The 72,089-nt window shown below is 38.7% G+C and overlaps 2 protein-coding genes and 1 pseudogene across 2 annotated transcripts; all 3 read left to right on the top strand.

Annotated features, from left to right (window-relative positions):
* Nucleotides 1-15,596: 15,596 nt before the first annotated feature.
* LOC130029107 (olfactory receptor 6C2-like) lies at nucleotides 15,597-16,532 on the top strand (annotated as a pseudogene).
* A 35,855-nt stretch (nucleotides 16,533-52,387) lies between these two features.
* On the top strand, nucleotides 52,388-53,323 carry LOC130029256 (olfactory receptor 6C2-like). The gene has a single exon (XM_056120181.1). The coding sequence runs from the start codon at nucleotides 52,388-52,390 to the stop codon at nucleotides 53,321-53,323; it is 936 nt and encodes a 311-aa protein (XP_055976156.1).
* An 11,353-nt stretch (nucleotides 53,324-64,676) lies between these two features.
* LOC130029268 (olfactory receptor 6C70-like) lies at nucleotides 64,677-65,615 on the top strand. Its single transcript, XM_056120195.1, has one exon. The coding sequence runs from the start codon at nucleotides 64,677-64,679 to the stop codon at nucleotides 65,613-65,615; it is 939 nt and encodes a 312-aa protein (XP_055976170.1).
* The last annotated feature ends 6,474 nt before the right edge of the window (nucleotides 65,616-72,089 follow it).

Genomic DNA, 72,089 nt, shown 5'->3' with positions numbered 1-72,089 from the left:
GATCATATGCTCTAGACATGAGTCCTTCTTTCCTTTTGGGTAAATTCTGTTTTAGGCGATGTATTCTTTTGTGCACATCGAGCATAAAACCATGAAAGTGAACTCTTTTTTTCTTCTTAGTTTTCACATAAGCATAAAACGTCCATCACCATTGTTTTGCCTGTACCAACATCTCCATAAACATACAGGCCCCTTGGATGTTTGCTCCTTGAAAAAAGCTTTGAAAAAAGGCCTTCTGCTTCGATACTGTATCTTTAAGATTCTCGTGCAATTTTTGCAGACACTGTATAACATTTCTTTGATGTTCATCCTCCTTTAGTTCCTGATGTTTGATCAGAAAATCATAGTGATCCAATGGTCCGTGGCAAACAGCCAAAGCCTTCGAATAAGCTTCAGTAGCAGCAGATGGGGACACACTTTCAGGTGCCTGTACTGTATAGGCTGGCACTGCTCAGAGGCTATTCTTGGCTCTGTGCTCAGCAGTGACCCCTGTTGGTACTCAGGGGAACATGTGGTACCTCTAGTACCTGCGGGGGGGTGGCGGGCTGGCACCAGTGTCTTTGGCTCTTTCCAGCCGCGGCGAGGCGAAGACTACAACTCCCGGCATGCACTTCGGTACTCCATGAAATAAAAGAAGACATGAGGAAATGGAAACATATCCCCTGCTCATAGATAAGAAGAATTAACATTGTCAAAATGGCAATACTCCCCAAAGCATTATACAGATTTAATGCAATCTCTATAAGGATACCCACGAAATTCTTCAAAGAAATAGATCAAGCACTCATGAAATTCATGTGGAACAACAAACGCCCATGAATAGCTAAAGCAATTCTTGGGAAAAAGACGTGGGAAGTATTACCCTCCCCAATTTCAAACTCTCCTAGAAGCCATAATAATTAAAACAGCATGGTACTGGAACAAAGGTATGGCCGCAGACCAATGGAATAGGATGGAATATCCGCACACAAAACCCCACATGATAAACAAATGAGACTACCTTAAATTAAGAAGCTTCTGCACCTCAAAAGATATAGTCACCAGAATACAAAGATAATCTACAGAATGGGAAAGGATATTCACCCAATACCCATCCGATAAGGGCATGATACCAAGGATATACAAAGCATTGGTTGAACTCCACAAAAAGAAAACATCTAACCCCCTCAAAAAGTGATGAAATGAACAGAAACTTTATCAAAGAAGAAATCCGAGTGGATAAAAGGCACATGAGAAAATGCTCTACATCACCAATCATCAGGAAGTTGCAGATCAAAACAACAATGAGATATCATCTCACACCACAGAGACTGACCCACATCCAAAAGAACAAAAGCAACCAGTGTTGGCGCGGATGTGGTGAGAAAGGGACTCTTCTTCACTGCTTTTGGGAATGCCGACTGGTTCAGCCCTTTTGGAAAACAGTGTGGATGATTCTCAAAAAATTAAAAATTGTTCTCCCATTTCACCCAGCAATACCACTCCTGGGAATATATCCCAGAGAGGCAAAAAGTATAGTCGAAGTGACATCTGCACTTCTATGCTCATTACTACACTGTTCACAATAGCCAAAATCTGGGAAAAACCCCAGTGCCCAAGAACAGATGACTGGTTAAAGAAACTTTGGTACATCTACACAATGGAGTACTATGCAGCTGTTAGAAAAGATGAAGTCATGAAATTTACATACAAGTGGTACTTCATGGAAAGTATCATGCTAAAAGTGAAATGAGTGAGAAAGAGAGGGAAAAACATGGAAAGATTGCATTCATCTGGGGAACATGAAGTAACAAAATAGGAGACTTATACCAAAGAATAGTTGAGATAAATTCCAGGAGGTTCACTCCATGGCTTGGAGGCCAGCTGTACATGCTAGGAGAAAAGGCAGCTCAGATAGAGAAGGGAGCACCAACTAAAGGGTGTTGGGAGGATCCTCCCAGGATGAGAGATGCATGCTGAATGTAGACTGTAGACCAAACATGATTGCCACTCAATGTTTCTTTTGCAAACCACAGCACCCGAAAGGAGAGAGAGAACAAAAGGGAATGCCCTGCCACAGAGGTGGAGTGGGATGGGGGGCATGATGGGATGGGAGGGATTCTGGGATCATTAGTGGTGGGAATGGGCACTGGTGGATGTATATGTACTCGATTATTGTATAACTGAAACCCAAGCACAAAAATTTGTAAGTCTAAAACTGTACCTCATGGTGTTTCACTAATAAAAATTAAAAAAAATAATAAAATAAAAAGTAACCTTAGAAAATTATCTCTGCATGATCATTTGGACATTAGTTTAAATAATCCAATTATACTATAATTAATATATAAGATTATATTATTCCAAAAGTTTTGAAAACAGATGAAATTATTTCACTGGAAATACTGAAGTAGTAAAAAGTAGTTACTATAAATAAATATAAAAATAAAAAATATAAGTCTAATATAATAATATAATATTACACGTAGACAAGATGACTACTTTAGGATAACGAAGCTAGCTTTGTGTTAACAGCTAGTGTTAAGTCCTTGATTTAGCTTCACTATTTTATACTTAAGTGTCTCTAAATTTTTCATGTAGATTAAACAGAAAACAGGCATCTATGATGAGAAACCGCACAATTACAACATTCATCCTTTTGGGTCTGACGGATGACTTAGTTGAAAGTTCTTATTTTCATCTTTCTTTTTAATATCTACATGTTGAGTGTAGCTGGAAACCTGGTTGTTACCTCCCTCACATTCATAGATTGCATCTTAGAACAGCCATATTTTTCTTCCTCCAAAATTTCTCTTTCTTAGAAATTTTATTCACCACTGTTTGCACTCCCAGATTTTTGTACAACATATCAACAGGTGACACTTAGTACTTATGAGGCCTATGCTGCTCAAATCTTATTTTTTTTAATTTTATTGAAACACCCTGAGATAGTTACAAGCTTTAATGTTTGGGTTACAATCACACAATGATCAAACATCCATTCCTCCACCAGTGCACATTCCCTACCACCAATATCCCCGGTATAGCCCCCCCTTTTCCATCCTCCCCTGCTCAAATATTTTTTACATACCTGGGATAATAGAATTTTTCCTTTTAGCCACTATGTCTTTTGATCACTATGTAGCCATGTTCTCTGAAGCTCAGAAACAAATCTTGGAACCCAGCAGCTTTTGGCAGAAGTGTGTCCAGTCCCCACAGTAGGCTACCGGTGCCAGGCCACCCCAGGGGGGGAAAGAGTGCTGTCCCTCCACCTGCTTCCCCATGGCGGCCCAGTGGCATCCATCCTCCAGAAACCATTGGACAGTCAGGTTTGGGCCCTTAATGATGAGACACACAGGGCCTTACGGGATGGGGTGGAGTCGGCCCTTTTCTCCCTGCCCCAACAAGACACATGAACGGCCTCTCTGGCTCCTGATCAAGCTGCTTAATGGCCATAATCCAAGAGACTCAGAAACAAATCTCAGAACCCAGTGGATTTTGGTAGCAATGGATCTGGTCCCTGCAGTAGGTTACCAGTGCTGGGCCACCCCAGGTGGGAATAGGATTTGTGCCTTGGCCTGTTCTCCCTGGTGACTCGGTGGCCAGCATCCTCCAGAGACCATTGTACAGTCATGTTTGGACTCACAGTGACGAGATATGCATGACCTCATAGGATGGGGGTAGAACCAGTCCTTTCCTCCCCGCCACAACAAGACCCCGAATTGCCACCCACGAACAGCCTGTCTGGCTCCTGATCAAGTTTCTTAATGACCATGATCTCAGAGACTCAGGAACAAATCTTGGAACCCAGCAGGTTTTGGCAGAAATCCCTCCAGATTTAATTGTTAAAATTTCAGAATTCCAAAATTGTGCAGCCACTACTGCAGCCGCACAACATCATATGTTATGTTCATAATCAGCAATAGAAAACAAATTGTGTAAGGTTGTCTTTTCAGCAGATCTGAGTGTTGGGGTAAAATTCCAAATAATAATGGTGGGTCTGGTGTCAAAATATTGAATGTAATCAAAGTAGAGACAGAGTAATGTGGAAATCATCTGCCCCACAGGTAGGGGAAAGGTGTGGGATGGGAGGTATACTGGGGGGTTTTAGTGGTGGAAAATGGGCACTGGTGAAGGGTCAAGTGTTTCATCATAGTATGACAGACTTACACCCGAAAACTTTGTAACTGCTCTCATGGTGATTCAATAAATAAATTTATAAAATGGAAAAAAAAAGTAAGGTGAAGTTCATGCCCAATTCAATCAGCCTAATCAATGACTGAATAAATAGCAATACTCCTACACCAAAAAAAAAAAAAAAGAAATTTAGGGGCTGGAGTCATAGCACAGCAGGTATATTGGGCTTTTGCCTTGCATGTAACTGACCTAGTTTCGATCTCTGTCAACACATATGGTCTCCCAAGCCCACCAGGAGTGATTCTTGAGGGGAGAGTCAAAAGTAATCTCTGAGCACTATTGTGTGTGGCCCAAAAACTAAACAAAATAACTTATATCCATTGTAAATAGATATTGTGTAATAAGTACTGTCACTGTCACTGTCCTCCCATTGTTCATCTATTTGCTCAAGCAGGCCCAATAACATTATGAGACTTGTTGATACTGTGTTTGGCACATAGAATACATCACGGGTAGCTTGCCAGGCTTTGCCGTGTGGGCAAGATACTCTCGGTAGCTTGCTGGGCTCTCTGAGAGGGGTGGACGAATCAAAGGCAGAAGAATCGAACTCGGGTCAACCGGGTCGGCAAATGCCCTACCCGCTTCCATCACTACTCCAGCCCAATAAAGTACATTGAATAATATATTTTAAAATAAAGAGTAATGATTGTTGTTGATTGATTGTGACTAATCTGGAATCAAATTCTCTGTAAAATTGACCCTGTAAAATTATTTCTGGAACACGAACGGCCGCAGGAACTACCGTTTGTCCTCTCTCAACCAATCAAGGTATACCCCGGTGCAGGGGCCCTTTCCAGGGCCACGGGACTGAGAAAACCCTCATTAAGCCTGTTTTAAACATAGAGCTGCGAGGGACGGGAAATAGGAACGCAGACAGCTGCGGACGTGATTTATTCTCTCCCTCGATACATTTAAGAACCATAAGTTAGCCTCTTAGGTGGAACCTTCACGAGGGCATCTTAATAAACAAAAACACATTAAACCAATAACTCATTACCCACATCTCAATTAATATTGCACCAAATATTAAACCAAAACACAGAAGGTGTAAACCACACAGGTCACAATGGTAAAGCAACGCAGAAGCCCACCAAGCTTACTTAGTGAAGAGACTTGCCCAGATAACCCCAACAGTAATGAAATGCTAGACAACCTCACTGACAAGGAATTTAAAAGGGAGTTACTGAGGATGCATAGGGAGCTAAAAGATGCAATGTAATGCACTCAATAAAATTCAAGAGGATTTTAAAGTAGAAATGGGGAAAATGCAAACAAAACTACAAACGGAAATGACAGCTATAAAAAACCTGGTAAGTGAATTGAAAAACTCTATGGAAGGCCTCAGCAGCAGAGTAACAGCTGCTGAGGATAGAATCAGTGAGTTCGAAGATCAAGTGCAGAGATTCTCCAGAAAAGAGCAGAAAATTGAAAAGAGACTCACAATTAGAGAGCAGATGTCAAGAGAAGATAGGAATGAAGCCAAGAGGAATAAGATAAGAATTATTGGAGTCCCAGAAGGACAAGAAGAAGAAAACCTTGACGAAGAAGAAACTATCAAAGACATCATTGCTACAATATTCCCTGAGCTGAGGAAGACATGTGACCACATGCAGGAGGCCCGAAGGGTACTAGCTAGAAGAAACCCAAATAAAAATACCCCAAGAAACAGCAAAATGACAAAATCCTTAGACAGAGACAAAATCCCAAAAGCAGAAAGATCAAAGAAAGGAATTGCCTATAAAGGAGCATCCTTAAGATTCACAACCGACTTGTCTGATGAAATCCCTCAAGGCCTGAAAACAGTGGTGGAATATGGTGAAAAAAACTCAATGAAATAAATGTCTCACCAAAAATACTTTACCCAGCTAGACTCTGATTCATATCAGAAGGAACAACACACAGTTTCACAAACAAACAACAGCTCAGGAATTTCAAAGACTCAAAACCATGGTTACGACACCAACTAAACGGGCTACTTTAAGACAAGATAAGCACAACAAATATACCAAACTTTGGCAGGAAGATTGGACAGAACCCAATGACAATAATCTCTCTCAACACCAATGGGCTAAATGCACCAATTAAAGACACAGAGTGGCACAATGGATCAGAAAATTGAACCCAACATTCTGCTGCCTGCAAGAAACACATATGAACAGTCAGAGCAAACATGGACTCAGAGTCAAAGGCTGGAAAACAATTCTACAGGCAAAAAAAAACCCCAATTAAAAAAAGCTGGGGTGGCAATTCTGGTATCAGATGATATTGATTTCAGACAGAAGAAAGTCACAAGAGACAGTGAAGGTCATTTCTTATTGATCAAGGGAACTGTACAGCAAGAAGAACTTACACTCCTAAATACATTAGCACCTAATGAGGGACCAGCAAAGTACTTAAAGCAACTACTCATAGACTTGAAGGAAGACATTGATAGCAACATAATACTAGTGGGAGACTTCAACACCGCTTTATCACCTGTCAATAGATCAACCAGACTCAAGCTTAGCAAGGATATACTTTATCTGAAAGAAGAAAAGGAAGAAAGGGGTTTAGTAGATATATAAGACACTTCATCCTCAAAAAGCTGAATACACATTCTTCTCAAGTGTGTATGGGGCATTATCCAAGATAGACCACATGCTGAGTCACAAAACATGCCTCCATAAAATTAAGAAGATAGAGACTGTATCAACGATCTTCTCAGATCATGATGCACTGAAAATAGAAATAAATCACACACACAAACAGAAAATCAAATCAAACACCTGGAAATTAAACAGCTCAAAAGATTCCTGAAAACGAATGAAAATGAAGACACGAGTTACCAAAACTTATGGGACATGGCAAATGTGTTAAGAGGAAAGTTTATATAGCTCTACAAGCATTCCTCAGGAAGGAAGAGTGAGCCCACATAAATAACCTAGCATCACAGCTCAAGAGCTTAGAGAAGGATCAACAAAAGGAGCCCAACCCAGGTGGGAGGAAGGAAATAATAAAACTCAGAGCAGAAATTAATGAGATGGAAACAAAAAAAAATCTGAAAGATCAATGAAAGTAAGAGCTTGTTCTTTGAGAAAATAAACAAAATCGACAAACCTCTAGCAAGACTTGTGAAAAAAGGGAGAGAGAAAACCCTAATAAACCAAATCAGAAATTAAAGGGGGGACATTACGACAAAAACTACAGAAATTCAAAGGATCCTCAGAGATTTTTTTGAGAAGTTTTATGCCACGAAACACAAAAACCTCGAGAAAATAGATAAATTCCTAGATTCCTATACCCTCCCAAGGCTGAACCAAGAAGACCTAGAATACCTGAACAGACCTATCACCATGAAGGAAATTGAAACGGTAATAGAAATTCTCACCAGGCACAAAAGTCCTGGCCCAGATGGATTCACTAGTGAATTCTTCCAAATCATTGAAGAGGACTTACGCTTTACACTTTTCCATGAAACTGAGTATTGAAAACACTTCCGAAGTTTCTATGAAGCAAATATCACCTTGATATCAAAAGAAAACAGAGATACCACAAAGAAAGAGAATTACAGGTCGAAATCCCTGATGAACACAGATGCAAATATCCTTAACAAAATATTAGCAAATAGAATCCAACGACTCATCAAAAAAGTTCATACACCATGACCAGGTAGGATTCATCCCAGGGATGCAAGGACGGTTTAACGTTTGATAGTCAATCAACATAATTCATCATATCAATAAAAGAAAAGATAAAAACCATATGATCATATCAATAGATTCAGAGAAAGCATTTGACAAGATCCAGCATCATTTATGATGAAAACTTTCAGCAAAATAGGCATCAAAGGAACTTTCCTCAATATAGTCAAAGCCATCTACCAAGAGCCCACAGAAAGTATCATTCTCAATGGGGAAAAGATAAAAGCCTTCCCTCTAAGATTGGGTACAAGACAAGGTTGCCAACTTTCACCACTCCTATTCATCATAGTGAGCTGGAGCGATAGCACAGTGGGTAGGGTGTTTGACTTGCACGCAGTCAACATGGCAGACCCGAGTTTGATTTCTCTGCCCCTCTCGGAGAGCCCGGCCAGCTACCAAGAGTATCTATGCACAGCAAAGCCTGGCAAGTTACCCGTGACGTATTCGATATGCCGAACACAGTAACAACAAGTCTCACAATGGAGACATTACTGGGCCCACTTGAGCAAATCGATGAACAATGGTAGGACATTGACAGTGACAGTGATTCATTATAGTACTGGCCATTGCAGTTAGGCAAGAGAAACGTATCAAAGGCATACAGATAGGAAAGGAAGAGGGGTAGGCTACAAAATCAATACCCAAAAGTCCATGGCTTTATTATATACAAATAATGAAAGAGAAGAAAGGGATATTAAAAAACAATCCCGTTCACAATAGTACCTCAGAAAATCAAGTAGCTCGGAATCAGCCTAATCAAAGAGGTGAAGGAACTATGCAAGGAAAATAACAAAACACTTCTTCAAGAAATAAAAGAGTTTGGAAAACAGTATGGATGATTCTCAAAAAATTAGAAATTGACCTCCCATTTGATCCAGCAATACCACTCTTGGAAATATATTCCAGAGAGGCAAAAAAAGTATAGTTGAAGTGACATCTGCAATTGTCTGTTTATTGCAGCACTCTTTACAATAGCCAGAATCTGGAAAAAACCTGAGTGCCCGAGAACAGATGACTGGTTAAAGAAACTTTGGTACATTTACACAATGGAGTACTATGTAGCTGTTAGAAAAGACGAAGTCACGAAATTTACATACAAGTGGTACTACATGGAAAGTATCATGTTAAGCGAAATGACTCAGAAAGAAAGGGATAGACATAGAAAGATTGCATTCATCTGGGGAACATAAAGTAACAAAATAGGAAACTAACACCCAAGAATGGCCGAGATTAGTACCAGGAATTTTACTCCATGACTTGGAGGCCAACCACACATACTAGGGGAAAAGAGAGCTCAGATAAAGAGGGGAGCACCAAATAAAGGGTGTTGGGAGGATCGTCCCAGGATGGGAGAAGCATGCTGAAAGTAGACTATAGACCAAACATGATTGCCACTCAATGTTTCTTTTGCAAACCACAACACCCAAAAGGAGAGAGAGAACAGAGTGGAATGCCCTGCCATAGAGACAGGAGAGGATTGTGTGTGTGGGGGGGATGGGGAGTGGGAGGGATACTGGGATCCATGGTGGTGGTAAATGGGCACTGGTGGAGGGACGGGTATTTGATCATTGTATAATTGAAATCCAAGCACAAAAATGTGTAAGTCTGTAACTGTACCTCATGATGTCTCACTATCAAAATTTTTAAAAATAATAATAAAAAAGAAATAAAAGAGGACACCAAGAAATGGAGAAACATCCCCTGCTCATGGATGGGGAGGATTAACATTATCAAAATGGCAATACTACACAAAGCACTATATAAATTTAATATAGTCCCTATCAGGATACCCATGATAGTTTTCAAAGAAATAGACAAAACACTACTGAAATTAATACGTAACTATAAACCCCCACAAATAGCTAAAGCAATCCTTAGGAAAAAGAAGATGGGTGGTATCACCTTACCCAACTTCAAACTCTACTACAAAGCAGTAGTAATTACAAAAGCATGGTATTGGGTTAGATACAGACCTGCAGATCAATGGAACAGAGTTGAATATTCTGTCACAGACCCAAAAATTTATGGCCACTTAATTTTTGATAAAGGAGCAAGAAATGTGAAGTGGAGTTAGGAAAGTCTCTTCAACAAGTGGTTCTGGGAAAACTGGATAGCTACCTGCAAAAAAAAAATAATGAACTCTGACCTCTGTCTAATGCCAGGCACAAAAGTCAGATAAAAGTGGATTAAAGATGTCAATATCAGACATGAATCCATAAGGTACATAGAGGAAAGTGTAGGCAGAACCCCCCATGACATTGAAGCTAAAAGCATCTTTAAGGATGAAACTCCACTGACCATGCAAGTGGAAACAAACATAAACAAATGGGACTACATCAAATTAAGAAGCTTCTGTACTTCAAAAGAAACAGTGACCAAAATACAGAAAGAGCCCACAGAATGGGAAAGAATATTTGCCCAATACCCATCTGATAAGGGATTAATATCCAGTATATATAAGACACTAGTAGAATTATAAAGAAAAAACCCCTCCAACTCCATTTAAAAATGGGGAGAATAAATGAACAAGAGGTTCCTCAAAAAAGAAATACAAATGGCCAAAAGGCACATGAAAAAATGCTCCACATTTCTAACTGTCAGGGAGTTGCAAATCAAAACAACAATGAGATATTATCTCACACCACAAAGACTGCCATACTTTCAAAAGAACAAAAGCAACCAGTGCTGGCGCGGATGTGGGGAAAAAGGGATGCTCATTCACTGTTGGTGGGAATGCTGACTTGTCCATCCTTTCTGGAAAACAATATGGATAGTCCTTCAAAATCTAGAAATTGAGCTTCCATATGACCCCACAATACCACTTCTAGGAATATATCCCAAGGATGCAAAAAAAAAAAACACTACACTGGAAATGACACCTGTACCTACGTGTTCATTGCAGCACTGTTCACATTAGCCAAAATCTGGAAACAACCCAAGTGCCCAAGAACAGATGATTGCTTAAAGAAACCTTGGTAAATCTACACAATAGAATATTATGCAGCTGTTAGGAGAGATGAAGTCATGAAATTTGCTTATAAGTGGATAGACATAGAGAATATCATGCTAAGAGAAATGAGTCAGAGAGGGACAGACTTAGAAGGACTGCACAAATTTGTGGAGTATAGAATAACATAACACGAGGCTGACACCCAATGATAGTAGATACAATGGCCAGGAGAATTTCCCCATAGTTGAAAGACTGCCTCATGTGCGTAGGGGAGAAGGCAGATGGAATAGAGAAGGGATCACTAAGAAAATGATGGCTGGAGGAATCAGTCGGGATGGGATATGTGTGCCGAAAGTGGATAATGGACCAAACATGATGACCTCTCAGTGTCTGTATTGCAAACCATAATGCCCAAAAGTAGAGAGAGAGTATGGGGATAAGGTAGTTGCTTTGCATGTTGCTGACCCAGATTGAGTCCTGACTGCAACACAGGTCACTTCTAACATAGAGGCAATAGCCCCTGAGCACCACATGGTGTGGCCCAATGTACCACCTCCCCAAAAGAAAGAAAAACATACCAACAAATTATAAATCAGAATCAAGAAACAGGAGCCAGAGAAATAGTACAACAAGTAATGTCTGAGCACAGAGCCAGAAATAATAAGTCCTGAGAAAAATTTCATGTACTCCCTCATCTTAGTCCTCCTCCCCCCAAAAAAATACCCAAATAGTAATATCTAGTCTCCTTGTTATTATTCTGGAATGCCTTGAAAAATCATAAGTAAAGAAAATACAATATGGCTAGAGAGATAGTACAGTGGGTAAAGGATTTGCCTTGTGGGCCCTGTTTTAGATCCATCACATTACAAATGATTTACTAGTTCTGCCAAGAGTGATGCCCAAGCTCAGAGCCAGAAGTGAGTCCTGAGCACTACTGGGTGAGAAAGGAAGGGGAGAAAAATTAAATATTCAAATAAGATCTATTGAAATGTGATATATAGATAGAAAGTTCAGTGCTTAGAACAAAAATTACAAAAATACAAAACAAAAATTGCCAAATTACGGAAGTAGATTTGTGTCAAAAAGTTTTAATGTTAAGTTGCAAAGATGAAATTAAAGTTACAGTGTGAAAGAAATTGAGAAATTAATGTTACTGCAACTTATTCTTACATAAGTAAGTATGTTTGACCTTTTTAAAACAACATACACAATAACAAATTCAAAATAGGATATCAGAAATATCCCTTTATTATGACAATAATAGCTGGAAATGATCACATTGGACAAGAACTAAGTGCTAAAAATAAATAAAGTGATTAGTATTTTATATCTGAGCTTTCTTTCTTAATTACATTGGTACCATGATACAAGTAAAAATGATTGTGATGATTTTATATAATTCTATAATTGTCATACCCAACATATCTTCACATCCTAAATAACAAATTTCTCATCAAAATGTTGTTTATCACTGGGTTTGAAGAATCAATGGTGTGGCCCAGGTAATCCAGGGTACCCTATGGCTATAGCAGCACTGCTTTCTCTGACCCTCACAGTGAATTTCAGGTGACCCAAGAATCTTTGGAAGGGTCCCTGGATTATTCCCTATACATTTCTTGTCCCAAGAAATAATTTTTAAAAATAGATAATATATTTGTGTTCTATACCAAAACAGCAGACATCATTAAAGTATTCAAGAAATTTAAGCTTTGCTTTTAAAGTTTATGTTTAAGTTTGCAGTAAAATATAGCTGTATCACTGTCTCACTGTCATCCCATTGTTTGTAGATTTACTAGAGCGGGTGCCAGTAATGTCTCTATTTGTCCCAGCCCTGAGATTTTAGCAGTCTCTCCTTACTCATCTTTTCCAACAATTGGAGGCACTTTCAGGGTCAGGGGAATGAGACCTGTTATAGTTATTGGTTTTGGCATATCGAATACACCATGGGAAGCTTGGCAGGCTCTGTCCATGCGGGTGCTATACTCTCGGTAGCTTGCTGGACTCTCCAAGATATATATATACACATTCATCTCTATGATTTGTTGCCTACTGTCAGAACTCCATCAAACATGGTGTGGTAATCATGGAAAATGGGTAGGAAGCGACTTATGATGTGTCCGGAAAGCGGACACTGTGGAGTGTGGCAGCGGTTGGGTAGTGGAAGTCGGCTGCTGGCGCTGGATCCCTTGGGGCGGTGAGGGCTCTCGCCTGCTCTCCCTCTGGGGCTTCCTGAGTGAAAACAGCCTGGCGCGGAGTCCGGTGGCATGGTTATGAGGGCCTCATTTTATACTCCCGTCTGGGAGGAGAAGCTGTGAGTTCTGCTAAATTAGTAATTCCAATCCAATTTAAAAATAAAACAAGTTAGAAATAAAAATCAGTAAAATAAGTTAAGTTGTTATATGGTATAAAGTAATTAGACCTTTTAATAATTTTTTAAATTGCCAAAATATACTGAAGCACTGTAGTACTGTCCTCCTGTTGTTCATCAATTTGCTTGAGCAGGCCTAGTAATGTATAAATTGTGAGACTTGTTACTGTGTTTGGCATATCAAATATGTCACGGGCAGCTTGCCAGATTTTGCGGTGCGGGCGAGATACTCTCGGTAGCTTGCTAGGCTCTCCAAAAGGGGCAGAGAAATCAAACCCGGGATCAGCCGGGTCAACCGCGTGCAAGACAAACACCCTACCTGCTGGGCTATTGCTCCAGCCCACTGAAATATACTACTATGGAATAATAAAAAAAATTGCAATAACAATATCATACTTTTCTGTTTGTGAAACTTATTATTTTAATTATATAATTTACATGTTGTTTTTCAACTATTGAAACATACAGAATCAAATTAATTCTGTATGTTACTGTATGTCTGTAATTCTACAAATTATTAATATTTTTCAACAATTAAAAATTTAATTCAAGTAAAATAATTGCTGTCAAAATTTACTTGGGAATTTTAAACTCAGATTCAAAATATACTACATAAAAACATTCTTTTTCTTTTCTGTTCTCATTTCTATAATCTAGAGTCAAAGAATTCCCTAGGATTCCCTCCCCTTGATACCTTGCGTTTCTTTGTCCTATTATGTATATACCATAAACAACTGAGCTCATTTGCTAATTTGTCCATCTTTTTTTGAAATACTTCACTTTGAATAAAATCCTAAGCCTGAGTGATTATACAGAAAGTAGGGCAGTGCCTTCCATGAGGCTGACTTGGATTTGATTCCTTGCACCACATATGGTTTCCAAGTCCCCAAGGTGGGATCCCTTGGGACAGAGCCAAGAGTATTCCCTGAAAACTTTTTAGTGTAGCCCCCAAACCATAATAATAATAAGAAGAAAAACAAAAATGGCATCCTTAAATTCTGTCCAAGTTACATTGAATTCCTGAAAATTTCATCTTTCCAGGCAGCTGCATAGTATTCCATTGTGCATATATATCACACCTTCATTATCTATTCATTCACCACTGAGACTACTCCTAGATTGATACCATATTCTAGTTATTCTGTTAACTGCTACAATGAATAATGGTGCATTTATGTCCTTTGAATAAATGTTTTAGTGTCCTGGGGGTAGATATCAAGAAGTGAATTTTTTGTTTCACATAGCAGCTCTATTCTTATTTTTCTGAGAAATATCCACACTGTTTTCCATTGGAGCTGATCAGATAACATTCCCAACAGCAGTCGATAACAGTTCCCTTTTTTTTTCCTTTTTCATCACATACCTACAAACAAAGATTGTTCAGTGATTTTTTTATATATACCCTTTTCACTGGTGTGAAATAATATCCATTGTAGTCTTGATTTCAGTGTCCATGATATAATATGTGTTGCTAAGCACTTTTTAATATACTTATTATCCACCTGTCTGTTTTCTTCAGAGAGATTTCAGTTCATTTCTTCTCCCCATTTTTTGGATAATATTTTTTACTTTTCTTTATGGTTGATCTTTGTGAATACTTGATATATACTTGAATATGAACCCTTTATCTGATGTATTGAGGGCAAATATTGTCTCCCAAGTCATACTTGCTTATTTTTGTTTCTTTTTTTTAATAGTTTACATGGCAGTCTCCTGCCCCCGTGCCTGGCTATTCCTCCCCGGGCCCTTGGAGGGGAGAGGGTTGAGCTTTCCTCCCCGCCCTGGCCAGGGCCCCGGCAGCCGAAGACCTCCAGGACCAGCCACCACCATGCTGAGACCACTCTCCGCACACCTGAAGGTACCGGCAGAGGGACAAAGCCACGTGGGTTCCGGGGCCGAGATCTCCAAGCCTACTCGGACTGGAGTCGAGCATCCTCCACTCAGATCCTCCAAATTCCAGTAGGCGGGGGTCACACCCACCAACTGGCCCCCTGGCGCCGTGTAATCCCATCAGCGGCCAAGACTCTGAGACTATAAGAACCAGCTCCCAGAACCATCTGGAATAAACATCTTATTATGACATCTCATTCCTACTTTGACAAACTGGCAGGCTACCGAATGTAGCCTGCCCACACGGCAGAGTCTGGCAAACTCCCCATGGCGTACCCAATATGCCAAATACCAGTAACAATGATGGGTCTCATTCTCCTAAAGAGCCTTGAATATAATCTCAGGGCTAGGATGAAGGAGATGTTACTGGGGCCTGCTCGAGGCAATCGACGAATAACAGGATGATCTGTGATCTGTGATCTGTGAATAGTTTACATAATTTGTTGAGCAATCAATACTTACTATGTGATGCTAAAATCACTCTCCTCAGGTCAACTACAGATGTGGAATAAACAGAAGTCAGAAGTCAATAATGTGAAACCATACAAAACCAACTTTCATTCTGCTGGGGCTGACTGAAGATCTAGAACAGAAACTAGTAGTTTTTACTTCTCTATTTATCACCTATATGCTGAGTGTGACTGGAAACTTGACCATTATCATCTTCACATTCATTGACTCTCACCTTAAAACTGCCATGTACTTTTTCTTACAAAATTTCTCCCTTTTAAAAATCTCCTTTACATCTGCATGCATTCCCAGGTATTTGTACAATATCTCCACAGGTGACAAGAAAATCTCATATGACAGTTGTGCTGCTCAAATTTTTTTCACTGATCTCTTTGGTAATACAGAGTTTTTTCTTCTTGCTGCCATGTCCTGTGACCGATATGTAGCCATCTGCAAGCCACTACACTATGCAACCATCATGAACCAAAAAGTCTGTAGAAAATTCATCCTGTGGTGCTGGATAGCTGGCTTGTTGATTATATTTACTTCTCTTAGCATGGGTCTGAATCTGGAATTTTGTGACTCTACTGTTATTGATCATTTTGTATGTGATGCATCCCCACTCCTGAAGATCACATGCTCAGAAACATGGCTCATAGAAGAGGTGATTATGGTCTGTGCCATGTTGATCTTTGTTGTGATTCTTGTATGTGTAGTTCTATCCTATGTATGTATCCTCTTGACCATTCTATGATTCCCTTCCGCCCAACAACAAAAAAAGTCTTCTTCAACGTGTTTATCCCACGTGATTGTGGTCTCCATCACCGACAGTAGCTGTATTTTCACCTATATTAAACCATCTGTGAAACAATCAGTAGCTATAAATAAAGGTATAGCAGTGCTCACCATTTCCATTGCTCCTATGCTGAACCCTTTTATTTACACCTTGAAAAATAAGCAAGTAAAACAAGCTTTCAATGATGCAATCAAAATAATTGTGTTATTCTTTAAAACGTGAGGAAATATTTGCCCCCCACAAGTGGCTCTCTGGCATGGCCATGGCTCCAGAGGCACAGGGACTTAATGCAGAGCCCGGCAGCTTGCAGCAGAAAAGTAAATGGACTATGCGTTAAACTATGGCGCCATGCTTCCCTGGGAGGGAAAGGGTGTCACTCCCTTCTGCCTTTTTCCCCACCCTGGCAGCAAGGTGGCTGCCACCTCAGAGCTTATTGCAGATCCAGGTATGAGCCGGCAGTGATGGGGCACCTGCAACCTCATGGGAAGGGGGCAGTACCGGCTTCTCCTTCACACCCTACCGAGGTCATGAGTTGCCCCCCCATGAGCGGCTCTCTGGAACGGCCATGGCTCCAGAGCCACAGAAACCAATCTTGTAATTATCTGGCTCTTGGCAGAATTCCCTCCAGACTTAATTAGTAAAATATCAGAAATCCAAAATTGCGTGGCCGCTATCACGGTCGTATGACATCATATGGTTTTCATAACCAGCTATAGAAAACAAATTATTTCACAATGCCTTTCAGCAGTTCTGATTGTTGGGTGGAAACTCTAAACCATAATGGTGCATCTTTTGTTGAAATAATGAATGTAATCAAAGTAGAGAGAGAGTTAAGTAGAAATTATCTGCCTCACAGGCATTGGGAGAGGTGGGAGGGGGGTATATTGGGGTTCTTGGTGGTGAAAAATGAGTACTGGTGAAGGGAAAGGTGTTTGATCATTGTATGACCGAGACTTAAACCTGAAAGCTTTGTAACCTTTCCCACAGTGATTCAATAAATAAATATAACAAAAATAAATAAATAAAACGTGAGAAAGTGAGGGAATTTGTTAGTGTAAAAGAATCAAATTTATATAAAATATCATGTTTTACCCCTAAACATAGAAATTTTCATTCTTGTAAATTAATGTGAACTTCAATAAAAAAGTCACAAAGAATCAGACATCTCTTGATTATATTTATTTTTAAGTTTTAATAATTTACTTCCTGACAAGAAAATGTTACTGTGGTCACTTTGTCAGCAAGGAAATGCAATGTTGTAGCTGGAGCAATAGTACAGTGGGAGAGGGGAGGTAAAAGGGGGAGGGAGGGGAAGGGAAGGAAAGGGAGGAGGAAAGGAGGGGAGGAGAGAAGAGAAGACGGGAGGGGAGGGGAGTAGAGGGAAGGGAAGGCAGTGGAGAGAAGGGAGGGGAGGGGAGAGGAGGAAAAAGAAAACATTCCAGGTAACTAAAGAATAACTTCACATTTAAACAAGTCTTACTAACACTTTAAAGAACAACAATGAAAAAATTTGATTCTTATTAATATTGTGACATTAGTAATCATGCTTATTGTCTCTTCCAACTCTACATTGAGTTACTTTTGCATCCCAGGCCTCATTATAGGTTATTCTCTTCTGTCATCCCATTTTTAGGTCACACTTGCTTGTGCTAAGGGCTTACTCCTGTTTCTGTTCCATTCTCCTGTTACTTGTAGAATGTAATCAGGGAAATCTAATGTGAATCCTAAGTCCTTTCTCTATGTATGAGATGTGCTTCTCTCTTGCTTCTTTAAGGAGTATACTTCTGTCCTTGGTGAGTGACATTTTGATCTCACAATATATCTTGGTAATGCTCTATGTTCGGTACTCTTTGGGCCTCCTGGTTCTGTACTTCATTCTTCCACTTCATATTGGGAAAGTTCTTACTTGTTATTTCTTCAAATTACCTTTCTTCTGTGCTTCCTGATTTTTAACTCTATATAAAATGTGAAGCAATCAAATTAATATGATATTGGCACAAAAACAGACACAGCCTTAGATGTACCATGGTGGTAGCACTGTAGCACTGTCCTCCCATTGTTTATTGATTTGCTCGAGTGGGCACCAGTAATATCTCACAACAAATTATGAGACTTGTTGTCACTGTTTTTGGCATATCGAATATGCACGGAACCAGGGTCGGCATGTTAGCCGCATGCAAGGCATACGCTTTACCTGCTGTGCTATTGCTGTATGGGCATGTATCACACACATTGCATGATTTTGATCCCTGATTGCCCTCCCCCAACATACACACACACAAAAGTAGACAATAGACACACAGATCACTAAAATATAGTAGATGGCCCTGATCAAAGCATAGATAAGTGGAGATAAATCTTTGACTTAATAAAAAAGACCTATGGCATAGAAAAGGAATCATTTCTTCAGTAAATGATATCAAAAATAGATAGAGTAACACATAGAACAATAAAACTACTCACTATCTTAAATCACAGAGATAAATTATTTCAAATTAGATTAAAGGTTCAACTAATAAGCTCCCTGACTTTGATCTTGGTGATTCACACACTTCTCTCCATCCCACCCATTCTCTATTGTCTACAGAGCCCTAATAGCACCTGAAAGCCCAATCTAATTAAAAAAAGTGGTATTTTCCACATACACTTTTCTGGTGGCAGTGAGAGCCATCAGGAAAGTGACATAAACACCTCCACACAGACAATGAGGCTATGAGAGTGGAAGAAATCTTTCACTGAAAAAAGATGGAACATAAAATTTATTCTACTTGCCTGCAGCTAGGCAATATATGTCAGTTTATCAGGTTGGTATTGGCAGTACTAAAACGGAAACAGCATGAACTTCCACTCAGCCCTTTTGATACACCTTAATGGAGTAGATCTCAGTTTTAACAATAACAATTTTAATGTCTCCATAGTTCTATAATAATGTATCCAGAATATAGCAAAAAGAAGTCATTTTTATGCCCTAACCAGGAAAACCACAACACCAATGGAAAGAAGCAACAATTACTAACATTGAGATGAATCAAATATGGATTTGTCTGTTGATGATTTTTAATAGCACTGTAGCACTGTCTTCCCATTGTTCATTGATTTGCTTGAGCGGGCCCAGTAACGTCTCCATTGTGAGACTTGTAGTTACTGTGTTTAGCATATCAAATACATCACAGATATCTTGCCACACTTCGCCGTGTTGGCAAGATACTCTCGGTAGCTTGCCGGGCTCTCCGAGAAGGACAGAGGAATCGAACCGGGGTTGGCTGGGTCGACCACGTGCAAGGCAAACGCCCTACTGGCTGTGCTATAATCATCACTGCTATGGAGAATGAGGAATCTAGGACTCTGCAGTGACTAACTCAGTCTGGGCCTACTCTCAGCATCAAGGAAAAACCTGGAAAACAGGATTTCTCCCAGGCCTGAAGAAGGGATGGGATGGACTCCTTTCTGCCAGGACATCTCTGTGGAAAATGAGGCCCAAAAGCCACATCCAGTTCAACGAGGTCTCTATCCAGTTCATCGTGGGACATCTACTGGCCAGGCCTGGGTAGCTCTGACATGCCAGATAAGATTAATGCCACTACTGGTGTGTCTCCTATCTTTAGCCGATCCCCAAGACTTTTCAGTAAATAATGGGGTATCCCAAATGGAGAGTTCTCTAATCTTGTGTGTTTATGCAAAAGAACAAGCCAGATTTGTTAAGCTATTTTGCAAAGTTTTAAAATGAAGGTGGAGAGAAAACCATGTTTCTGTAACTTGCTTTATGTAAGAATCAGATTCTAATTCTACAGAGGTGATTGAATAAATGTATCCTAATCTTGATCTAAAAGGTACCCCTTTTTGGAAATTTAGATAAAACTTGGTTTATTGACTGTAGGTAAACAGCCTGATTTATAAAGGAACTCAATGTGTATCACTAGCCTGATCAGAGCATTGGAAGCCAGAGCTTTACTAGGGGGAACCTCAGCTCAAAGTGCAGAATTAATTGCTTTTCTCCAGTCTGTGAATTGGCCAAAGTGTCAAGAAAGGACATCTAAACTGGTTAAATTGGAATATATTAATATCTACTTCTAAAATACTGTGAATTTTCTTTCTATACTTTCTGTGTTGCATCTCATTTTCTGTGAACAGTCATTTGGAGAGAACAAGGATATTAACAGCTCTTAATTTTTGTTGCATCATGGGATTAACACCAGAGAATATTTCCTCTAAACCAGAATGCTCTGCAGAATAGGAACAATGGATATTGTAGGTTTCCAAAAGGGAGTTGATGGATGATTTACCCAACAAGAAAAGTTGCTAACCCCTGGACCAATGTAGTGGAATATTACTAAAGGGTTATGCTTTAACACTAGTGAAAACCATTTTTCATGGGAAGGATCTGAATAGGAAGTAAGGTAGATGTAAATTAGAACTGTGCTTTCTGTGCCATTAATGAACCTAGTGGAAATCTTAAGCCTCCTCTCCTAACACCTGTTCAGCATCAAGGAACTTAGAGGAGGATCGGCGGCTTGACCTCATGCAAATGATCAAATGCTCATATGTTCAAGGTATAAATATCTGTTGGTTCTCATTGATAGCTTCAGTGTATGGGCAGAAGCTTTTCCAATCTGTACTGAGAAAGCCAGAGAATGACTTGGTGTTTCTGTGTTTCTGGACACAGGAAGTCATTATCAACCAAATCTGTGGGTAGAGTTATTCATTTTCATTGTTTTAATGATAGATATGGGTATGGCATTATGTTGCTTTGGTTTCTGTTGCTTTAACTCTTGTTTTTTTAAAGACAGCAAACAACTCTGTCCTTACTGGGTCAGAAAGGATCTACTCCTCCAGGGTCTAACCATTTCAAAGTGATATCCCTCAGTCTAATCTAAATGATCTTTTCTTTCAGATAACTTCAGTGACCCAACCAATTCATTACGTGGGGACCCATTACAAACTAAGGTAGTATGAGATTTCCCCGTTGCACAGGCAGGGTCTGTGCCCCTCTTGTCAGCATGAAGCAGCTTCAGAAGATGGACCACCGACCATTTTCCCCTTAAAGATTTAAGGTGGTGAAATCTCTAGGGGGGATATGATGTAGGCAGTAGATAGGGAAAGGCCGTTGGCAATGAAACTTGGGTTAACAAAGTTTCATGGAAGAAGAATTCTAGGACTGACTCACCTTGCGGATACAGAAAACAAAGACCTGATCGACAGACCTTGAGGATATAGGCCTCCTCCCCATGAAGTTCCTCTTTTTGGACCTCCCTTTTAATCCAATTAACTTTAGTGATTCAGCCCAAAGAAGACCATCACCACTCCCAACTTCCCTGGTAACCTTCTTAGCAACGGACTTTTACCTAGGAAGAAGCCCTACGTGGGGAGGAGGTTGGAGAAACCCTATAAAGGCCACCTTGAACAAAGGAAGGGCGCGCATATGCTGCTTGAGCTCTTGTGCTCCTTGTGCCCATGTGGCTGAGCAATGTGGGCTGAGCACATGTCGCCCTCATCTCCCCTCTTTTTTTTTTAAATTTTTTAAATTTTTAAAAATTTTTATTAGTGACATACCATGAGGTACAGTTGTAGACTTACAAATTTTTGTGCTTGGGTTTCAATTATACAACGATCAAATACGCATCCCTCCACCAGTGCCCATTTCCCACCACCACGGATCCCAGTATCCCTCCCACCCCCCATCCTCCCCATCCTACCCTGCTTCTGTGGCAGGACATTCCCTTTTGTTCTCTCTCTCTCCTTTTGGATGTTGTGGTTTGCAAAAGAGGCAATGAGATGTGTACTTTCATGCGTTCGTGTCTAATGTTAGGATGTGTGTAGGGGCTCTCTCTCTCTCCGCCCTTGGAGAAGCCTGTGTTCTATATTGAGTATGTTATTCTCTCACTCTCTCCCCCTCCACACCTTAAAAATCTTCCAAATAAAATCTATTTATTTCACTGCTTGTCTACTCCTGAAATTCCTTTCTGCGATGCGAGACAAGAACCCAGTAACCTTGGGTCCCGGGTGGCAGAGGCGGTTGGGGAGAAAGTGACCGTCTTTCTCCTCCCTGCTTCACATAAGTCACCCGTGGGGCCCACCAACAATAGTAAATTGTCTGGTAATAGAAATTCTTAATCTTGGAAACAAAAGAAAAATTGGTGGAGGGGAAACAGGCGCACACTCAGCGGTTCTCAGGACTTATTCCTGGCTCTGCTCAAGGATCAACTCTGCGGGGATCTTAGGAGAAAATAAGTGGTGCTCAGTATATGAATCTGGGTCATCAGGGTTCAAGGTAATCACTTTATCACTGAACTATTGCTCTACTCCAGTAAGATAATCTTTAAGACTCAAATAGAAGTTACAATATGTGTTGTGTATATGTTTAAGTGAAAAGGACACCAGACAAAAAGTTAAATTCACTCAAAGAAATAAAGGATATCAATAATTGTAAATACATAGGAAAGTAAAAAAGATAGCAAAAATTATGCTAGCTTATAACTTATCATTTTACTTAATATAACTGCCTAGATCAAACTACAAAATTGTTGTGCTGAGCTGATAATGCATAAAGATCGAATTTATAAGACAATATTGTTATGAAGGTAGGAGAGAGGAGAGTTGTATTGAAATAAATTTTGTTGAACCTGAACTAAGTTTTTAAAAGTTAACACATTAAATACAATGTGTATTGCAAAAACTAAATGCAATAAAAAAATATGTAGTCTGATTGAGAAACACAAGAGTTTAATGCGGGACCAGAGTGATAATACAGTTGTGGGTGGTGCAAGCCTTGCAGGAAGCTGAGCTGGTTTGATCTCTGGCACCTAATTTTGGTCCCCTGAGATTATCACTGCCACTTTTTGGAGTTGGGTGCTTAATGACTTTCAATCATCTCAGTGCAAAATCCAGGCTGAATTGCTTTGAATGAAGTTCTTGGGCCTAAGATAATGCATTTGTTTTTGTTTGCTTGTTTTGGTTAGATTGAAAAATGACCATCTTTGGAAGTATGGCTAATTACTATTTACAAAAAGCTGTTGGCTTTGAAATATTGCAGTGGGCAGGGGCATGGGGTGGGGTGGGGGGCGGGTCCATACATTAATGCTCAGGAGTAAACACAGTAACTTTTCACCAAAAAATTCCCTTATATAGTCCATACAAAAGTTAATATTTTAGTTCTGCTATTCATTTTTCTGACATCTCTTCTGCTTGTGAGAAAATACCCACTGTTACATGCCAACATCAATCAACCCCTTTGATCAGATTCCATCTTTGATCATATCTCTATCATATAACCACATACAATTCTAAGAAGCCCAATACATGTTTGCCAAAGGAGCTAATGTGCATAATAAAACCACACTCTAACTCTGTGAGATTTCACAATCACCAATCACCATGGCAACCGACCCCAAATAACCAAATGTTGAAATCAATTTGATGCACATTGATTTCCTGAAATCACTACTTCTTTGTCCCTCTTTCTTAAATATAATAAATATTGCAGCCCTCCTTAATTTTTGCTATTAATATGTCTACATAACCTCAAATTTTATGGAAGCAGGGCTATTCACTACTCTGATTCTCAATTATATACTATTCTCTTCTAACATGTTCTCTGCTTTGTTTGTATTCATACCCAGCTGTGGTCAGGGCTCACTCCTGGCTCTGCACTCAGCAATCACTCCTTCAGGACTATATGGGGTGCCAGTCATTGAACTCACCTTTGTCCAAGTGCAAGAAAATTTCCTATCCACTGCACTAGCACTCCAGCCTCTAAACATCTTTTTGGTATCACTTTCCCTGAGATTTGAATTCTTTCCTAGATGGGTCAGAAGGGTCTGGATGCTGAATGAGGTACAAAAAGTTGAAGTGCCTGACTAATTACTTCCTACAACACTTTATTTTTCCCTAACTTATTTAAAATGTTGATGTCTATTTTTTTAAGGTGTTCTGTACCTCAAAATGATATAAAACTAAAGTATGTGTTTAAACAGAAAGGGATATATAAAGCTCTGCCAAAGATTGTCCTCCAGGCAGCTCAGAAATCAGAGTTCTTTCTTTGTATGTAAATGTAGAATGATTTATTTTAGTTAGTAAAAGCTAAGAATAATTTTTTAAATTGTGAGATTTTTCATTAGTTTGTTTCAACATTGTTTCTTTCCATATAAAATGCCAAAGGGTTAGGAGAAGACAGGCAAGGTCTGAACTATGGGGAAATAAAAAATTTACCATGAGAGAGATGGCTTAAGCAACAAGTTTTACTTGATCACTAGACATCCCATTATTCATCAATTTGCTCGAACAGGTGCCAGTAATGTCTCCATTCGTCCTTGTCACATGCTAGTGTAGCCCAATGGCGTCTGCTCACTCCAGGAACACAAAGAGCCTCAAACCGATCATTCAGGGTCTTGATGAAGAAGTCTGACCATCTCATAGGTGGGTGACCACGTGGTCTTTTAACATGTTCCAGTTGGTAATCACTCTAGTCCAGTGGTTGTCTCCAAATAGCATTACGTGTCCAGCCCATCTGATTTTCGATGCCTTGGCAAACGAGACAGCGTCCCTGATTCTTGACCGTTAATGGAGGTTGGAACTCTGGATTCTTTCTCTCACTTGAGTGAAGCATGATACTCCAAGCATAGCTCTTTTGATTCCTCTTTGGGAGACCTAAGCTACAGCATTCTTATCCTGTTTTCATAGGGCCAGGTCTCTGAGGCTTATGTTAATGCAGGAAGAACAGTGGAATCGAAGAGATGTGCCTGGAGCTGGAGGTTCTTCGTCCTCTTAGCTATTTCTTCAATGCTCTTGAAGGTGTTCCAAACCGCTCTCTTTCTCCTGTGCAAATCAGGTGCCAGGTGATTCGTCATGTTGACTTCTCAACCTAGAAACACATAACTGTTGCGTTCGGAGATGTTTGTTCTGTTGAGAGTGAAGGGAACATCAGGAACGAGACTGTTTCTCATAAACATTGTCTTTGTGAGATTCAACTGTAGTCCGACCTTTCCACACTCATGGTTGAAGTCGGCCAGTATTTGTATCGCTTGGCTAATGTTTGGTGTTATTAGATTGATGCCATCAGCGAAGCGGAGGTGGTGTAGTTACCAACTGCCTATCTTCACTCCCATTCCTTCTCATTCCAGTCATTGCATGACGTTTTCGAGGGTGGCACTGAAGGGTTTCGGTGAAATGGTATCACCCTGCTGAACCCTCTTGACCTGGATGACGACTTCCTTATATAATGGTGAGATCCTATTAGTGAATTCGCAATACAGCTCAAGGAGGATCCTAACGTATTGAGTTTGAATGCCCTGTTTGGCTAGGGCTTAAGTGACTGTTTCAGTATCAACAGAATCAAAGGCCTTCTTTAAATCAATGAATGTCAGACGGTGCGGCATCTTGAACTCCTAAGAAACCTCAATGAGCTTGGTTATCATGTGGATATGGTCAATCGTGCTGAATCCTTTTCAGAACCTGGCTTGCTCTCATGGTTGTCCATCTAGTGTTCTGCCAATCCTATTCAGGATGACTTAAGTGAACAACTTGTAGACGACAGACAACAGGCAAATTGGGAGATAGTTGCCAATGTTGTGGATGTCTCCCTTCTTGTACAGTAGTACAGTCCTGCTGGTTTTCCATTGGGACGAAACTTTGCATTCAAACAGGTAGCGTGTGAAGAGCCAAGCCTGTGTATTGATGAGTACTGACGGCAGGTTCTTCAGGTGTTCGGGTCTGACTTTGTCTGGGCCGGGTGCTGTTCGCTTCTTTACCGACAAGATAGCGTGTTGGATTTCGGAAGCAAGAACATTGGGAACAATATATCCATCCTGCAGAATTTGGTATGTGGGCAAGTGGACATAGCTATCGAAGAGATCAGAGTAGAAGTCATGGATAATCTTCTCCATTGCTCTTCTGGAAGATGTGATAGATCCATCAGGATGTTGGAGGGCAGTCATCTTGGCTTTGTAGTTGGTGAAGGGAGGAAGGTGTTGTGAATGCTTTTCCTGGCTTCGGCCGCGTCTGCCAGCACAGCTGCTCTTCTCACTTTGAGGTCTTCCTTTATCACTTCTCTGCACTGCTTTGTGAGCTCAGACATTCGCTTGCAGTTGCTTGGGGCTTGCACCAAGTCATGTTGACGAAAGAGCTCAAGAGTTTTCGAAGACAGTTGTCTTTTTGTGGCTATCTCTCTCTTGGAGTTTCTTGCACAATCATGGAGGTGCTGAACCAGTCGATCGTATTCCTCGTCAATGTTGTCAATGATGGCATCTTCGGATGTTGCCGCAATAGTGCCAAACAGCTCCCTGTTGGTGGTCATTCTGGGATTTCTCTTCTTAAACTTTGCAGCCCTTTCTCCTCGCTCTGTGAAGTAGAATTTTGCATGAAGGAGACGGTGGTCTGATCCTGTTTGGCATTTTGGGGCAACAGTGACATCGGTCAGGCGAAACCGTTGATTGAATATGATGTAATCAATTTCATTGTGGAACCGTCCACTGGGAGACTCCCATGTCCAACATTTAGATTCAGTCTTCTGGAATTGTGAGTATGTCGGTGGTTGGGTAGTGGAGGTAGTGGAGGTAGTGGGGGTCTGCAGATGAGGTATTTATTTGGAACCAGTAGGGTGGATCTTCTGTGTGTAATCCCTGGGTTGCAGGAGGTTGGTGGAATCAGACAGGGTAGGGTGGGGCTTCTGGTTTTAATCCCTTGGTCGCTGGAGATTGGTGGGAGCAGGCAGAGGATCTCTGTTCCTGGATCTGTTGAGCCTGGAGTCCAAGGTCACAGAGTTCCACTTACTGGGTTCTGTGGGGCTTCACTCCTGTGTGAGCTTGGTGGAAGCATCCGGAAAGCATCCTGGAGCGTGGTGGTGGTTGAGTATTGGAGGTATTTCCATACAAATCAAGTACTCAAATGTTCAAGTTCCTTTATTTAATTTTTGGGATGGGGTTGTTTGGGCCACACCATTGTGTAAATCTACCAAAGTTTCTTTAACCAGTCATCTGTTCTCGGGCACTCAGGTTTTTTTTTCCAGATTCTGGCTATTGTAAAGAGTGCTGCAATGAACAAACAAGTGCAGATGTCACTTTGACTATACTTTTTTGCCTCTCCGGGGTATATTCCAAGGAGTGGTATTGCTGGGTCAAATGGGAGCTCAGTTTCTAATTTTTTGAGAATCATCCATACTGTTTTCCAGAAGGGCTGAACCAGTCAGCATTCCCACCAGCAGTAGAGGAGGGTCCCTTTCTTGCCACATCCACGCCAGCACCAGTAGCTTTTGTTATTTTGGATGTGGGCCAGTCTCTGTGGTGTGAAATGATATCTCATTGTTGTTTTGATCTGCATCTCCCTGATGATTCATGATGTAGAGCATTTTCTCATATGTCTTTTAGCCGAGAATGGTAATTTCAATTTTCTAGAAAAATGTATTTAAAGTGCAAAGATAACCTGGAAAATATCTTACAAATATTCTTCTAAATATGTAGCTGAACAAGACAGGAGTGTACTGTGGTTAGGGTGTTTGCCTGGTACACTACCATCCTGTGTTCTATCCCCAGGACAACATATGGTTGCCCAAGTCTTTTCAGGAGTGATCACTGAGCACATAACCAGAAGTAAGCCCTGAGTACCGCCAGTTGTGGCCCCCAAACAAAACAAAAACCAAAACCTATATAGATGAGAGTAAGGTTAATATGTGATGAGCTACAAAGTTTTAGAGATACATAAAAAATCACAAATGAAGAAATATAATGTACTCTATGACCATTAGATTCCCAGTAAAGCAAAGGATAAAGGACAGAAAGGACAAGTTTCTAAATTACAGGTTACAGGGGCTTTGGTTTACATTTCCATAGAAAGCCAGGAAGATGTGTCATGATTCAGTTAATGGAAGCACATGAAATTGATAGAATAAATCAAAATTCAGTATTATAAGTGTGAATTCCTTTGGGGAGGAGTAATTGCCCCTTTCATGAAAAGAAGGCTTTCTATTTTCTCCTGGGATTATAGTTCAAGTGGTAGGAGGCATTTTGATGTTCCACTGTTGAAAAGCAAGTTTTACAATTCATATCATATAAAAATGATTTTATAATACCATAAAGAAATAATTTGTATATCCGAATGTACCTCATTGGAAGTTGATAAATATATATTATGAAATAAATGTACTTCAAAATAGTTTATATAATGCTAACAAAACAGAAAAATTAAACAATTATTCACCTAGAATTTATTTGTTATCTTTCAAAAATAAATATTTTTTTGAAAACTATGCTCATTATAATTTTTTTAGACCTAGGTGCTTGCTTTGCACAGACTCATAACTGTCTTTATCCCAGGACTGCCCATGGTCTCCTGAGCACTGTCAGAAAAGATCCCTGAGCACATAATCACTTAATCACTTAATCACTTAATCCCCGTTATTCATCGATTTATTCAAGCGGGTGCCAGTAAGGTCTCCATTCATCCCGGTTGCGTGCTAGCGTAGCCCAATGGTATCTGTTCGTTTTAGGAACATGTAGAGCCTCAAACTGATCATTTAGGGTCTTGATGAAGAAGTCTGACCATCTTATAGGTGGGCGTCCACGTGATCTTTTGATGTCCCGTGGAAACCAATCAGTAATGGCTCTAGTCCAGTGGTTGTCTGTAAACCTCATTACGTGTCCAGCCCATCTGATTTTTGATGTCTTGGCAAATGAGACAGCGTCTCTGATTCTTGAGCGTTGACGAAGATCAGAACTCCGGATTCTATCTCTCATTTGAGTGAATCGTGATATTCCAAGCATAGTTCTTTCGATTCCTCTTTGAGAGACCCGAATAGCGTTCTCATCCTGTTTTCGTAGGGTCCAGGTCTCTGAGGCATATGTTAATGCAGGAAGAATAGTGGAATCAAAGAGATGTGCTCGTAGCTGGAGGTTCTTTGTCCTTTTAGTTATTTCTTCAATGCTCTTGAAGGCATTCCAAGCCGCTCTCTTCCTCCTGCGCAACTCAGGTGCCAGGTCATTCATCATGTTGATTTCTCGACCTAGGTATATATAACTGTTGCATTCGGAGATGGTGGTTCCGTTGAGAGCGAATGGAGCGTCAGGAACAAGGCTGTTTCTCATAAATATTGTCTTCGTAAGATTCAGCTGTAGTCCGACCTTTCCACATTCACGGTCAAAGTCGTTCAGCATTTGTGCCGCTTGGTTGATGTTTGGTGTTATTAGAACGATGTCATCAGCAAAGCGGAGGTGGTGTAGTTGCCGACCATCTATCTTCACTCCCATGTTTTCCATTCCAGTCGTCGCATGATGTTCTCGAGGGTAGCACTGAAGAGTTTTGATGAAATGGTATCACCCTGCCGAACCCCTCTCTTGATATGGATGATTACTTCTTTGTAGAATGGCGAGATCTTGGTAGTGAATCCGTAATAGAGCTCACGAAGGATCCTGATGTATTGAGTTTGTACGCCCTGATTGGCTAGGGCTTCCATGACCGCTTCCGTCTCAACAGAATCAAAGGCCTTCTTTAAATCAATGAACGTTAGACAGAGTGGCATCTTGAACTCCCGAGATACCTCAATGAGCATGGTTATTGTGTGGATATGGTCGATGGTACTGAATCCTTTTCGGAATCCAGCTTGTTCACATGGGGTGTCCTTCATCTAGTGTTCTGCTAATCCTATTCAGGATGATTCGAGTGAATAGTTTGTAGATGACAGACAATAGGCAGATTGGGCGATAGTTGCCAATGTCGTGGATGTCTCCTTTCTTGTATAGTAGTACAGTCCTGCTGGTTTTCCATTGGGATGGAACCTTGCATTCAGACAGGTAGCGTGTGAAGAGTCGAGCCAATGTATTGATGAGTATTGATGGTAAGTTCTTCAGGTGTTCAGGTCTGATCTTGTCTGGGCCAGGTGCTCTTTGTTTCTTTACCGACGAGATGGCATGTTGGATTTCGGAAGGGAGAACATTGGGAACGACATATCCATCATGTGGTATGTGGTATGTGGGCAAGTGGATGTCGCTATTAAAGAGATCTGAGTAGAAGTCATGAATAATCTTCTCTATTGCCCTTCTGGAAGATGTGATAGATCCATCATGATGTCGGAGGGCAGTCATCTTGGTTTTGTAGTTGGTGAAGGACAGGTGGGCATTACGAATGTTTTTCCCAGCTTCTGCTGCATCTACCAGTACTGCTGCTCTCCTGTTTTTGAGGTCATCCTTGATGGCTTCTTTGCACTGTTTTGCCAGTTTGGACGTTCGCTTGTGGTTGCCTGAGGCACGTGCCAAGCCACGTTGGCGAATAAGTTCAAGAGTGTTCGAAGAAAGACGGTTTTTTGTGGTTATCTCTCTCTTGGCATTCCTTGCACAATCATGGAGGTGCTGAATCATTCGATCGTATTCCTCATCAATGTTGTCAACGACGGCATCTTCCCATGTTGCCGCAACAGAGCCAAAGAGCTCCCAGTTGGTGGTTGTTCTGGGAGTCCTCTTCTTTTTTTTTTTCCCTTTATTTTATTTTATTTTTTTAAAGTTGTAGATTTACAATTTTTTGTGCTTTGGTTTCAATCATACAATGATCAGATACCCATCCCTCCACCAGTGCCCATCTTCCACCACCATGGATAATATCCCTCCCACCCCCATCCCCCCATCCCCCCTGTCTCTGTGGCAGGGCAATCCCCTGTGTTCTCTCTCTCCTTTTGGGTGTTGTGGTCTGCAAAAGAGGCATTGAGTGGCAAACATGTTCAGTCCATAGTCTACTTTCGACATGCATCTCCCCTCCTGGGAGGAACCTCCAAACATCCTTTATTTGGTGCTCCCTTCTCTATCTGAACTGCCCTTTCCTCTAGGATACCCGGCTGGCCTCTAAGTTATGGAGTAATCCTCCTGGTGCTGATCTCAGCTATTCTTGAGTGTTAATCTCATACTTTGTTACTTTATATCCCCCAGATGAATGCAATCTTTCTATGTCTATCCCTCTCTTTCTGACTCATTTCGCTTAGCATGATACTTTCCATATTGTACCACTTGTATGTAAATTTCATGACTTCATCTTTTCTAAGAGCTACATAGTACTCCATTGTGTAGATGTACCAAAGTTTCTTTAACCAGTCATCTGTTCTTGGGCATTCAGGTTTCTTCCAGTTTCTGGCTATTGTAAAGAGTGCTGCAATGAACAAACAAGTGCAGATGTCACTTCGACTATACATTTTTGCCTCTCTGGGATATATTCCCAGGAGTGGTATTGCTGGGTCAAATGGGAGCTCAATTTCTAATTTTTTGAGAATCGTCCATACTGTTTTCCAGAAGGGCTGAACCAGTGGACATTCCCACCAACAGTGAAGGAGTGTCCCTTTCTCGCCACATCCATGCCAGCATCAGTTGCTTTTGTTCTTTTGAATGTGGGCCAGTCTCTGAGGTGTGAGATGGTATCTCATTGTGGTTTTGATCTGCATCTCCCTGATGATTAATGATGTAGAGCATTTTCTCATGTGCTTTTTTGCCATTCGGATTTCTTCTTTGAGAAAGTTTCTGTTCATTTCATTGCCCCATTTTTGGATGGGGTTGGATGTTTTCTTCTTGTGGAGTTTAACCAGTATTTTGTATATCCTGGATATCAACCCCTTGTCAGATGTGTATTCGGTGAATATCCTTTCCCATTCTGTAGACTGTCTTTGTATTTTGGTCACTGTTTCTTTGGAGGTGCAGAAGCTTCTTAGTTTAAGATAGTCCCATTTATCTATCTCTGTTTTCACTTGCTCGGCCAGTGGCGTGGCATCTTTGAAGATACCATTAGCTTCAATGTCATGGAGGGTTTTGCCAACTTTATCTTCAATGTACCTTATGGTTTCTGGTCTGATGTTGAGGTCTTTAATCCATTTTGATCTTACTTTTGTACATGGTGTTAGGCAGAGTTCTGAGCCTATTTTTTTGCATGTAGCCGTCCAGTGATGCCAACACAATTTATTAAAGAGGCTTTCCTTACTCCACTTCACATTACTTGCACCTTTATCAAAGATTAGATGAGCATATGATTGAGGGGAGATGTCAGTGTATTCAACCCTGTTCCATTGGTCTGCAGTTCTGCCTTTGTTCCAGTACCATGCTGTTTTAATTATTACTGCTTTGTAGTACAGTTTGAAGTTCGGGAGGTTGATTCCTCCCATTTTCTTTTTCCCAAGAATTGCTTTAGCTATTCGTGGGGGCTTATTGTTCCATATAAATTTCAAGAGTGTTTGCTCCATTTCTTTGAAGAATGCCATGGGTATCCTTATAGGGATTGCATTGAATTTATACAATGCTTTCGGTAGTATTGCCATTTTGACAATGTTAAGTCTCCCGACCCATGAGCAGGGGCTATCTTTCCATTTCCTCATGTCCTCTTTTATTTCCTGAAGTAGCGTTTTGTAGTTTTCTTTGTACAGGTCCTTTACTTCCTTAGTTAAGCTGATTCCTAGGTACTTGATTTTCTGGGGCACAATTGTGAACGGGATTGTTTTTTTCATGTTGCTTTCTTCTCTCTCACTGTTTGCGTATAGGAAAGCCATGGACTTTTGGGTATTGATTTTATAACCTGCAACTTTACTATACGAGTCTATTGTTTCTAGGAGTTTTTTGGTGGAAGTTATTGGGTTCTCTAAGTAGAGTATCATATCATCTGCGAATAGTGAGAGCTTGATTTCTTCCTTTCCTACCTGAATGCCCTTAATATCTTTTTCCTGCCTAATCGCTATTCTTCCAAATCTTTAAAGAGGACTTACTCCCGATGCTCTTTAAGCTTTTCCACGAAATTGAAATATCAAAAACACTTCCGAACAGTTTCTACGAAGCAAATATCACACTGATACCAAAAGCAGACAGAGATACCACAAAGAAAGAGAATTACAGGCCGATATCCCTGATGAACACAGATGCAAAGATCCTCAACAAACTACTAGCAAATAGAATCCAACTACTCATCAAAAAGATCAAACACCATGACCAAGTAGGATTCATCCCAGGGATGCAAGGATGGTTTAACATTCGGAAATCAATCAACATAATCCACCATATCAACAAAAGAAAAGATAAAAAGCATATGATCAAATCAATAGATGCAGAGAAAGCATTTGATAAGATCCAGCACCCCTTTATGATGAAAACCCTAGCCAAAATGGGTATAGAGGGGACCTTCCTCAACATAATTAAAGCCATCTACCACAAGCCTACAGCAAGCATCATCCTCAATGGGGAAAAACTGAGAGCCTTCCCTCTAAGATCAGGGACGAGACAGGGATGCCCACTCTCTCCACTGCTGTTCAATATAGTACTGGAAGTACTTGCAATAGGGAGTCCTCTTCTTAAACCTTGCATTCTTTTCTCCTCGTTCTGTGAGGTAGAATTTTGCACGAAGAAGACGGTGGTCTGATCCCGTTTGGAATTTTGGGACAACAGCAACATCCGTTAGGCAAAACCGCCGATTGAATATGATGTGGTCTATTTCATTGTGGAACCGGTCATCGGGAGACTCCCATGTCCAACGTTTAGATTCAGCCTTTTGAATGAGCACATAACCATGTATAAAATTTAATCACCATTAGATATGGTTCAAAGATAAAATAAACTTCTAGTTTTGATGTGGTGGAATATCATAGCTTAGTACGTCCATACCATAAATTTTAATACTATGGTAGCCATGTTACCTAAACTATGTATTTTTAATCACTTGATCATTGGACTTCCTGTTAATCGTTGATTTGCTCGAGCAGGCGCCAATAACATCTCCATTTGTTCCTGTCGCATGCTAGTGTAGCCCAATGGCATCTGTTCGTTCTGGGAACACAAAGAGCCTCAAACCAATCGTTCATGATCTTGATGAAGAAGATCTGGTAGGTGGGTGGCCACGTGGTCTTTTGACATCCCGTGGAATCCAGTCGGTAACGGCTTTAGTCCAGCGGTTGTCTTTAAATCTCATTATGTGACCAGCCCATCTGATTTTTGGCAAATGAGACAGCGTCCCTGATTCTTGATCATTGACGGAGGTCAGAACTCCAGATTCTTTCTCTCGTTTGAGTGAAGTGTGATATTCCAAGCATAGCTCTTTCAATTCCTCTTTCGGAGACCCGAATAGTGTTTTCATCCTGTTTTTGTAGGGTCTAGGTCTCTGAGGCGTATGTTAATGCAGGAAGAACAGTAGATCAAAGAGATGTGCCCGGAGCTGGAGGTTCTTCCTCCTCTTAGCTATTTCTTCGACGCTCTTGAAGGCGTTCCAAGCCGCTCTCTTCCTCCTGCGCAGTTCGGGTGCCAAGTCATTTGTCATGTTGACTTCTCGACCTAGGTACACATAACTGTTGCATTCGGAGATGGTCGTTCTGTTGAGAGCGAATGGGGTGTCAGGAACAAGGCTTTTTCTCATAAACATTGTCTTCGTAAGATTCAGGTGTAGTTCGACCTTTCCACACTCACGGTCGAAGTCGGCCAGCATTTGTGCTGCTTGGCTGATGTTTGGTGTATTAAAACAATGTCATCAGCAAAGCAGAGGTGGTGTAGTTGCCGACCATCTATCTTCACTCCCATTCCTTCCCATTCCAATTGTCGCATGATGTTCTCGAGGGTGGCACTGAAGAGTTTCAGTGAAATGGTATCACCCTGCTGAACCCCTCTCTTGACATCAATGATTACTTCTTTGTAGAATGGTGAGATCCTGGTAGTGAATCCATAATACAGCTCATGGAAGATCCTGATGTATTGAGTTTAAATGCCCTGATTGGCTAGGGGTTCAATGACCGCTTCTGTCTCAACAGAATCAAAGGCCTTCTTTAAATCAATGAATGTTAGACAGAGAGGCATCTTGAACTCCTGAGAAACCTCAATGAGCTTGGTTATCGTGTGCACGCAAAGCAGTGCAGAGATGCGATCAAAGTGATCAAGGAAGACCTCAAAGAGAGAAGAGCAGAAGTGCTGGTAGATGCGGCAGAAGCTGTTAAAAGTATTTGTAATGCCTGCCTGTCCTTCACCAACTACAAGACCAAGATGACTGCCCTCCAATGTCCTGATGGATCTATCACATCTTCCAGAAGGGCAATGGAGAAGATTATCTATGATTTCTACTCAAACCTCTTCGATAGCTATGTCCACCTGCCCATATGCCAAATTCCACAGGATCGACATGTCGTTCCCAATGTTCTCCCTTCCGAAATCCGACACGCCATTTTGTCAGTAAAGAAACAAACAGCACCTGGCCCAGACAAGTTCAGACCTGAACACCTGAAGAACCTGCCATCAGTACTCATCAATACGCTGGTTCGGCTTTTCACACTCTACCTGTCTGAATGCAAGGTTCTGTCCCAATGGAAAACTAGCAGGACTGTACTACTGTACAAGAAGGGAGACATCCATGACATTGGCAACTATCACCCGATCTGCCTATTGTCTGTCATCTACAAGTTGTTCACTTAAGTCATCCTGAATAGGATTGGCACAACACTAGATGAAGGACAACCATGCGAGCAAGCTGGATTCCGCAAAGGATTCAGCACCATTGACCATATTCACACGACGTATTTTTAATACAAAAATAAAAGAAGAAAACCCTGGATATGTGATTCAAGTGACAGAGCAAAGCATGTGTGAGAATCTGTGCCTCTTCCTAGTACCACATTCTAGGGTCAATAGGAGGCACACCTCCTATGACAGTAGCCTATAGGAGCCCATCCAATTTTCCTTGGATAGGAAAGCCATGGGCCCTAGCAATTTCAATCTGGGAGACTCCCATTATAATAACAAACACACAAATAATTATACAACCCACAAGATAGATTTTATAAATAACAGTAAATTAAATTTTAAAAGAGAAATCTAAAAGTTGATTTTTAAAATTTTTAAGGTAATTGATAAATAAAAACTCTAATAACTATAGAAAGAAAAATTAAAAGATGAATCAAGTTATTCCAACTTATATTGCTAAAACTTGGCAAATTAGAATAACTTTATTTTTCTCTTAATATTTGAACCATCCCTGCCAAATTGCTGATTAACACATAATAAGATAACATTGCAAACAAATTCACTGAGAGAGATAGGTAGACCAGCTCAAATGGAAACCAACAAAATAGTAAAGATTATATTATGGAGTCAAAAGATACCTCCGTGATAGAGCAAGCATAAGAGTATGAATGCAATTACCACCACCATCACGATGAATGGGGTCCAGGACTGTCATTTGCCATCTCTGACTCCACAGTGAAGTGTTCAACTCCCAATGAGCACTACAATTAAATGAGCAAGGATTACAACCAAAGAAAAAGATTAGAGAACCACAAGCAACTGTGTGTGACCGACCCTCCATCATAAAACAATAGAATATAAGAAAACAATACATGAAATAAAATAATTCTATGCTACTCAAAATATATTTAATTTATACACATGTATATTGAAGATTGATTAAATAGATGACTGATGATAAAGATACAGATCAATGAAAGATATAAAGAAACATACAATAGAGTTTATACAGATAGATTCAAATATCTAAAATATAGCTCATTTTTGTGGTACCAACAAATTAAACAAAGTACAATATACTTTTTTTAATTAATACATCAAATAGAACTGGATAAAAATCACTAATCCCTTCTAAAATAGTTAAAGTATAATGAGAATAAAATGAACTAATAAAATAAGCTAAAACTCACTCAGACAATACAATGAGTACAATTATAAACAAAAAAATGACTACACCAATCTTGAATAAAATAGCAAGAATATATAAGGATGTTCACTTGCATCATTGATATCCAACATCCATTATCATATTTAACAGAGTCACAAAATAAATAATAGTCGTATCATCAGAGTACAGTACATAACTACTAGAGTTAGAAGTTATGAAGCCATATTTTTCTAGTTTTTTTTTTACACATTTTACAAGTTTTGAAGTTTCCTCAGAATAACAAGTGTTTCGGTATCATGTGAAACTGATCATGTGAAACTGATAATATGAGCACTACATATATTAATCACTAGCATAATATTGTAAAATGCACGATAGTTTGTGAAATGACACAGTGAAATAGGTCATTTATTCATGGTAATATTATATACCTAAAAGCATGAACTTTATAAACCACAGTGTTTAAATTCAGTGGTGGAAAGAAATGATTAATCAGTGGAACAGATTATGAAAGTAAAAACAAGTGAGTAGCCTTCCTGTTATTTAAGGCTTATTATGCTTCACAAAAGTGCAAAAATCTGTTTGTTATTTGGAGCGATACACAGCAGGTAGGGCATTTGCGGGTAGGCTAACCTGGTTTCGATTCCTCTGCCGCTCTCAGAGAGCCCGGCAAGCTACCGAAAGTATCCTGCCCACAAAGCAGAGTCTGGCAAGCTACGTATTCGATATGCCAAAAACAGTAACAACATGTCTCACAATGGAGACGTTACTGGTGCCCGCTCAAGCAAATCGATGTACAACGTGATGACAGTGCTGCAGTGCTATTTTTGTGGGATACAGGGTGTTTGGGGACACCCAATGATAGGCTAGGGGAACCACATGATGTGCTAGAGATCAAACACCGATCAGGCACATGCAAAGCAAGCTCCTTGTCTTCTGCACCATTTCTCTGACCCCCAAAGTGAAAATTTTTAAATTCAAAAAAGAAAATCAGGGACTGGAGGGGTATTACAGCAAGAAGGACACTTGCCTTACACACGGCTAACCAGAATTTGATCCCCAGCATCTGGTATGGACTCCCAAACTCACAAGAGTGATCCCTGAGATCAGAGCCAGGAATAAGTCCTAAGAACAGCCAGATGTGATTCAAAATAAAGAAAATCATGTTTTCTTTCATGATTGCTTTTTTCGCTGAAAATTCACCTTTTATTTACACAGCAAAATGGCTATATCCTAAATAATAAATTAAGTATAAAAATAAACAAACTAAACATTATTGAAATTTTTGATATCTCATAATATATTTTAAAAGTCAAAAATTTTCTTAATTAGGAATTTAAAGCGGTAGGGCATTCACCTTGTGTGCAGCCGGCCCAGCCAAGCTGGGTTCGATTCCTCCGCCCCTCTCGGAGAGCCTGGCAAGGTACTGAGAGTATCTCGCCCTCACGGCAAAGCCTGGCAAGGTACCTGTGACGTATTCAATATGCCAAAAACAGTAACAATAAGTCTCACGATGGAGATGTTACTGGGCCCGCTCGAGCAAATCAATGAATAACGGGAGGACCATGACTGTGACCGAGAAATTTAAAGACATGAAGTGGCAAAAGAAAAGGTACACCTATTTATTATATGCATATTAACTACTACAAGCAAAATATGGTACTAAAATTTTTAATAGGTCAAACAAAAGCTTTGAGACAAAATAATATTAACAATGAGAATATTTTTAAAGTGACTGGCAAGCTCCCCGTGACATATTCGTTACGCCAAACACAGTAACAAGTGTCACAATGGATACTTTACTGGTGCCCGCTCGAGCAAATTGATGAACAAGGGGAGGACAGTGACAGTGATGCTGATTTTTATAAATGAACTATATATATAAATTATATATAAATATATAAATAAACTATATATAATATATAAATAAACTATATATTTATATATAAATAAACTATATATATAAGCTATATATAAAGGCTGGAGCGATAGCACAGCGGGTAGGGCGTTTGCCTTGCACGCAGCCAACATGGCCAAACCAAGTTCGATTCCTCCGCCCCTCTCGGAGAGCCCGGCAAGCTACCGAGAGTATTCGATATGCCAAACACAGTAACAACAAAGTCTCCAATGGAGACGTTACTGGGCCCGCTCAAGCAAATCAATGATCAACGGGAGGGCCTTTACTTTACTATACAGAAATAAGAAGAAGATTAATTCCCATGGAATAAAAACATTTGTCAACTACACTAATGCCAAAAAAATTATGTTAAGGTAGAATTTGCATCAATCAAATCACAATGTTGAAGAGAACTTTTATCTGTTGTTTAATAAGATTCTGGGGAAAGAGCTACAAGTCTATAGGATATATGAAAAATTAAATTGCTAAAGAATTTGAAAAAAAGTATCAGATAGAGGTCAGAGTGATAGTACAGTGAGGTAAGGCATTTGCCTTGCATGTGGCCAACCTGGGTTATATCTCTGACATACTATATTGTCCCCTGATCACTGCCAGGAGTAATTCTTGAGCACAGAGTGAGGAGTCACTGCTGATCATTGCTGGTTGTGACTCAAAAAGGAAAAAAAATGCTATTGGAAAATCCACAGTTTAAAAGTGCACATTTTTTGACTTGGTCATTTCATTACTCAACACTTTTTTCAAAGAAATTAAAGCACCATTCAAAAAGATGTTTTTAAAAGTTAAATTAAGGAAATTAGAGCACTGCACAAAAATAATTTATTAAGTATTGAGGGAGGTTTCCAGCTATGGAACAATCTTCCTGTACCAGGTATCTACTATCCTTAGGTGTCAGCCTCATGTTATGTAGTTTTATACTCCACAAATGAGTACAATCCTTTTACGTCTGTCCATCTCTTTCTGACTCATTTCACTTAGCATCATATTCTTCATGTCTATCCATTTATAAGCAAAGTTCATGACTTCATCTCTCCTGACAGCTGCATAGCATTCCATTGTGTTAGATGTACCAAAGTTTCTTTAACCAGTCATCTGTTCTAGGGCAAATGGGTTGTTTTCAGATTTTGGCTATTGTGAACAGTGCTGCAATGAAAATATAGGTACAGATATCATTTCTACCTCATGAACAAACGGAGAAGGCAGCTGGAATAGAGAAAAGATCACTAAGAAAATGATGGCTCGAGGAACCGGTCGGGATGGGAGATATGTGCAGAAAGTAGATAAAGGGCCAAACATGATAACTTCTCAGTGACTGTATTGCAAACCATAATGCCCAAAAGTAGAGAGACAGTCACTGTCACTGTCCTCCCGTTGTTCATCGATTTGCTTGAGCAGGCCCAGTAACGTATCCATTGTGACACTTGTTACTGTGTTTGGCATATCAAATATGTCATGGGTAGCTTTCCAGGCTTTGCAGTGTGGGTGAGATACTCTCAGTAGCTTGCCAGGCACTCCAAGAGGGGCGGAGGAATCAAACCTGGGTTGGCTGGGTTGGCTGTGTGCAAGGCAAACGTCCTACCCGCTTTGTTATCTCTCCAGCCCAGAGAGAGAGTATGGGGAATGTTGTCTGCCATGGAGGCAGGGGGAGGGTTAGCAAAGGCGGGGTATACCGGGGATATTGGTGGTGGGAAATGTGCGCTGGTGGAGGGATGGGTGTTTGATCATTGTGTGATTATAACCCAAACATGAAAGCTTCTAACTATCTCACGATGATTCAATTAAATTTTAAAAAAGTAGAATTGTGGTATTTACAAGTGACAAAATAAATTTCATCCTGAAATTAAAGTCTATCAATTTTAAAAAGTCATGGAGTTATTAAACATGTGTATTAGTGCAGTAGTATAATTATTTCAAAGAATTCTTGGATAATTTAATAAACAAAATCTAATGAAGGTGAGATTCAGAGAGACTGTTTAATATAAGTGAGTTTTTGCAAAGGAAATCTGGACCAAGGAACCAAGGAGATCAGGCGCATGTACACAGTGCTCCGGTTTGACCCTCAGCACCACATTGTCTTCCAGGCAAAACTGAGTGTGACCATGACAGCCCTCAGCACAACTGAGGGGAACATAATCACACACATGGTCTCATCACTGAACTGTCCAGCCTGAGCAACTGCTAAGGGGAGTGGCCCCCTGTCACCTAAGCACTGTTTGGGAAGCTGACATCAAAATACAGAAAGAAATAAAATATCAAACATGGAAAAAAATCTCTGATATGTGTATATAGATTAGGAAGAGATAGAGATGCTTCATATGTCAGAACACTTTTATTTTTACAGAGGCTCAAAGCAGAGGCAGTCATGAGAGGACAATAATTTGAGGTATTTTAGATGTACTCACCATTATTGGATCTCTTGAATGGAAAGGACCATGAGTGAAAATTATTTTTAAAAGAAGCTATGATACATTCCTGTTTAAGTAGTGAGAGTTCTTACTATATAGTTCTTACTATGTTTGTAATTTCTTGTCAGATATACCATTTGCTGATAGTCACGGTCATGGTCCTCCCGTTGTTCATCAATTTGCTCAAGCAGGCCCAGTAACGTATCCATTGGAGACTTTGTTGTTACTGTGTTTGGCATATCGAATACATCACGGGTAGCTTGCCAGGCTCTGCCATGCGGGCGAGATACTCTCGGTAGCTTGCCGGGCTCTCCGAGAGGGCGGAGGAATTGAACTCGGCTCTGCCATGTTGGCTGCATGCAAGGCAAACACCCTACCACTGTGCTATCGCTCCAGCATTTGCTGATAGTAATTGCCATTTAATGCCTAGGGTTTTTTCATCATAATGATTTTTTGCTTTGCAAAATAGAAACAAAACATTTCTTATACAGTCTTATTGTTAGTACTTGTGTGTTAACTTTGCTTTTTCAGTCAAATCTAAAAGACACCACAAGACAATGTCTAAGGAATTCTATATTTTATTGTAGATGTTTCATTGTTTCAGGTATTATATTAATGTCTTTGATCCATTTTGAATTCATTTTTGTTGCTTCTTATTTGGGGCCACACATATTAGGGCTTACTGCTGATTCTACTCTAGAGATGACTTATTGTAGTGTTTGGGGTTAATATAGGGTGCCTGGATCAAAACCGGTTTGGCCTCCTGAAGGTAAGTGTCTTAGCCCCTGTATAAACTCACTGGTCCTGTATTGATCTTTGTATGATATAAATTAGTCATCTTGTTTTAGTTTTCTGCTGGTGGCTATCCACTTTTGCCAGAAATATTCATTTTAGACATTATCTCTGCCCCTATCTTCATATCTTTGCTTTGTCTGATCATAATTACAAAAAATTATGTGGTATCATAATATAAATAACTTGAATAGTGACTGGGATTGTGATTAAATCTACCCCATCACAGCTATTCAAGAAATTGCTCTAAACTACTGTCTGGTAGATGAGGTCCCCTCTCCCCGCCCCTCCCAGAGTGTCTGCTACTTATTGGCCAGGGTTAGAAGTTCCCATTGCTTTATTAGGAATGGTTTCTGTCAGCATGGTCTATGGATAATTGTACCCTGTGTCTTGTATACTGTAAACTCCTATTGAACCTTTTTGGATAAGGTCATTGTTCAGAGTAGGCATGGTAAAATTTATACTGACAAATGCAAAAATTTCCCAATCACTGTGGAGATCAGTTTGCTGAATAGCTAATGACTGAGTGTACATAACCATAATTCCCCATCAGAGCCAAAGTCAGCAGAACTGTGATACCACATCAATTGCCAGACACCAGTAACTGTGAACACTGTGCCAGGTCCCAAGCCAGATGGCATTTAGTGAAACTGCAGGTATAAGACTCAGGTGCCACTAATCTTGTTGCCAGCCAGTTTTACATTAATGAAAACCAGAGGCATCAGAATGATCTTCAAAAGATTAACTAGGGGGTACAGTGCCACCCAGAAGGTGAACTGTACTTGTGTGGAGAACCCCAACAGCTTGGGACCAAGTTTCCTGAGAAATTAAACAGTCAAAAGTTAGGTATGAGGGAGACACATCCACGAACCACCTCCAGTTTAGGTATTTAAGCTCACTTATCAGCCTTGTTTCAGAGACCCATAAATAAATCAAGAGAGATCAAAATCAGCCATTTAAGTGCATTAACGGCCATGAATCAGAGACTCACAAATGAATCTCAGAAGAGAGCAGCACTACGAAGAGATGTCTCTGCACCCCACATCCAGGCTGTTTCACAGGGCACTTTAGTGAGGGGCAGGTGTGTCTCTCCACCTGCCCCAAATGAAACCCAGCAGCTGCAAACCTTCAGAATCACTACCACGCTCACAGTCTACCTTAACAGGCTCATCCTGAGTCCCCTTTGCATGAGAATGAATCTGCTGAAAAAAACTAGGTATTGGGACTAGACTGAAAACTCCAGGCTTCATGGAGTTGGGATGGGCACTATCCCCCCCCCCCACCCCATGTCTCCCTGCCCTTCCAGTTCCTTGGCAGTCATGCCCAAGAACTGTCTCTGGGCACATTAAAGGACATGATTCAGACTCACAAATGAATCTCAGAAGAGAGCAGCCTACTACAGAGATGTCTCTGGATCCCAAATATTTTTAAAAGTTCCAGGAGTGCTCAGCCACTTTCACGGCCATACAACATCACATACTATTCATAACAAGCAGTGCAAAATAAATTATTTAGCATCTGCCTCTCGGGCAGGTTTGGGTGTGGTGGGAAAGTTCAAAATAATGGTGGTGGGAAGGTGTAATGATGATGGGATTGGTGTAGAGATATTGAATGTAAACAATTATTGTGAACAACATTATGAAAATAAATTTAAAAATTAAAAACAAGATAAATTTTTAAAAAGTGGCTGCCAGAAATCAGTAGAAGCATAGATAATAGCAAAATAATATGGGAGGACCAAATCACGGATCAGAACACCTGGAACTTAGAGTTTTTCACCTTATATTCTCACAAATCACCATGAAATGGGGTCGGGGTGGGGGAAATGAGGTAATTCAGCTGTATCAACAAATGAAGACAGAAGCCCAGAAAAGTACTCAACTCACAGAGCTTTTGATGCTACTAGAGGATGATGACATAGAAACAATTCCTTATGGTTGAATGAACTGAGGAAACCATTGTGATACAAATTCAAGAAACAAAAAACAGTTGTGGAAAGATAGTGTCACCCTAATGTCAAAAGCAGAGATATTACCAAAACGTAAAGTTACATACTAGCATCTCTAATAGACATTGATGCAAAGGTCCTCAACAATACCTTAGCAAAGTAAAAACCACAATATATCAAAAGTATCTATGGAGCGATAGCACAGCGGGTAGGGCGTTTGCCTTACAAGCGGCCAACATGGCCGACCCGAGTTCGATCCTCCGCCCCTCTCGGAGAGCCCGGCAAGCTACCGAGAGTATTCGATATGCCAGACACAGTAACAACAAAGTCTCCAATGGAGACGTTACTGGGCTCGCTCGAGCAAATCGACGATCAACGGGAGGGCCTTTACCTTACCTTATCATAGACCACAATCAAGTGGGATTTGCTTCAGGGATGCAAGAATAATTAAGTATATGCAAATCAACTAATACAATACACCATCTCAGTAAAAAAAAAGGAAAGATAAAAACTATATGATCATATCAGTAGATGCAGAGAAAGTTTTTGACAAAATCTAGTACCCATTCATGATGAAAAAAATCATCAAAATATAGGAATATAAAGAATATACCTCAAGATAGCAATGACCATTTACAATAAACCCACAAGCTAACATCATACTTAGTGGTGAAAAACTGAAAGATTTCCCTCAGAGATAAGGCACAAGGCAATGGTGTATACCTTCCCCACTGTAGTTATATATCATTTCAGAAGTCCTTGTCACAGCAATCAGGCAAAAATAAAGAAATTAGGTTTGTTTTTTCAAGCCCATGTTCTACTTGTATGCTTAATTTTCTCTGATCTTTCCATAGCTGGAGAAGACCATGTTCTCTCTTAAGCATTTATTTCTCTATTACTCTCCCCTCACATCTTTCTAAGTAAATTTCCTTCAATAAAAACTATTTTGCTTCAAAAAAATAAATAAAAGAAATGAAAAGGATCCAAACTGAAAAATAACTGACTACTTGAAGTTTACTTGATGATAAATATAGAAAATACTAGACCCCACTGAAAAATTCTTAGAAGCAACAAGCCAACACATCAAAGTATCAGGTTACAAACTACATACAAAAGCTCACTGCATTTCTATGAGCAATGTCCTAAAAGAGAAACAAATAGAAAACAAATGGAAACCGTTATATATGGTTTCCAACCAAGGACACTATATATGCTTCACTCATTTGTGGTATTTAAAGGAAACAAAACAATGATATACACACAGCATCTACTTATCACAAACCCTGGCTATTAGAGTATAAACTGTGAACACCAGATTTTGGGGAAAAGGTGCACAGGAAGTGTCTCAGAGCATATTGTAGAGATGTGATGTTGTGGGAATTTGGTAGTAATGAGGTGAGGTAAGTGTACACCAAAATCACAAATTTCAGTACCATTATAAACATATAATCTAAACTTCTGGGTGGTGTGTTAAGTGAAATACCAGAGGGAAAAGGACAAATACAAGATGATCTCACATGTAGAGTAGAGAAAAACAAGGGAGTAGATTGTATCAGATAATAGAGTCCTTGTCTTGGCCTGGATAACATTACTTACTGCAAACACTGGGGTAGTAGCAGGGGAATGAAGATCAGACAAGAGGAGAAATACAGTGAAAGAGGGTCTTCGGCACATTGGTGGTGGTGTACAGAAATTTTATACATCAATGCTATAAACTTAAACACTATTATAAGCATATTACCCAAACTAAATACTTTTAATTTTAATAATTTTAAAATAAAAATAAAATATTTGAAAATACTCTTAATTTATAGTGAATTGACTTTAAAAGTGATCAACATTAATTTGTTGAAATAAATCATAATAACTCATAGTTATATGTTTGTTAACTTAGATTTTATTTGGAAATTGAAGAATATTTCACATATGCAATTACACAAATGATGCAGTGGGCACTATTTTTAAGTAACACTATAAATATATATATTTGAAGAAAACTGGCTGGAAACTTACTAATATAATTAAAATGTGTACAATATGATTTATTTAGTTTTCTATTTTCTTTTCTAATACTTTCCAAACATATAAATTGTAAAGCAAAGTAGTAACAACAAATGTAGTTTTCTTTATGATTTTCTCATATTACATATTCTGTTTACATGTTGTGATAGCAAAATGAAACTAAATTTACTTTTTCAATAGGTTAAAATAATGATAAGATCTCACACTTAAATTTGCTTTTACAGTTAAGATTTTTTCATTGCCTTAATAGCCTTCCTCTATTGTTTCTTCCTTCTGTCCCCAAGGACACTGTCTCCGAAGAAGCCAGAGTTAGCAAAATTTTTACCCCTATTTTTATTATCTGAAGATTCACTAATGGTTCTCTACTTAGGTCACCAGGGACTCTTTTGTTTATTCATTTAGTTGCATTTTTATCAAATGAAGGAAGGGTAGAGCTAGATATGGTAAATGTGTTCACAGACCTAAGACATGGCAATAGCAGACTTTTCTTAAATTTGAGAATGTTCCTGACATTCCACAACATTCATTATATTTATTTATTTAGCTTTTGATGGAGTACTATAATAGTAAAGCAAGGGTTTTGTGCTATTGATGGAAGATGGATATTTCAGAGATTTAGATGCCTTATAGAACAGTTTTTAATGTGACGCTAGGTTCATTTTCAAAAGAAAATTTTATGGTTCATATGAAAAACTTTCTCACAATTACCAACTTACAGATTTTGAGATTTCAAGTGTTTCATAAACAGCATAAACGATGATGTCCTGCCATAATGGTAAGTGATATAAAAGTTGTTATTTAAATTTTATTTACTGTTGTCTGATTTCATTTTCTTATACTCTGAAAAACATATTTTATCAATTTTTGTTTTAAAATTGGAAATGTGAGCAGTTCATTTTTGTATTTAGCACTGTATACATTTTTAAAAAATTTTTAGAATGCACAAATTGTTCTAGGATATTTTATGCAAGTATGTTGATATTCAAATGGACTAACATCTGAAAGATACCTAGAAATGTATTGTCACACCCTCATCAAAAAAGAGAATATATTTCTATAGTTGTGTAATCTTCTACCTTAATTTCCCATAAGAATAACACATTTGTTGAAGATGCATTCTCACTGGAGATCCTCACTGAACATTTACTTTGGACAAAGAATAAACAAAAGCAGGCATATTTCACTCAGCCATATTTTAAAAATTCTTGCATTCTTGCTGTGTCATACCTATGACATGGTAAAAGGAAAAGGCAAATATGTTTTTAGAACATATCATATGGTGATACTGCTGTGTATATTTGAACAATAATCCTATGCATGTTGTCTGAGATATTAGAATGGAGGTTGTAGAAGGTAGGAGAAGAACAGCAGAAATATCTCTCCCATTTTTCAATTTGACGGGGGCTGGAGCAATAGCACAGCGGTAGGGCGTTTGCCTTGCACGCAGCCAACATGGCCGACTCGAGTTCGATTCCTCCGCCCTTCTCGGAGAGCCCGGCAAGTTACCAAGAGTATCTCACCTGCAGGGCAGAGCCTGGCAAGCTACCCGTGACGTACTCGATATGCCAAACACAGTAACAACAAGTCTCATGATGGAGATGTTACTGGGCCCGCTCGAGCAAATCGATGAACAACGGGAGGACCATGACCATTCATGTATTATGTCAATTTGACATGAGATAGTTGTTCAATATATCTTTTAGTTTCCTTCCTTAGAGTAGCCTATCAGATTAATCATAAACCTAGTTCAAGTTATTTGTTGGTGACTGGGATTTAAGAGCTTTCTCGAGTGACTAGTAGTTAATTACAACCCACATCAGTAAAACAATATATTAATTTACACACATAAAAGAACATATCCGATATTTGGTTTGGGAGCCATACCCTGAAATGTTCAGGGGGACACTTCACTTAAGTTCAAGGACTCATTCCCAGAGGTACTCAGTCTCCAGCCTGAAACTAAAGTATTTGGATTTCTAAAATATACTTAATCATCAAAAACGTAAAACAATCTGTGAAAGCATTATTAATACAAACTTATAATTAATACCTCACAAACATGCTCAAATACAGAAATTTGACCAACAAAACTGTACTAGAATATAGAGCAAGAAAATGTATTTTTTCTTTCTTATCCTATGGCAACAAACTGAAACAGAAGAAAAATTCACTTTATTAAAAAATAGGTTTCAAAATCATAGAATGTATACCTTAACATGAATTGTTTTAGACTAGAAGTTTAAATAAAAATGAAATTAGCTCTGTAGGTATTAGATTTAAATATATTCTAGAGGTAAATTTATATTAAAATTTTTGTTGGACAGTTGACAACAGTTCTTGGCATATTAGTTGTTGTGAGCCATTATAGAAAGAAAAAGATAGGCTTTTAATGATGTCCACAAATTAGTATTTTTTTGTAAACTGTAACCATAATAACAAGAATTATTTCTTATTGGATCACAATGACAAAAATTAGAGAGTATATTATCATACATAATGGAAAATTACATAAGTCTTAAAAACGAAGCTATGGGAGCAGATAAATAGTACAGCATTTCAGGCACATGCATTGAAAGTAACCAAGCCCAGTTAATTCGAGGTACCAGTTGGTCCCCACATTGCCAGTGCAGCCCAGGAGGCCCCCTAGAACTGCTGGTATTACCTTAGAGACCATGAGCAACATTGGTGTGGCACTGCATATACGAGCACTGGCTGAAAAAGAGTCACCAATGGACCTCTCCCCTCCTCCTGAGCACAGATTGAGAACAGCCTCACCAAAAAGACAAAGTTAAAATACCAGCAACTTGGATGAGTTAAAGACTGAATACAGATGTTCTGTGAGAAGCAGTTACTAAAATACCTGTCCCATGGGATGTGCTCAAGCAAGTATAATCTATTTTTTATTAAAAGTTAAATATGAAAAAGAAAGGGGCGGAGGAGCGATAGCATAGCGGTAGGGCGTTCGCCTTACAAGCGGCCAACATGGCCGACCCGAGTTCGATTCCTCCGCCCCTCTTGGAGAGCCCGGCAAGCTACCGAGAGTATCCGATATGCCAGACACAGTAGCAACAAAGTCTCCAATGGAGACGTTACTGGGCCCGCTCGAGCAAATCGACGATCAACGGGAGGGCCTTTATTTATTTTATATTTTTATGAAAAGAAAGAGATTGAGATCTGGAGAACATGAGTTTTATGTATGCCTATAATTATTTTTTTTTGTTTGCTTTTTGGCTCCCACCCGGCGATGCACAGGTTACTCTTGGCTTATTCACTCAGGAATCACTCCTGGCGATGCTCGGGGGATATGGGATGCTGGGGATCGAACTTGGGTCGACTGCCAGCAAGGCAAACACCCTACCCACTGTGCTATCACTCCAGCCTCGGCTGTAAATTTTTGAGTCCTTAAAAAAATTCGGATTTGGCCAAAGCGATACTATGACGGGTAGGATGCTTGGCTTGCATGGGCTCAACACATATTCTATGTGTTGGCACCCAGTGTGTTGCCCCAGGCCCTGCCAGGAATGATCTCTGAGTACAGAGCCAAGGTATCTGTGTACATCCTTGATCATCACTGGGTGTGACACTCAAAAACAATGATTTTCTGACAGGGACTGTCAAGCTACAGAGTAAATATTAAAGTAAAAAAAAGTAAAGGTCCTCCCGTTGATCGTCGATTTGCTCGAGCGGGCCCAGTAACGTCTCCATTGGAGACTTTGTTGTTACTGTGTCTGGCATATCGAATACTCTCGGTAGCTTGCCGGGCTCTCCGAGAGGGGCGGAGGACTCGAACTCGGGTCGACCATGTTGGCTGCGTGCAAGGCAGACGCCCTACCCGCTGTGCTATCGCTCCAGCCCGCAGTAAATATTAGTACGGTGAAAAGGGAAGAAATAAAGAGAACACTAACAAACAAACTAGTTAGGGATCAATGATATCTGTAGTGTCTTTGTAGCATATTAACTAAGGTACTTTGAGAAATTAGAAATGGACACTGCATAAGTATATTGTAAATTAGAAGTCCAAGTTAGGCACAATCTTGGATCTTAAGAGTAGTGTTCATTAGAAAGAAAGAGGGAAAATGGATAAAAGGGATTCATTACATGGAAAAAGAATTGAAATTTCCTTGGTAAACATAATGTAAGATATCAACAGGCTTATTTTTCTTTATTATTATTATTATTATTTTATAATGAATCACCGCAGTTACAAACTTACAAACTTTTATGCTTACGTTTCAATCATACGATGATCGAGTACCCATTCCTTCACCAGTGCCCATTCTCCACCCACAATGATCCTGGTATTCCTCCCACCATCACCACCCTATCTTCTCCACCCCACCCTGCCTCTGTGGCAGGGCATTCCCCTTTGCTCTTTCTCTCTCCTCATGGGTGTTGTGTTTTGCAATAGAGGTATTGAATGGCCATCATTCAGTCTGTAGTCTACTTTCAGCACTCATCTCCCATCCTGAGCGGGCCCTCCAAGAGCCCCATACTTGGTGGTCCCTTCTCTATCTGAGCTGCCTTTCCTCCAGCATGTGAGGCCAGCTTGTAAGCCATGGAGCAGCAATTCTCCTGGTATTCATCCCTACTATTCTTGGGTGTAAGTCTCCCATTCTGTTACTTTATATTCCACAAATTATTGCAATCTTTCCATGTTTGTCCCTCTCTTTCTGACTCTTCACTTAACATCTTAACATGACACTCTCCATGTTGATCCACTTATATGCAAATTTCATGACTCCTTCCTTTCTAATAGCTGCCTAGTATTTCATTGTGTAGTACCAAAGTTTCTTTAACCAGTCATCTGTTCTTGGGCACTTGGGTTTTTCCCACATTCTGGCTATTGTAAACAATGCAGCAATGAACATACAAGTGCAGATGTCATTTCTGCTATACTTTTTTGCATCTCTGGGATATATTTCCAAAAGTGGTATTGCTGGGTCAAATGGGAGCTCAATTTCTAATTTTTTGAGAAATGTCCATACTGTTTTCCAAAAGGGCTGAACCAGTTGGCATTCCCATCAGCAGTGAAGGTGAGTCCCTTTCTCCCCACATCTGCGCAAATACTGATTGCTTTTGTTCTTTTGGATGTTGGCCAGTCTCTGTGGTGTTAGATGATATCTCATTGTTGTTTTGATCTGCCTCTCCCCAATGACTAATGTTTTTTTATTTGAGAGAAATTGAAGAGCAGTTTTTCATATGCCTTTTGGCCATTTTAATTTTTTCTTTGAGAAAGTTTCTATTCATTCATTGCCCCATTTTCTGATGGGGTTGGGTGCTTTCTTCTTGTAGAGTTCAACCATTACCTTGTATATCCTTGATATCAATCCCTTATCAGTTGGGTATTGGGTGAATATTCTTTCCCACTTTGTAGATTGTCTTTGTATTCTGGTCACTGTATCTTTTGAGGTGCAGAAACTTCTTAGTTTAAGATAGTCCCATTTATTTATCTCTGTTTCTACTTGCTTGGTCAGTGGGGTGTCATATTTGAAGATACCTTTAGCTTCAATCATGTGGAGGGTTTGCTGACCTTGTCTTTAATGTACCTAATTGATTCTGGTCTGATGTTGAGGTCTTTAATCCATTTTGATCTTACTTTTGTGCATGGTGTAAAGTAAGAGGTCTGAGCCCACTTATTTTTGCATGTAGCTGTCCAGTTTTGCCAGCACAATTTGTTAAAGAGGCTTTCCTTGCTCCACTTCACATTTCCTTCTCCCTTATCAAAGTTTAGATGATTGTATATTTGAGGCTGTAAGGATATTAGTTCCTGTTCCATTGGTCTGCCTTTGTTCCAGTACCATGCTGTTTTAATTATAACTGCTTTGTAGTAGAGTTGGAGGTTGGAGAAGGTGATGCCTCTCATCTTCTTTTCCCCAAGAATTGCTTTAGCTATTCATGGGGGTTTATTGTTCCATATGTATTTCAGAAGTGTTTAATCCATTTCTTTGAAGAATTTCATGGGTATTCTTATAAGAATCAACATGTTTGTTTTTAATGATGCACAATTGAAATATATAAAGGTTGAATGCAATGTTACTCTGACCAAAAAAATAACAAAATGAATTTTCTTATATCTGTACTTGACAATTTGTGTCTTCTTAAAATATTAATATATATCAGGCAACCTGAGTTTATTCTATACACTGTGTAGTAACTGGTATACTATGTATATTTATGTGTTTACATATATAGAGAATACATATGTATTCAAAAACACTTCTCCCAGATTTTCTTTTTTATATCCTGCCTCCTTCTAACTTTCTAAAGCTGCAATTAATAAAAAAATCTGATTATAGATTTTATACTGATTATAGATTTTACACTGTTAAGATAATATATGACAAAATATCTCTATGTTATGTGCAGATTTAACAGAAGACAAAGTTCAACAATGAGAAACCATACGGTAACAACATTTATTCTTCTGGGACTGACAGATGACCCGCAGCTGCAGGTTATAATTTTTATTTTTCTCTTTCTCACCTACATGTTGAGCATAACTGGGAACCTGACTATCATCTCCCTCGTGCTGTTAGATTCCCAACTTCAAACAGCCATGTACTTTTTCCTACAAAATTTCTCCCTTTTGGAGATTTCATTCACATCTGCTTCTATTCCCAGATATTTATATAGCATAGCAACAGGTGACAATTTCATTACCTACAATGCTTGTGCCTGCCAAGTATTTTTTACTGACTTATTTGGTATAACTGAATTTTTCCTCCTTGCTGCCATGTCTTATGACCGCTATGTGGCTATCTGCAAACCCCTGCATTATGTAACCATCATGAACAGCAGAGTCTGCAGAAGACTTGTCCTTTGTTGTTGGGTTTCTGGCCTATTTGTTATAATCCCCCCACTTAGCCTTGGCCTAAATCTGGAATTTTGTGATTCAAACATCATAGATCATTTTATCTGTGATGCATCTCCTCTCTTGAAAATCTCATGCTCAAATACTTGGTTCATGGAACAGACTGTTATAACCTGTGCTGTGGTGACACTCATTATAACACTTATATGTATAGTTCTGTCCTACATGTATATCATCAAGACAATTTTAAGATTTCCTTCAATCCAGCAAAAGAAAAAGGCCTTTTCTACCTGTTCTTCCCATATGATTGTGGTTTCAATCACTTATGGCAGCTGCATCTTTGTCTACATCAAACCTTCTGCCAAGGAATCAGTAGCCATTAACAAAGGTGTGATGGTGCTCACAACGTCTATAGCTCCAGTACTGAACCCTTTCATTTACACACTGAGGAACAAACAAGTCAAAGAAAGCTTCAATAATTCAATCAAAAGAATAATGATATTTTTTAAGAAATAAGAGACAATTATATAAATGAACACAATGGGTATAATAAAATCTCAGATTCCCCAATCAAATAAACTTATTCAAAAGTTTTATTTCCTCTGGATCTAGAGGTATCTTCCTTTTTAAGATAATTCCATAAATAAACATGTTCACACATTTTTTAAAATTTTAAATCCTGTTCAGAGATCTCAAAGAAGTGGGGTGAATGCCAACGTGCCAGGCCCTTGAGTGCATTCTGGCACCTCCTGACATCCTGAGAACTGCTGATGCGACCCCTGTGACCCTCAGCACAAAAGTAGAATTCAAATCTTTCAGTTTTACCCCTAAACTAACAACACCCATTACAATGCCCAAAATGTATAAATAAATAAAACTAGTATAACTTCAAATTAAAACTATCAAAAGAGAAAATTATAGGTTAGTAAGATATCTCATTCTTTTCAAAAAGAATAAGCAATAGTTATCATTGTTTCCCCAATCCAAAACTTTCAAATTATTTATTCATTGATTCACTAAATACATGTGTGAGGTGCTAATTTTGGTACAGGTACTGTTTTACTTATTTTTGCTGAGGGTAGACACACCCAGCAGTGTTCATGGCTAATTCCTAGCCCTGTGATCAGGAACTTCTATTGGCTATACTCAGGGGGCCACAGATGGGACCCAGGATCAAATCCAGGTTGCTGGTATGCAAGGCAAGAATCCTATCTTCTGTACACTCTCTAGCTCCCACGTATTGTTTTAGACACCAAAAATCGAGGAAGGAGCAAAATTACAAAATTTACTATTGTGTGCCATCTGGAGCAAACAAAAATAGATCTGATAATCTTTTCTTAATAATTATTATTTCTAATAATTTAAGTACTTTTGTATTGAAAAATCCCTTGCCAGATATAGAGTACATTGCCATATCATCAGAGAATAAGCAACTGTATACACACAAAAAATATGGGGAAGAAGAAATAAAATTGGGCTAGAGTGATAAGTTAGTATGATGCTTACCTTTCATGTGGATGACACAGGTTGAATCCTGGAGCACTGCCAGGAGTGATTTCTGAAAGCAGAACCAGGAGAAACCTCTGAATATCACAAGGTGTTCCCCCCCCCCCCAAAAAAAAGAAGAAAAAAAGGAAAGAAAATAAACTAAATAAAATCAGCTAAATATATAGGATACTAGGAACAAATATTTTCAAAAAGAACATGAAACTGTACATAAAGTTATTGAATTCTTATAACAAATATGTATACACTGGAAGAACATAAACTGTCACATCTCCAAGATAGTTCATCATCTGAAATCATCTCCCCTTTTCGTTGCAATTTAAGAATTTGAACCTATAATTTCCCTCTGTTTTCATGTCTGGGCTTCTCTGTCAAGTAATATTTTTCATATTTTGTTGACTTTTTTCTTTAGTATTCAATTGAAAGGGCTGGAGTGATAGCACAGTGGGTAGGGTGTTTGCCTTGCACGCAGCCAACATGGCCGACCCGAGTTCGATTCCTCTGCCCCTCTCAGAGAGCCTGCAAGCTACTGAGAGTATCTCGCCCGCACGGCAGAGCCTGGCAAGCTACCCGTGACGTACTGATATGCCAAACACAGTAACAACAAGTCTCACGAAGGAGGCGTTACTGGGACCACTCGAACAAATCGATGAACAACGGGAGGACCGTGACCATGACCGTGATTCAACTGAAAAATAACTTCTTCAAAAAAATGAACATAAAAATACCATGCGATGCAACAACCACTTAAATAATAAAAAAAAAACTGAAATCAGAATCAGGAAGAATATCTTAATCTCATTTTCAATGAAGAAATATTAAAAACTAAGGTGTAAAAATAAAATCCAAGTATTTATTTACTGAGGAATGGTGTAAAATATTATAAAACTCTAGAAGGAAACATGGTGGTAAGATCACTGACATATGTCTTTATATTTTTTTAATTTGATAAACAAGTGACTACTATGAATTAAACTAAAATGTATCTGCACAGCAAAGGGAACCAATTTGCTCGAGCGGGCTCAGTAACGTAAGTAAAGGCCCTCCCATTGATCATCGATTTGCTCGAGCGGGCCCAGTAACGTCTCCATTGGAGACTTTGTTGTTACTGTGTTTGGCATATCGAGTATGTCACGGGGAGCTTGCCAGGCTCTGCCATGCGGGCGAGATACTCTCGGTAGCTTGCCGGGCTCTCCGAGAGCGGTGGAGGAATCGAACTCAGGTCAGCCATGTTGGCCGCGTGTAAGGCGAACGCCCTACCCGCTGTGCTATCGTATTATTAAATGGTAATTCATTGTATGAGAATTGTATGAGAACCCATATAACTGATACAGGGGTATTAATATATATAAGACACTTGCATAACTCAATACCAAAAAAACTATTGAAAAATTAGTACCTAAATATTTTTCAAAAGAAGATGAACATACGACTAACACATTTATAAAAGATACTCATTATCTCTTATTGTCAGTATAATGAAAATGAAAAAAAATTATATATCATGTCATACCTCTTCAGATGACTATGATCTGAAGGGCAAGGGGTAATCTTTAGCATTAAAGAGGAGAAAGAGAGATGATTGCTCACAGCTGGTGGAAACATAAGCGGTTTAGCCACTGTAAAGAATGGTATGGGGAGTGCTAAAGATTTTTTGAAAATAAAAATCTAGTTTCTCAACTTTTTAGTATCTGAATTTTTTTAACACTCTAACTCAAAAATATATTCATACCCAATGGTCATTGCATTGCATTATGATAAGGATGGATTTTCATGTATATGCTTGGCAAAATTAGAGGGACAAGGACAAATATTGTATTATCTCATTTATACATGTAGTCTAAATAAAATTAATTTATAAACAAAAGTAAAGATTGAAGGTTTCCATAGTAATGGTATATGTTAAATGGGAAAAGTGTTAAAAGTTGCAACCTCCAATTCAAAAATGCATAAGTTGTAGAGTATAAGAGTGGGAATTACAGTTAATAATGATGTATTTTGTATTTAAAAGTTGCTTAAGATACCAAAATTTTTAACTTAAGTGTCCTCAGCAACAGAACTTTGTTAACTATGTATGGGACAGACTACTTATAGTGATAGTTTATAATATATACAAATATTGAATGATGATGTACACGTGAAACTAATATGTGCTTAAATCAAATAATTTAAATATTAGAATTATTTCAAAATCATTTATTGCTAAGTAGCACAGGTAAAGTCTTATAAATTATTTAATGTATTGTTTCATTGGAGACTTTGTTGTTACTGTGTCTGGCATATCGAATACTCTCGGTAGCTTGCCGGGCTCTCCGAGAGGGGCGGAGGAATCGAACTCGGGTCGGCCATGTTGGCCGCGTGTAAGGCAAACGCCCTACCCGCTGTGCTATCGCTCCAGCCCTTGAATTGTTTCATTAAAATTCAAGCATTCAAAAGGTTATATTTTAATATAAAAGCTGCAAAATAAAAATTATTTATGCTTCATAATACTGTGCTGATTATAAACATACTTTAAATCTATTCTTACAATTATGCTGGCATTATTATTTGACGTTTTTGATACTGTTACATCATAACCACCACTAGAATACAATATCCCACAATTATCCTTAAGTCCTTTCTCCCCTGCTTGCACTATTGCCATCCTCATATCACAATTCTGTTGACCGTATCTCAGTGTTTGTTTCCATTAGAAATTGTCTGTAAATACCTAATTGAAAGGGATTTATTCCTGGGACACAAGTATGGTTTAATATAAAAGTTAACTACTATAATATGATGCAAGACAAGAATTTTGGGGAATACACTTGATTCTCAACTGATGCAGAAAATAATTTACAAAACTATAATATCTTTTCATGGCAAAGGAAGAAGTAAAATGAATTGCTTGTATATGTTCTATGACGTGTGGGAATAAATATCTAAAGAGTGCACCTGAAGTATCATTATAATAAATGAATTTAGCAATCTAGTAGCAAACTTATATAAAGTTAAGATAGAAAGTTTACAGAAGAGTATGGCTCTAATTATGTGTATCTGAACAAACTTAGGTAATTTGTGGTAGAGTGCCATATAGCAACTGAAATAGGGACCCAAAGACCACAGTTGTTAGTGCCTGACAGTGGCTATTGTGTCAAATTCCAACTGGCCTAAGCAACTAGTGAAGGCTCAGAGTCATGAGTGTCTAATATAACAGACCATGTGAAACCCAATACAGTAGCTTTGATCCTCCACAATCCTGGAACCCTGATGAGCACAATGCAAAAGCATTCTAGAGTACACTTTCTCTCAACCCATGGGAACTGGGCTAACAGTATTATGTGCACTAACACCAACTTACAGAATCTAAGATTTGGGGTACCAGGGAAGAGGGTTACCATTGTACTGCCAATATGAATTAGGTTACACCACTCTGCAAGTTTTGGAAAGCGACTGACATACTCCAGGCCATAGTCCCACTGTGCTAACAAGGAGGTACCCCAAAAGATCAAGGACACTAGAAGCATACAGTACCCTCTACTTCCTTCAGAAAGGAAAACTGATAGAAGTTCTCAAGAATCAGATATGCCAGTTTGGGGAGTGGCTGATACAAATTATTCTTCTTACCCATTTTAGAGCTCTGGTATGGGTTGGTTCCTCCATTGTGATAACAAAACTTCCTAAACATCTCCAGTAACATCTCCATTGTAGATTTTTTATCAAAATATTTCAGTCTATATAATATTGTTAATTCAATATTTCTGTACAAAGTTTGGGATTTTCTATTCCACCTTCATTTTGATGTCACTGTATTATTTTATATTCCTGGGAGAGAATTATGATCTTTGGCATGAGCTCTTTCTTTCTAACAAAGAAGTGTGATAAGTTTCCACAAATGTTTGATAGCAGTATATCACACAGCTTGATGTGTTGATTTTAGTTTTCACTTACTTTACAATTACTTATAATTTCACAACTTTGAAATTAATTGCATATTTTTTTTGGCTTTTTGGGTCACACCCAGCAATGCACAGGGGTTGCTCCTGGATGATGCACTCAGGAATTACTCCTGGCAGTGCTCAAGGGACCATATGGGATGCTAGGAATCGAACCCCAGTTGGCCGCGTGCAAGGCAAACATCCTACCCATTGTCCTATCACTCCAGCCCCATCATGATGAATTTTAAGGAACTTTTTTTTTGGTGTTAGTCAATTTCAAAGTATTTGAAGATTTTCTTTTTTAATTTATAATTTACTTCCACTGATGCCAGATAATATCATTTGTGTGTTTATTTGCTTTATGATTTAGAATATGATCTATCTTCAAAGATGTTCAGTGTGCATATAAAAAGAATATTCATTCTGATATTGGGTAGGTTGCTTTATATGTGTTAGGTATATATGACTTAAATTACTTTCAGTGATTGGAAAATCACTATTTTCACCGTTGGAAGCACTGCACTGTCCTCCCATTGGTCATCGATTAGCTTGAGCAGGCCCAGTAACATCTCCATCGTGAGACTTGTTGTTACTGTGTTTTGGCATATCAAATACGTCATGGGTAGCTTGCCAGGCTTTGCCGTGTGGGTGAGATACTCTCAGTAGCTTGTCAGGCTCTCCAAGAGGGGTGGAGGAATCGAACTTGGGTCTGCCGAATGGGCTGCATGTAAGGCAAATGCCCTACCCACTGTGCTAGGAATGATAGCACCCTTGGAAAATCTTTCAAAATCCTGGATGAACCTTTAAGTGTCTTCTTCTAGATACTATTCATTCACCCTAATGACATTATCTCAAGCTCAAGCAAGGTTCTTATGATTCATTGTTGTTGTAATCCTTTCAGAATTTCATCTTTTCCAAGTGTTCTTCAGTTGTAGAATTAGCCTGGGGAAAGCTTCTTTCAGATTGGAGGCCTTAAACTCTCTTATAACTCCTTATCTATTGGTTAGATTACAACAGATAATATTTGGAAGGATAAATGCCCTTGATATTGGAATGAAGATCACCAATGAAAGGAGGATGTCTGACATTATCTGCAATAAGAAAAATCTTGAAAGTCATATCATTCTTCAGATAGGACGTCTCCATTTAGTTTGCACAGCAATTAAGAAAGGCAATTTACAAGAAATCTGGGTCTATCTAAGTCTACCATGTTTTTAGTGCTCCTTAAATACTGTCAGTGTGTGGTCATTGATATTACTAATATTAAAGACCTTCGAGTTCTTATTGGTTACCATGCCAGATCAGAGGAGGTTTGTATTTTTTAAGTAGGTGCAGGGTTGGCAGACCTTGGAGGGTGGGAGGCTCTCCACTGCTTCTTGGGAACCTGAGGACGGCTTCCACTGATTCTTAGTCAATGGTGTTAGTCTTATACCCAGTGATATGCAGAGCAAATACCCCACCCACCATACAATAGCTCTAGTCCCACCAGCACTGTTTTTACTCTTCAAAAGTGTAGCTGTGATTGAATGAGACATGCCTGACTGGGAAGCAAAGGTTTTTGCTGACTTCTACTTTTATAGTCTTTCATCACTGTGAATTTAGTTTCCGGAACAATTACTCAAAGTGGTTTTTTTCCTGGCAACATTTGTAGTAGTTTTTATATGCTTAGGAGCCAGGATAGATCAGCTAATACAAAATGAATTAAGCACATAAAATTATGTTATCAAGAGACACAGTAGACATAAAGTGTCAGCATGAAATGTTATGACATAATGACAGTAATGACTTCACTAGGCAAGTAGACTTTGGGATCACCTTCATATATCCAGTTCATGGACCAAAACATAATTACATACATCATGTGTGACTCTAGAAAATTCTAAGGACTCAATCTCCCAAGAAAAGGTCAAAAATAATACACTCAGCAAACTTATATAACAAAATGAACATACTGAAATCAGTTATTATGATACACTGAAAATTTATTTTCCACTTAACAGTGTTTCTCTTGGTTTCACATGTGATAAGTCAAGGATTGGAATATCCTTTCTTTCAATTTTTTATGTCCTCTAGGAAGTTTCAGTTATATAAAAATTTATGGAATTGGTATGCAAATTTAACACATCCTTCCCCACCACCAAAGTGCTCACAACCTTTCACTCCTGTCTGTACATTTCTTCTACTCAGTCTTTCTACTCCCACACCTACCCTCAGCCCTGTTCCTCACAGCACACAGCCCTGTTTGTTGAATGGATCTGTACTCCAATACAGAATTGGCTTGTCATGTTCTTGTTTTTAAAAGATACCATAAAAGTCACTATCTGACTGGCATACTTCCTTAATTTGTAATGCCACTAGAAGCATCTAATGGTTTAGAATCTCTGGACATTTTAACTAGGATTTCCTTAATGAAACATTTTGTAAAATGTGGTAAATCTAATGAATCTTAAATTATTTTAAATTCAGATTTATTATGTCAGCCCATGACTCAGTTTCCTGAAACCCCACCAAGATGCAGACTCTGATGCAAACACGTAAGATCATCTTTATTGATTAGCTCAGTTGGCAAGGCTAGGGCCCTGGTCTGGCTCACCGACACAAAGGTTTCCTCAAAGCCAGCAGCATCGATCCACAAAAGCTCAGGGTTTATATACTGTAGTGTTACATAATAGGGACTTTCCGCTGACCACCCTTATGATCACGGTCTGAGGGGCTTTCCACCACTTAATACTTAGCTGATTGTTTATAGGGCAGAATTACATAAAGGTTACATAAGGGAGGCTTTCCCACCTGCACCTGATTGCTAATTCTAGCTGACCTCACCATGGCTACTTCACTTGGGGGAAATCATGACTCAACCTCAGGAAATAGAAACCTAGGCCTAGCTTTTTCTAGCTCCTTTATTAAGCCTGTCATGGCAATACCGTTTCTTCTCTATCTTTCAAATTAAAGCAAATATTAAGGTTATATTGAGTTACAATATAAATACAAAACTACTAAGATTAAAAATAATGTTATCATAACCTACTATTCTACTTTATTAACTGTCTTAAAGGTTTTTAGTGATATTGGTTCTTTTTTAAAAATTTTTATTAGTAAAACACCATGAGGTACAGTTGTAGACTTACAAATTTTTTTTGCTGGGATTTCAATTATACAATGATCAAATACCCATCCCTCCACCAGTGTTCATTTTCCACCACTTGTTTTTAACTGATCTTTAATGATCTCTCCTTACTGACCCTTTAAGTCATATTTCAAAGATTGTATTACAGTTTGGTTTTATTTCATATAATTAGTGTCTTTTGATCATTAATCTCAGGGGAAAGTTTTCTTTTGTGTTGTTTTTGTTTCATGTCCCTTCTCAAAAAATTCCCTTGAGTTTGGATTAATTAAATGATAAAATAAAGCAACATTTTTATCTGGTAAAGCTGATAAATACCTCCCAACTTGAAGGATATTAATTATTTAACTAATATTCCTTTAATTTTTATTTTTCAGCTCCGAGTATAAAGAGTTTAAGACTGAAGTCTGCTTGTGCTAATAGCAAATGTTATCATTTGATTATATTTATACAAAATGCGAAGCAATTTCTTATTGTGTTAGAAGTAGTTTCTACCACCTACACCTAGAAATTTGGTACAAATTCAAATTTATATACAAGAGTGATCTAGGAATTTTAAAAACTTACTGAAACACACAAAACACTTTATCACTAATTTAAAAGCAATTATTCTTTCAGTTTTCTGAAATATTTCATAATTGTGAATATATTCATAATAAGCTACCAGAGACTTGATGGCAGATTTTACATCAAAAAGAAAATACAGTAATATAATTTAATAAGGTAAGATTTTAGAGTTGGATCTTTTTACTTTTAATTTAAGATAAACTCATAAAGACAGATATTTGTAAGTAGTCAGATTATTACTTTTGGTCAAATTTTAACATTGCTTTTTATATGCAAATACAAATGTCAAAAAGGTATACATACATAAAATTCACAAAAATATATTTACTTTTAAGTTTATACATGAATACATTGCTATATGGAAAGAAATTTAATGATGTATTAATCTCTTGAAAAAGAGAAAAGTTTTCTGTATTACCATCAATTTATTATTGTTTAATTATCAATTTTTTCTGACTGTTAAATCTTCCTAGGCAGAATTTCTCAATTCATAACTAAAAATGAAAGAATTATGGAGTTAGATAGATAGCTCAAAAGGCCAGAGGACATATAGGAGGTCAAAATTTGATCTGCAGCACAATATAGACCCCAAACATTTCCTAGAGCATCACCTGCAATATGGAACCAGGATTAGTTCCTGATCACCACCAGGTATGATCCAAAACGTTTTGTATACACACACACACACACACACACACACACACACACACACACATATATATATGTTTATATCATGATCATGATCATCTTGTTGTTCGTCGATTGCCTCGAGCAGGCACCAGTAATGTCTCCTTCTTCCTAGCCCTGAGATTTTAAAAGAGCCATATTCAATGCTGTTTCAGGGTTAGGAGAAAGAGACCCATCATTGTTACTGGTATTTGGCATATTGAGTACGACACGGAAAGTTTGCCAGACTCTGCTGGTATGTTTATATATTCATATGAGTTCACATATATAAAATATGAATATTCTTATAAGAGAATAACAAGTAATTAAAAATGCCACTTTTAATAGGCAGTAAGCACAAAATAGACACAGAATGCATTATGTACTACTCTAATCTTTTCTCACTTTGGTCTGAGAATCATGAGGTTATTTAGACAAGCAGCCTGTGAATCTGTAAAAGTTTTTAATCAAATTAGAAGAAAAACGCTAAAGAAACATTAAATGTTCTCTTAAGGCATAAATTTGAACATGAGAACTGATGGGAAAGGGAACTAAAATGGCAAAAATTTAAATATATGATAGATTTTCAAACTCAACTAAAAATTACCATATACTGGAAACAAAAGAGCCATCATTAGCGGTACAAAGCTTAGTAATAAAAGTAATTCTTAGAGAGGGCCAGGAATGCAACTCAGTGGTAGTGTATAAACTTCACATATGTAACGTGCTGTTTCCAAACCTTAATACTTGTACTTAGTATTAATATTAATTACCTTAATGCTACTACTGCTGCTGCTACTACTACTACTAATAACAATAATAATATGAAATTTTTTCTAATTTGTGATTAAGGGAATTTATTTTGTCTCTTAGGATGTATTTAATAGCAAACTCCATATGAAAATTGTCACTGGCTCACAATATGTCCAACAAAATATTCAGAAGAGAGGAAGAGGAAGAAAAGAAGAGAGAGGAGCAGCAACAGAAAAGCCATACCAACAAAATAGAAAATTTCTAAAATCTGTGAAGGAAATTGAAAACCACTGCTTAAAATATGTTTGCAAAAGTTTGTCATGTTTAATTTATTTATAGAGTGGTTTATAAATTCTTATATGTATCTATGTTATAAAATTTGTCTTATTCAGGCATGCTATCAATTATAACAAAAGCTATCTTAAAAGTAAAACCTATATAAATAAATCTTTCTTAACTTTATAGGAAGCTATGCCTTTAGTACAAGATTAAACAAGATGACTTATAAAGTATCTTTAACTCTAAGATTCTGTGATCATATTCTATGACATTTAGATTTCATCAGTAACTTTCTGACAGGCCAACAATGGCATAAATTTAGAACTATGTTCTTATTATTGTTATTTATAAATTAATAATATATATTTTGGTAGTAAACACTTTGTGTTTCATGTGCCCTTTGGAACTAAATGTTTGCCTGCATCATACCCAATCTAATACTTTTAGTGAATTTAGGAACATGCTGAGATCAATCTCTATATTAAAATCTAACTTTGTCTGGGGATTTAATTTGAAATATTAGAAAGAGAAATGGCACTGAACGCAAAACAGTACAGCAGATATGACCAGCCAGGGTTTAATCATTGGCACCACAATATGATCCCTGGAGCACCCAGGAGTAATCCCTCATCATCACAGGGTATGGCGAAAATTTAGAGAGACAAAGGGAAAGAGGGAGAAAGAGAGAGAGAAGTGGTATTGTACTTAAAGAGCTCTTCAATTCCTAGATGAATTACTAAAATAGTACTTCACAACATGGCTATAATTTATAAAATATTAAATGTCTAGAAATCATGCAAATTTTCAAAAGGATTGTCTAATTTTACTTGGGCATTTGACTTTGTTAAAACTTTAGCAATACATACCATAGTAACTCTAGCATAAACTTCCTTCTCTAAAAGGTAGAGATTGTTAGTGATTGTTAGTGATCAATGAGCAAGTACTAGCTTCTCTTTTTTTTCTTCGTTTTTTCCTGTTGACCCTAAAGAATAATCCTGCACACTCATTTTTGTCCCCCCGACCTCTTTTTAACTATCTTTAATCAAATCCACCAGAGATGAAGAACTATTCAATGCACACAGAGTTCATTCTCCTAGGTCTCACAGATGACCCTAAATTACAGATTGTAATTTTCCTCTTTCTATTCATTACCTATATATTGAGTGTGACTGGAAACTTAACCATCATCATTCTCACTCTGCTTGATTCCCACCTTAAGACACCAATGTATTTCTTCCTACGAAATTTTTCCTTTTTAGAAATCACATTTACAACTTCATGTATTCCAAGGTTCTTGGTGAGCCTTGTGACAAAGGAGAAAACTATTGCCTATATGAGTTGTATGACTCAGTTATTTTTTTTTATCTACTTAGGTGCAACTGAATTTTACCTCCTGGCAGCTATGTCCTATGATCGCTATGTGGCTATCTGTAAACCTTTACATTACAACACCATCATGAGCAACAGAGTTTGCTATCAGCTTGTGATCAGCTCTTGGGTAACCGCATTCCTAATTATTTTTCCTCCAGTTATTATGGGACTCAAATTAGAATTCTGTGATTCCAATGTCATTGATCATTTTATCTGTGATTCCTCTCCAATCCTGCAGATCTCTTGTTCAGATACACATCTCCTAGAGCTAATGTCCTTTTTCCTGGCTGTGGTGACATTACTATTTACTTTGTTTTTAGTCATTCTCTCCTATGGCTGTATCATCAAGACAATTCTTAAATTCCCTTCTGCTCAACAGAGGACAAAAGCTTTCTCTACCTGCTCTTCCCACATGATTGTGGTTTCCATTTCTTATGGTAGCTGCATTTTCATGTACATAAAACCATCAGCAACTGACAGAGTGTCTTTAAACAAAGGAGTAGCTGTGCTTAATACTTCAGTTGCTCCCTTATTGAATCCCTTCGTCTATACCCTAAGGAACCAGCAAGTGAAACGGGCTTTTAAGAGTATGGTCCACAAAGTTTTATTTGCTTCAAACAAATGATGTAATTCTAAAATATATGAAGGAAAACGAAGTTACAATATTGCCCTTTTAATCTTGCTTTACTCTGTTTTACCCTGTGCCTATTTATTTTAGCTTATTTTAGCTAATTTTAGCAGTTTCAGCCCAGTTGAAGTTTCCTACTATGTTTTTATTTCTAAACCAGAAACTCTGTTGGTCAAACTTTTTTTAATATCTTTTTAATAAATGCAGATTTTAAGCCTTTTAAAGATAATATTGTATAAAATTTAATGAGTCTGTGTATGAGCTTGTAAGTTAAATGCCCTACCAGAACTTGACAAATAAATGGCTTTAATTAGTATCAAATTTTAAATAGTCATTTCTTTTGGTCTTCAAAGGAAATGGCTATTTAAAATAAATCACAAAATCATTTATTCAAGAAAAAATTTTAATGATATTAAATTTATTATCTGCAATGTGTTAAATTATTGCAAATATTGTGCTTTATAAGTGACTTTTTTTTTTGCTTTTTGGGTCACACCCAGTGATGTACAAAGGTTACTCCTGGCTCTGTACTCAGGAATCACCCCTGGCAGTGCTCAGGGGACCATATGGGATGCTGGGAATCGAACCCGGGTTGGCCACGTGCGAGGCAAACACCCTACCTGCTGTGCTATTGCTCCAGCCCTATAAGAGACATTTAAAAAAATTTTTATTAGTGAAATACCATGAAGTACAGTTGTAGACTTACAAATTTTTGTGCTTGGGTTTCAGTTATACAATGATCGAGTACCCATCCCTCTACCAGTGCCCATTCTCCACCACCACGGATCCCAGTATCCCTCCCACCCCCATCCCCCTTTCCCACCCTGCCTCTGTGGCAGGGCACTCCCTTTTGTTCTCTCTCTCCTTTTGGGTGCTGTGGTTTGCAAAATAGGCATTGAGTGGCAATCATTGAGCTCCCATTTGACCCAGCAATACCACTCCAGGGAATATAACCCGGAGAGGCAAAAAAGTATAATCGAAGTGACATCTGCACTTGTTTATTCATTGCAGCACTCTTTACAATAGCTAGAATCTGGAAAAAACCTGAGTGACTGAGGACAGATGACTGGTTAAAGAAACCTTGGTAATCTATGCAATGGAGTACTATGTAGCTGTTAGAAAGGATGAAGTCAAGAAATTTACATACAAGTAGTACTACATGGAAAGTATCATGCTAAGTGAAATGAGTCAGAAAGAGAGGGACAGACATAGAAAGATTGCATTTATCTGGGGAACATAAAGTAACAAAATAGGAAACTAACACCCAAGAATAGCCGAGATAAATACCAGGAGGTTCACTCAGTGGGCTCAGATCTCTGCCTAACATCATAAGTGACATTTAATGTGACAATTTACAGAGATTATTATTTATTATTATTTACTTTGAATTTTCAAAGTAAAATTAAATTTATAAGTATTTGCAAAATACTTTCCCTTCAATTGACAAAGAATACATTTTGATCCTGGCATACACAAAGATAGGAAAATCATCTTCAGAGTCAATATCACCACAACTAAAATGTTTTTATTAAAATTGCAAGTTTTTGAAATTCTGAAAGAAAGAAGATCTGCATAGGTCATTAAACTGAAAATAATGCGAGAAATCATTTTATTGGCATACTTCAGACCTAAATATTATACATCTTCATTGAATTTTACTAATTGAATATTCTCTTTTTAATCATCATTATCAGAATATGGGCTGGAGCAATAGCACAGCGGGTAGGGCATTTGCCTTGCACGCAGCCAACATGGCTGACCTGAGTTCAATTCCTCCGCCCCTCTTGGAGAGCTTGGCAAGCTATCGAGAGTATCTCGCCCGCACGGCAAAGCCTGGCAAGCTACCCATGATGTATTCGATATGCCAAACACAGTAACAAGTCTCATGATGGAGACGTTACTGGGCCCGCTCGAGCAAATTGGTGAACAATGGGAGGGCAGTGATACAGTGGACAGTGATATCGGAATATATGGCATACCCTGACAAGCTACCCGTGGCATATTCAATATGCCAAAAACAGTAACAAGAAGTCTCACAATGGAGACTGGTGCTTGACCAAGCAAATCTATAAACATTGGGATGACAGCGCTACAGTGCAGTGCTATCTGAATGTAACAGTCATTTTTCCATATAATACAAAAATGCACTTGATTGTTCTCTTGTAGTTATTTAATCTTTTAGACATCATGATGGATCTATCACATCTTCCAGAAGGGCAATGGAGAAGATTATTCATGAATTCTACTCAGATCTCTTTAATAGCCACATCCACTTGCCCACATACCACATACCACATGATGGATATGTCGTTCCCAATGTTCTCCCTTCCGAAATCCAACATGCCATCTCGTCGGTAAAGAAACAAAAAGCACCTGGCCCAGACAAGATCAGACCTGAACACCTGAAGAACTTACCATCAGTACTCATCAATACATTAGCTCGACTCTTCACACGCTACCTGTCTGAATGCAAGGTTCCATCCCAATGGAAAACCAGCAGGACTGTACTACTATACAAGAAAGGAGACATCCACGACATTGGCAACTATCGCCCAATCTGCCTATTGTCTGTCATCTACAAACTATTCACTCGAGTCATCCTGAATAGGATTAGCAGAACACTAGATGAAGGACAACCATGTGAACAAGCTGGATTCCGAAAAGGATTCAGTACCATCGACCATATCCACACAATAACCAAGCTCATTGAGGTATCTCGGGAGTTCAAGATGCCGCTCTGTCTAACGTTCATTGATTTAAAGAAGGCCTTTGATTCTGTTGAGACGGAAGCGGTCATGGAAGCCCTAGCCAATCAGGGCATACAAACTCAATACATCAGGATCCTTCGTGAGCTCTATTGCGGATTCACTACCAAGATCTCACCATTCTACAAAGAAGTAATCATCCATATCAAGAGAGGGGTTCGGCAGGGTGATACCATTTCACCAAAACTCTTCAGTGCCACCCTCGAGAACATCATGCGACAACTAGAATGGGAAAACATGGGAGTGAAGATAGATGGTCGGCAACTACACCACCTCCGCTTTGCTGATGACATAGTTCTAATAACACCAAACATCAGCCAAGCAGCACAAATGCTTGCGGACTTTGACCGTGAGTGTGGAAAGGTTGGACTACAGCTGAATCTTACGAAGACAATGTTTATGAGAAACAGCCTTGTTCCTGACGCTCCATTCGCTCTCAACGGAACCACCATCTCCGAAAGCAACAGTTATATATACCTAGGTCGAGAAATCAACATGATGAATGACCTGGCACCTGAGTTACGCAGGAGGAAGAGAGCGGCTTGGAATGCCTTCAAGAGCATTGAAGAAATAACTAAAAGGACAAAGAACCTCCAACTACGAGCACATCTCTTTGATTCCACTATTCTTCCTGCATTAACATATGCCTCAGAGACCTGGACCCTACGAAAACAGGATGAGAACACTATTCGGGTCTCTCAAAGAGGAATCGAAAGAACTATGCTTGGAATATCACGATTCACTCAAATGAGAGATAGAATCCGGAGTTCTGATCTTCGTCAACGCTCAAGAATCAGAGACGCTGTCTCATTTGCCAAGACATCAAAAATCAGATGGGCTGGACATGTAATGAGGTTTACAGACAACCGCTGGACTAGAGCCATTACTGATTGGATTCCACGAGACATCAAAAGATCACGTGGACGCCCACCTATAAGATGGTCAGACTTCTTCGTCAAGACCCTAAATGATCGGTTTGAGGCTCTACATGTTCCTAAAACGAACAGATACCATTGGGCTACGCTAGCACGCAACCGTGAGGAATGGAGACGTTACTGGCACCCGCTCGAATAAATCGATGAATAACGGGGATTAAGTGATTAAGTGATTAAGTGAAGTAAAGTTTCTGATGTTATTTCCAAAGATAAAAATTTTCAGAGTAACTATTCAGAAACATGTGTCAGTAGTAGGATCATTAGAACACTATTTGTTAACCAAATTGGTTTTAATGTAAAGTGTAAATTTGGTATCAGGAAATGTCGAAAATTTCCTAAAATAAATAAAAATTAATCTTAATAAATAAAATAAAAATAATAGCAATGGTTAAATTATGTATTTGCAGGAGAGGAAATTGAATTTACTCTAAAGTCTAGCAAGATGCCTTATACAATACATATAATTACTTAAATTTTTTAATGTCTATTGTTTTTATAGCACAACACTTTTAATATGCCTTTGGGATTTTGAGTTAAGCTATAGAAATAGAGAAAATAACAAAACATTTCTCAGACTGCTTCTATTAATCTCTTGTAAACTTACTATATGAAGTTGAAAATTTGATACTATTAATAGGACAAAAATGCAAGTATATATATGTATATATATACATAAGACAGTATTAATTTAAAGTATCTGCCTTTATTTAATCCTATATCTTAGTAAGAATGAAAATAAGATGAAAAATATGTCTCTTGAACACCTAGAAATTTGACATATTGCAGATTGCCTATATGTCAAAATGAAAATTTTAGTGCACTTATAACTAAATGCAGTAAGAAAAAATAGCTAGTATGTGCTTGGATACTTCCTAAAATTATTCCCAGAATAATTACTAAATTTCTCTTGAGACTAGAGAAAATCATAATTTATATGTAAAATTATATAAGTAGCTGAGAAACATTTTTGATTAAAATGAAATTATTATTAAGTTTTAAACATATGGATAGTTGATTGAGGCACTTGTTAATAGGTAGAACTATGAAATATAGAGCCCATTTTGGAATCCTTTCTCCGTGGTAGAAACCAATCCTGTAGAATGAAACTGTGCAATTCTTTGGCATAACTTGGGCTTACTATTCAAGTTTAATTCTAAGCAATTCTAACAGTGTACAGAGGCCAAAGTATATTTAAATATTGTTTCCTAAGTAAGAGAAGGAAAACAAGTAACAACAAGTCTGTATACAAAGAGCCTACAACATCTTGCGGTATCAGAAGGAAAGCAAGCAAAAAGAATAACACCAAAAGGACACAGGAAACAAGTTTAATTTTATGTGGTAGTCTAAAATGGAACAATATGAGCATTTAATATGATTACAACGTATTGAATAAACAAACTATATAGGAATATATTAGTATATAGCCCTATAAAAATATTCAACCATAGGTATTGCTAGGATTGTTACTTCCAGAACATTGCTAAAAGATAAAAAGGTAACAGATGTTTATTTTGCCTAACCATTATTCACTGTATTTCAGGTAATCAAATAGGTTTTCTTGGGGGATAGGCAGGAGGGCCACACAGACTGTGCTTAGGGCTTATTCATGGCTCTGTGCACAGGGGTTATTCCTGGCAGACTCTCTGGGCCATATGGGATGCCAAACTCTTTGTGAATGATGGCCATGCACAAGGCAAGTGCCTTACCAATTGATCTGGAGTGTACTATTGCTCTGGCCCTTGAGGGAACCAAATAGTATACTGGCAAAATATGTTACTTTATAGAAATATAGACTAAAACAATGATTCAGACTTCTTAACGTAATAATGGATAGTCAATTGCATTAGTATGCTCCAAAAATTATTTGTTAGATATTAGTATAAATATTGAGAGGGGCAAAGCACAGTCTAGAAGCGTTACATTGTGAACTGGGTCAGGAAAGACAACAATCAACAATTGACTTAAATCTCCACTCTTAAATCCCAGGGTGCTTACGGCACAGGCTTTACAGAAATTTCAGCTTTGGGTTTTACTCACTGAAAGAGAATAAGAAACAGAAAGATTATAAACATGTTCAGAAAGAGCCTTAAGGAAAGCCTGAGAGGAAAAAAAACTTGTCCAAGAAGAAATTAAAGGGGGAAAAGAGTTCACTATGAAAGCTATAAATCCTATTAGCATATCTCAGCAACAGAATTTAAAAAGCCAGAACTTTTTTTTTCAAGAATAAAGTGCAGGTCATCATTCACAAAGAGCTGAAAGAAAAGAATAATTTTTTAAGATTAAGAGAAGTAGTGCAACAGTACAGAGGGTGGAGCCTTTGCCTTGCACGCATCTGGCCGAGGTTCTATCCCCAGTTTCCAATATGGTCCCCCAAGCACTGGTAGTAGTTTCTGTGCCTCACCATGGTTATATCTCTTTGTAGTTGATTCAGCTCAGGCATCTGTACTTCAGATTGTGGCATCTCATCATCCAAAAGATAAAGAATCTGATTCTGGTGTTGACTCATGGTAGGGTTTAATTGTTGTTTTTAGCACAGTTGGTAGGGCATTTGCCTTACACCCAGCCAACATGGCTGACCCGAGTTTGATTCCTCTGCCCCTCTCGGAGAGCATGTCAAGCTACCGAGAGTATCTTGCCTGCCTGGCAATCTACCCGTGACGTATTCGATATGCCAAACACAGTAACAACAAAGTCTCATGATGGAGACATTACTGGGACCGCTCTATCAGATCGATGAACAGTGGGAGGACAGTGACAGTGATGCTTAAGTT

This window comes from Sorex fumeus, unplaced genomic scaffold (genome assembly GCF_029834395.1).
Source record: "Sorex fumeus unplaced genomic scaffold, SorFum_2.1 ptg000042l, whole genome shotgun sequence".
NCBI lineage: Eukaryota > Metazoa > Chordata > Mammalia > Eulipotyphla > Soricidae > Sorex > Sorex fumeus.
The sequence above is the reverse complement of the archived record's forward strand: the minus strand, read 5'-3'. Positions and strand labels throughout refer to the sequence as shown.

Bases quoted from the DNA above. Each gene is read 5' to 3' on its own strand.
- LOC130029268 (XM_056120195.1), top strand. From the start codon at position 64,677: ATGAAGAACTATTCAATGCACACAGAGTTCATTCTCCTAGGTCTCACA.
- LOC130029256 (XM_056120181.1), top strand. From the start codon at position 52,388: ATGAGAAACCATACGGTAACAACATTTATTCTTCTGGGACTGACAGAT.